Source organism: Capra hircus, chromosome 3 (genome assembly GCF_001704415.2).
Source record: "Capra hircus breed San Clemente chromosome 3, ASM170441v1, whole genome shotgun sequence".
Taxonomy (NCBI): Eukaryota; Metazoa; Chordata; class Mammalia; order Artiodactyla; family Bovidae; genus Capra; species Capra hircus.
Genome location: NC_030810.1, coordinates 31578278 through 31647476, shown reverse-complemented (window position 1 = coordinate 31647476; position 69199 = coordinate 31578278). Strand labels below are relative to the sequence as shown.

The 69199-nt window shown below is 43.9% G+C and overlaps 1 protein-coding gene across 1 annotated transcript; it reads left to right on the top strand.

Annotated features, from left to right (window-relative positions):
- C8B (complement C8 beta chain) lies at positions 23664 to 68851 on the top strand. The gene is made up of 12 exons (XM_005678354.3): positions 23664 to 23891; positions 30749 to 30905; positions 34019 to 34160; positions 36125 to 36266; positions 39115 to 39247; positions 42247 to 42444; positions 47988 to 48228; positions 50278 to 50406; positions 52906 to 53069; positions 62673 to 62826; positions 65201 to 65269; positions 68289 to 68851. The coding sequence occupies exons 1-12, from the start codon at positions 23800 to 23802 to the stop codon at positions 68438 to 68440; spliced, it is 1773 nt and encodes a 590-aa protein (XP_005678411.2). The 5' UTR covers positions 23664 to 23799; the 3' UTR covers positions 68441 to 68851.

The window sequence follows — 69199 nt, the reverse complement described above, 5'->3', positions numbered from 1 at the left end:
TCTGTGATAAGCACTGGAGATTCAGAATTTTTTTTTAAGATGTCTGTATGATTATTCCCAGTTTAAGAAGTTCAGAGTCTAGTCGGGAAAAAAAGACTAATAGGTGAGTATAGCAGGGTGAGTGCTGGAAGAAAGGTGTAAGCTAATACTGTGGGAATGGTGGAAGAAAGCTATACAGAAGCGCTGATGGTTGAGTTGTGTCTTTATAAATGAGTAGGAATTCCTCACGAAGCAGCGGCAGTGGAGGCCAAAGCTGTAGCTGAACTGGCACGGCCAGTGAGCGTGGCATGCCCGGAGTAAGTAAAGGGAGAAAATGATGCACTATTTAAGCTCTTGAATAACACAGAAAAACCAGTTTCTCAATTCATATTTCCAAGCTAAAATAATAAAACATCAAAAATAGTACCAATTATAGCCTGATCTTCCTAATGTATAATCAGAAATTCCTAAATAGTAGCAAATTAAACACAGCTGTAAACCATGACCAAATAAAGTTAATTCTTGGAATGCAATTAATAGGTCAAGAGAGACTCTCATCTTAGTGTCTGCCAGAAAGGCATCTGGTAAAATTCATTATCCTCTTTGAGAAAAACATTAGAAGCTAAAATCATAGAATTTCCTTCACATGATAAAGAACGTCAATCTCAAACCAATAGGAAACTTAGCAGTAAAACTGGAAGGCATCTGCTAAAGTGAGGTGGAGGTCAAGGCTGTCAACCATTACCTCTATCACCTAGCAGTATTCTGAATTTAAGGCATTTAGAATGGGAAAGTTGTCAGTGTTTGCAGATAATATTTTCTAATGGAAAATATCTACCAGAAGCTGTAAGTACTAATAAAAGAATCAAGGTGGTTATTTTTTAAATATATAAGAATCAGTAGTTTCAATATTACTGTGAGTAACCTTTTAGAATACTTATGTTTAATGGAAAAATACATTCCATAAAAATAACAATAAAATATGCAAAAGTAAATTTAATACTGATGTAAGTTCATAAGATCTAGATATTTTTTCATTATAAAACCTTGTAACATGGCACAGAGAAACAACAAATTCAGGGAGGAAGTTCCAAGATTATACAAATGTCAGTTCTTAATTTGCCACAGTTCAGTTTCAAACATAATCTCAATTCTCCATCTTCAATCACATATTTGTATTCAGTAATGTTCTAAAACATATCTGAAGAGAAAATCATGTGAGAATATGCAAGAAAAAATAATGTAATGAGGATAAACAGTCTATTAGATCTCAAAACATAAAGCTAAAATCACTTAAAGTTTTTGGTATAGGACAAAGAATAAAATGACCTATGAAACAATGTAAACTGTAGAAGCTAGCTCAAGAAATTAGTGTATAATTAATCACTGGATAGTTGTAAGTATTCAGAGCAGTGGGGATAAAGACTATTCAGTAAGTAAAAATGGGATAATAAACACTGTTAGAAAAAAGAGTCTTACTTCACATCATATAGTAAATTAAAATCCACGGAAATTAAATATCATATGTATCCATCAAAGCATATGAGAAAAAATTAATATTCATATGGGGTAGAAAACAACCTCATAAGTCTAATACCAAATGCAGAAAATACGTATTTATATAAATGGGTAGAGATTTAATTTCATGAAAATTTATGTTTAAAAATGCCGTAAACAACAGTAAAAGGTCATGGAAAAATTAGGGAAGTATTATTAAAAAAACCTTTATTATCCTGAATACACAGAAAGCTCCTAAAAGCTTACAGGGAAATACTTATAGAAAAGTAAAGAATATGAACAAACAGTACCCAAAGAAATGCAAAAAGCCCATAAATAATAGCTAGAGGTAGAAAACAGCAAAATGTTTTATCAATAGGGAGCATATTAAATTACAGTACTATGCAGCCTTTCTTCAAAATGAAATAAGTCTAAATAAGCCTATATGAAATAGTGTCAGCAATTAATAAGAGTGGGTTTGGTAAGTTCACATTTCTATTAATAGTATAAAAATATGTATATAGGTATTTATCTATCCATAGAAGATTTTTATTATGTTATTCATGAAACTGCTCATTCATTTAGTAAGCATCTATTGAGTGTCTCCTGTATGCCAGGAGTGTTGTTTTCATGGAGCAATATGAGACTTGTGCTAACCCTGCAGTGAGCAACCTTAGAGAGGGGGACCTCAGAAGGGAGAAAACAAAATTCTCACTTCATTGTGCTTTTTGAAATTTTATATTGCTACAAACCTTATGTTTCCAATATTGTTATGGGCCAAGAAGCATTTCTTTGGCTGTATAAAATTTTATAATCAAAGAAATCCGTCAAGACAATGTTTTCCTATCAGATTAGCAATGATTATTTCTTTGTTGATGAAGATATGAGGAAACAGGCAACCTCAAACACTTTGATTGATTCAAAGGAATTTTTAAATCAAAATCTTTAAAAGTTGCATAACTTTCAACATGGTAATTCCATGTATGAGACAAATTTAAAAGATGGAAATTCCCATGATAATGAACAAATAGATACTAAGATATTCTTCACTTATTACATATAATAATGAAATATTAGAAATTAAGTTTCTAATACTGTGAGACTATCTAAATGTTATACCTGTAGAAAGGGAGGCTATGCCTTTATCATCAGTGATAAGCTCCTTGAAGACAAGGGGCCATGTCTTTTTATTTATCTTTAGCATCAGTAAGTATATATTTATGCATATGAGTATGCAGTCACTAAAATAATGTGGTAGAACCTATATTTTGTCTCAGGGTTCCCCATGCCATTTTTCATTAATAATTCAGTACAGCAGAGGATAAAATCATGTGCACATTATGATCTAATTTTGCTTTTATATACATTCATAGAAAAAGCTTACAAAAACTTTGGTAGTAGGATTCATATAACTTCCATTTAGCTTCTTGTGCTGAGTTTTTTGGGTTTGTTTTCCAGTTTCACACGTAAGTGATTTCTCACTGTAAGCTTCAAACCCTGCTAATGAAGCAGTTGATAGAGATCCATCAGTCCCCTTCTCAAAGTAAGTTGATCTTTGGTCAAGGTTTAAGTGACTCACTATCATCCTCTAAACAGGTTCAAGGGGACCATGAGAAAGACCAAGTATCCTGCCCTGCACGCATTCTTCAAGAGGTGAGAATGGTTTGGGGAGGGCTGGCCGGTTGTATAACTTGGATAGACAGCAACTCTGCTAATACAGCAAACACAAAATTCCACTCCAGAGCCAAAGATGTGTTAGAGATCATGGCGCTAGGTAAGCTGGAATAAGGAGAGGGCACAGAGATGCCTATCTCCAAGCCCCTGCAATCTGCCTCTCTGCTCACTGCTGTCACAGCACCAACATGCCCCCACCTCCCCTCACCCCAAAACATCGTGCCATGATTGGAAGACAACAGTCCAAGTCCATCTATGAAGCCCCTTGTTTATCATTTACAACTTATAGTAATGTTGTTTTATCCAGCATGCATGTTTTATCTGTTTTAATAAAGATTATGAACAAAATTTTATATAAATATATTAAAAATATATATAGTAAAAGAAATAAAGCTGTCATAAGTTTCCTCCTAACTCTGCTCTCTCTGCCAACTTATTTTGCCATTAATTTTTTTGTAGCTTTTTTTATTTCTTTTTTAAAAATTTCTTTAATTGGAGGCTAATTACTTTAATTTGTACTTAATGTTAAATTTAAATTCTATGTTTTTAATTACATAGAAATCATAAATATATTCTTAATAATAATTTGATATGCCATAAAAAATGAACTCTTGACCATCCTTCCCAGAGAAAACCAGTTTTCAATTGTCTCTTCTAGATTTTCTAAGTATTTCCATTCACAAATGTTTACCTCAGAAATACATAGTTTTACCTTACAGGAGTTTGGTTTTTTAATATGTAGGTAGTATGCTATGCATAGAACATGTTTTTCTTCATGGAACCATGAGTCTGGAATGTTATGTCTCATGTATGCATAAATCAATACAGATGAATGTTTTTGTTTTTTTTTATTAATTTTTTATTTTTTTTAAATTTTAAAATCTTTAATTCTTACATGCGTTCCCAAACATGAACCCCTCTCCCACCTCCCTCCCCACAACATCTCTCAGATGAATGTTTGTGTGTTAAATACTGAGGAACAATATTCTTACCATAAGGTATACAGATCTTCATGGTACAATTCAAATTCCAGCTGCCCAGCTCTGTCACACAATAACTCTGTGATGTTGGCTGAATTAACTTTTCTGAGATACCGTATCCTCATCATAAAATGGAGATGAGATTATCATTGTATTAATAATGAGGCATAAATGAGCTGGTGTTTATAAAGTGCTTGACACAGCTAAACCCCAGGTTCGTGTCTATTAAATATGAGTACAGTGAGGTCCGCAATTGGTGAAGAATGGAGCTAGATCTGGTCTCGCAGGCCCGGGTGGCTGCTGGTGCACCATGAACTCCATCATGATCCTCTCTGGGAAGAAGGAGTGAACACCAGCTCCCACACTGCCAGTAGGAAGTAGAGACCCGGCAGAGAAGTGGCTTCATTCAACTATGGTGTGAGCCACTGTGACCCTCATCTTCCCACTTTCAAGGCCCTACCTGGGCCGCTCCACATGGTTAGACTCTCAGCCTCACCCTTTCTCACTTTCTGAGCTTCTCCGTTACAAGGGGCAGTGGGGTAGGGAGAGAGTGGTAGGTGAAGCCTCCAGCCTTTCTCCTACAGAGACAGAGTACCCTGAAGAGGCCAGTGAAGAAGTGCTACCTGACTCACCACCATCCACACCTCTTTCCCTATAAGAATTCTTACAGTTCCACCTTGATCACGCATGTCCATCTGTACCCCCTTCTACATCCCACTACCACTGCAGGACAAGCCTCGTAAGGTGGTCACCTTGTCTTTCCTCTGAAACAATGTCTGTAAAATATTCCTAAGCATTCCTCTGCCTATTGACTCTCTTCTAAGAACTTCCATGGCTCCTTGTTATTAATTCCTATAGACTTAAGTCTGGTAAGTTTAATATTTCCACCCAGGCTTTCCAAGAGACAAGGAAAAATTAAAATGACATGTAGCAGGTTTCTGGAATTCCATCATAAAATTGCACCCTAAGCAGTTGTTACCTCTCCTCCCTAGATGCCCTAGAAGCTTTGATGGCAGCTGCACCCTGCTCAGCATTGAGCCAGTTCTCACCGTGGAGGGAGCTGGTAAACACCACCAGCAAGTGGGGTTTAGAGTTGGCTTTGCTGTCCCCATCAGAGTGGGAGAGAGGAGTCCCCCAGAGTGGCCACAGGTCTGACTCTTGAGCCAAGCCTCTGATTCTCCCCAGAGGTGGTATCACTTCCTATCTCATCAGACTGGACTGCTGCTTGAAGTCCCTTCTCAGTCTCCCAGGGTCTGCCTCTGCCTCGTTGCTGAACTGGCCCAAACACAGTGACCACTTGCCTTAGACGGGGCTGACCTATGACCCCCCCAGTCCCTTCTGCCTCCTTACCCCCAAACAGCTAGTGCCGGATTCTGTCCCTTAGCAGCTCACTACTTAATTCCCCTTTAAAGTTTCCCCCCTTTTCACCAGGCCCTTCTTTCCCCACCTCTTCCTCAAGGCCTTTTTTTTTTTTTTTTTAATAGAGGATGGTATTTGAGATGAAACATATCTATATTTTTGGTTTTCTTCTCACAACAGGCCATAAGGTGAGTGTTTTAACTTGCATTTTAGAAAAAAAAAAAAGGAACTGAAATTCAAGCCAGAAAACATGCTCTCCAGATAAATGGTGTGGCCAGAATTAGATGAGGACAGACCCCTCTTTCCTTGATTGCTCTATGCTTCCTGGGGACAATGAGTGAGTAACTGCCTTCCTACTTTTGTTTGGGATACACCTAGATTTCAGGAAACTGCTGCTCATGGTTGGCTATGATAGCTTTCTCTAGCTCTGTATATTTACCTAAACCAAAGATAAAAGGCGCTTAGTTAATATCTGTTACATTAATGCAGCTTCCCTGGTGGCTCAGAGGTTAAAGCATCTGCCTGCAATGTGGGAGACCTGGGTTCGATCCCTGGGTCGGGAAGATCCCCTGGAGAAGGAAATGGCAACCCACTCCAGTATTCTTGCCTGGTGAATCCCATGGACGGAGGAGCCTGGTGGGCTACAGTCCACAGGGTCGCAAAGAATCAGACACGACTGAGTGACTTCACTTCACTTCTTCACATTAATGCATGTGGTTTGCCACTAACAATGCCATGTTCTCTCAGTGGAAATGTCTGGTTTATAGATCATAAGGAGAAGGATTTATCAAACTCCACATGAGCTTAACTCAAAAAATAATATTCTTCAAAGCCATCCATGCTTTGTGCTGATGATGTTTTAGGTGGAGTGAGGGTTGAATTTTTGCCAGTGCCTCTATCATTTGCAAACCACGGGCAGCGCTGGAAACTCTCACCTCAAGGAAGATGTGCTTTAGCAGATTTGTTCTTCACTGAAAGAAAACCAACAAGCCAGAGGCACAAGGAAAGTTGGCCAAGGGAAGTATCTCTGTAATGGTGCCAGATTCAAGTTAATTTCACTGTGGATCCCCGGACTCACCTGAGGAATATTGAGGAGGGTGGCAGTGGCATTTTGTGGGGCTAGGAACCAGAGAAGGGAATCTATATCAAGAACGCAAGAGCGAGATTGAGAAGAGCCTCAAGATCATGAAAGAGAGCCTGAGGATGAAATACAAGGAAGAAGAAGCCCGTCTCCAAACAGATGAGCAGGGGGCAGAATGTGGGTAGAGACACCTATCAAAGCCAGAGGATAGAGTGAAGGGCTCTGAGTCAGGGGAGTGAGGCAGCTCAAGTGTCACAAATAGTATCCTGGAGATACTGCTATGGAGCCAAAAGAGGAAGTAGTTCCTTTCCTTGGGATAGTCAAGGAAGGCTTTGCAAAGGACGTGACATTTAGGATGGATCTTGAAAAGATGAACATGGGTTCTCAGGATGGAGGATGGGGATCCGAGAGGAAAGCCCATCCAGACAAAGGAAATGACAGGTACCAAGTAGCAGAAGTCACAGCATTTAGAATTTATCAAAGGAGATCCAGGATTTGACCCAGAATATCATGCATTTTCTTGTAGAAAAGAAGGAAAGGAAAAGAAAATAGAAGAGGGAAAGCAATGAGGGAAAAGAGGAGAGAAAATGCCATTCCATATTAGAGATATATTTTTTTCTGTCTTACCTACCTTTTGTGTAATATCCAATAGTTAATACAGAAAGCTATGAAATAGGAAGTATGAAAATGGATTTCAGTTCTTCAACACTGAAGCCATAGCAAGTGAGTTCCAGGGGAAAATTAGAAGTCATTCAAGATGAAGTTTCCTAACATGAACATTTTTTCTTTCTTTTATGCATCCTTCTCCTGCCTACTTCTCCCCTTCTCTAATTTCTGAGGTTAGAAATGGGACAGGGGTGGAATTTAAATTATTCTTTTTGGTTTCTAGCAGAATTTAGGATGGGAAAAAAAATTATAGGTAAGCACTTTCATTTTGAAAATGAGAAAGTTGAGGTCAAAGTACAGAAGGTTACTTTCTCAAGACCTCAGAGCTAGTGAAAGCCAAGACTGGGAGTAAAGCCCCCATCCCTCCTTTCTTAACCCAAATCTGTGATCCTCATAACTTCTCCAAGCTACAGCGAGAACCTCTGCCTGCCCCTTCATCCTGCCTTGACGCAGGACACAAGTATGGCAGGATACCCCCAGGGTCCAGGACCATCCCATGTGGCAACTTCAGGATTCGCCAGTGAATCCTACTCCAGAGAAAAAGACTCAGGTGTGTTGATGCCTATCAGCTAGCTCTTTCTTCTCCAGGGACTTCCAGGGATCCATCTGAAGAACCTTTGGTTTATTGTCATTCCCTGGGGATTTACGAGTTAAGAAAAGAGATGAGGAGGGAAGGAGAGCTAGAGAAACCAGATTCCAGTTTCTCTCCAGCAAAGGAGAACTAAGGTTTGACATAAGAGTCTTTGACTCAGACCTTACCTTTATTGAGTAATAATGTTATTGCAATGGCACCCCACTCCAGTACTCTTGCCTGGAAAATCCCATGGATGGAGGAGCCTGGTGGGCTGCAGTCCATGGGGTCGCTAAGAGTCGGACACGACTAAGCGACTTCACTTCACTTTTCGCTTTCACGCACTGGAGAAGGAAATGGCAACCCACTCCAGTGTTCTTGCCTGGAGAATCCCAGGGATAGGGGAGCCTGGTGGGCTGCCATCTGTGGGGTCGCACAGAGCTGGACACGACTGAAGCGACTCAGCAGCATTGGACTTTGCTTTGGTTCCAGGTACTATGCAGGTGGTGTGTCCACATCATCTTTATCCCTTAAAAATCCCAGAAAGGCTTCAGCATTCCCATTTTGTTGGTAAAAAAAAACATACAGAGTTTAAAGCCCTCAACCAAGGTTACACATCTGACAACTTTGGCAGCCTCAGAATTTGAGTGCAGATCACCCTGACTCCAAATCTTATTTTTAAGAGCTGTGTGACCTTGAGCAATGCAAGTTCCTCATCTGTGACACAGCAAATAATAATAAAAATTCATGTTGTGGAAAGACTCATAGAATAAATAAATCCAAATAAAGTAACTGCTACCTATCAGGATTGCCATCAGGATTAAATGAGTTGATAGGGGAAAGTGCTTTGTAAACTGCAATACACCATACAAATTTTATCAGTATTATTATTTCCGAAAATATGGTTGTTCCCATAAAGTAGTCTGTGGCATATATTTATGGCAACATGACTCAGAAACAATTTTCATTCTGATGGGTTGCCTCCCTATCATGTTATTAAAAGGTTAGGGAAAATGAACAATGGAGGATTAAGATTAGATCTTTCACACATGAAACCACAAAATCAATAAAACCCCCCCCCCCGTAATCCTTCCGACGTTGTGAAGAAATATACCCGAGGCACCTGGAACGATTACTCCAGGAAATGTCAACAGGTATTGACAAGAAACCTGGCAAGGCAGGCTTGGCCGCCTGCCTCCCCTCACTCTAGCATCCTCTGGAAAGCTGAGACTCACTTTTGGAGACAGACATGGAGCAGTGAGGGGACTAAGAAGAGGGGCACTTTTCCTTCTTACAAAGTTCTGTAAAATTTGTTTCTGCAATTGGGTCAGAGCTGCCTGGGAAGAATGATAGCCTGAGCAGCACTATGGGAAGCATGTGATTACACTTATCTGTGGTCAGTATGAAAGCCCAGTTTTTATAAAATCCGCTGTGATTATCCTTATGCTATGATAGTCATTAGCACTGTGGTTCTTATTCCGTGTTTAGAGGATGCCAACTCTGTTGCTGAACACCTGCGTGATTGGGGCCAAGGCTGAAAAGTCAAAGCAGTGCGTTCTCCTTGGAGGGTTTCTTCTTCCTGCCCACCTAGGAAGGGATGACTGGAGATGTCAGAGTTCTGGTGATTGTTGTGGCCCGCTTTTGGTCAAAAGTCTGAGATCTGGCTAAATTTAAGATTAAAACCTGGCCCTGGGGTGCCTTGAGATAGCATGCTAGAGCTCTCTCATCCTTTCTGCTTAGGTAAGGGCACATCAAGCTGGAAAACGGCTATGAACCAAGAAGGGAGTCTCACCAGATAGCAAATCTGCTGGCACCATGATCTTGGACTCCCAACCTCCAGAACTGTGAGAAATAAGTTTATGTTGTTTATTAGCTGCCCAACCTGGTGTTTTGTGGTAGCAACCCGAATATACTGAGGCGCTCACAGCTGCACCCTGCAGCAGAGCTACAGAGTCTGTGCATACCCATGACCCGCATTGTCCTCTCGGGAGACGGGGGATTCCTTCTTGTCTGGCTCATGCACAAAGACTGTGATGTCAGTTTCCAGGATCAAGAGAGCCTCTGAGAAGATGGAGTGACGCACCTAGGCAAATGCAGTTATTCAAACACGGGTCCAGAGTCATTTGACTAGCACATTCAGGACAAATAGAAACTAGCGAAGTAATATTTTGCATAAAAATCAAAATTGTATTGAAATTCACACAAGACTTCTAAAATAATTCGTTTGTACATCAAGCAGTTTTTTAAAATACCTTTCTTGAGCTGGTGTCATCTTCATTCAGTCGCTCAGTTGTGTCTGACTCTTTGCAACCACATGAACTGCAGCACACCAGGCTTCCCTGTCATTCATGATCTCCCGGAGTTTGTTCAAACTCCTGTCCATTGAGTGAGTGATGCCATCCAGCTATTCATCCTCTGTTGTCCCCTTCTCCTCCTGCTTTCAACCTTTCCCAGCATCAGGATCTTTTCCCATGAATCAGTTCTTTGCATCAGGTGGCCAAAATATTTATTCGAGCTTCAGCTTCAGCATCAGTCCTTCCAGTGAATATTCAGGACTGATTTCCTTTAGGATTGACTGGTTTGATCTTGCAGTCCAAGGGACTCTCAAAAGTTTTCTCCAACACCACAGTTCAAAAACATCAATTCTTTGGCGCTTAGCTTTCTTTATAGTCCAACTCTCACGTCCATACATGACTATGGGAAAAATCATAGCTTTGACTATACAGACCTTTGTAGGGAAAGTAATGTCTCTGCTTTTTAATACAGTGTCTAGGTTTGTCATAGCTTTTCAGGATGAGATGGTTGGATGGCAGCACCAACTTGATGGACATGAGTTTGAGTAAGCTTCGGGAGTTGGTGATGGACAGGGAAGCCTGAGGTGCTGCAGTCCACAGTGCCGCAAAGAGTTGGACACAACTGAGCGACTGAACTGAACTGAACTACTTCCAAGGAGCCAGTGTCTTTTAATTTCATGACTGCTGTCACCGTCCACAGTGATTTTGGAGCCCAAGAAAATAAAGTCTGTCACTGTTTCTATTGTTTCGCCATCTATTTGCCATGAAGTGATGGGACTGAAAGCCATAACCTTTGTTTTTTGAATGTCGAGTTTTAAGTCAGCTTTTTCATTTTCCTCTTTCACCTCTATCAAGAGGCTCTCTAATTCCTCTTAGCTTTCTGCCATAAAGGTGGTATCATCTGTATATCTGAGGTCATTGGTACTTCTCCTGGCAATCTTGATTCCAGCTTGTGCTTCATCCAGCCAGGCATTTCACACGATGTACTCTGCATGGAAGTCAAATAAGTAGGGTGGCAATATACAGACTTGACGTACTCCTTTAAACCAGTCCGATGTTCCATGTCCAGTTCTAACTGTTGCTTCTTGACCTGCATAGAGGTTTCACAGGAAGCAGGTAAGGTGTCTGGTATTCCCTTCTCCTGAAGAATTTCCCACAATTTGTTGTGATCCACACAGTCAAAGGCTTTAGTGTAGTCAATGAAGAAGAAGTAAATGTTTTTCTGGAATTCTCTAGTTTTTTTTCTATGATCCAACTGATACTGGCAATTTGATCTCTGGTTCCCCTACCTTTTCTAAATCCAGCTTGTACATCTGGGAGTTCTCAGTTCACATACTGTTGAATTCTAGCTTGAAGGATTTTTAGCATTGCTTTGCTAACATGTGAGATGAGTGCAATTGGGTGGTAGTTTGAACATTCTGTGGCATTGCCTTTCTTTGGGATTAGAATGAAAACTGAGCTTTTCCAGTCCTGTGGCCACTGCTGAGTTTTCCAAATTTGCTGGCATATTGAGGGCAGCATCATTTTTTAGGACTTGAAATAGCTCAGCTGGTGAGTCAGTATGATTTAGATGCCCAGGTGATTCAGCCTTAACATTGACTCTGCTATTCATCAATACTGTGTAGGAACCAAGGCCACGGCCTTCCTCCCCAGCACAAGCTGCAAGGTGGGTACTGGCTGCACCTAGATAGACATTAATGTTCCCTCTGCCAAGAGGGCTGTCATTCTAGTCTTGTCCACTCTGGGTGCTAAACTTCTCTCATCAGTAGACAGATACAAGAGTCCATCTGAATCGTGTATCCTGCCAGAGGGACATATACATTGGAATTTATGAAATTAACCATCAGGACAATGGCAATAATATTAATTGTTTAAATTTTTTGAAATCCTGCTATACAATGGCACTGTGCTAAACACCCTCACCAACCTAAAGAAAAACAGTCAATAGTTTGACACAAGTCCACTCATCCAGCAAGAGGCAGGCTTTGTTTACAACCAGACATTCTGACTGCAAAGCCGGTTCTCTCAATGTGTATGCAAGGCAGGCCTAGTGTCATATGTCTGTTGTGACCCAGTAAAGCTGAAATAATGTAGAACATGCTGAGGAGATGCTAGGCTGGGGTCCTGATGTTGACGTCTTCCTCACCTAAGGGTGCAGCCTCAGTGCAGGCTGAGCTTTGCCTCCTGCTTTGTTTTGCTCGTCTGTGCTGTTGATTCTCTTCTGAGTGTCCCTGCTCTTCTCTCTGATGCTCTGTCTCAGCATTGTGTCATTTCCATGTATCCGGAGTCTTTAAATCCTCTGAAGGCAGACCTTGGTCTTACACCTGCCAGTTCTCAAAGTTGGTGTGAGTCTTGAATCCTGATCAGAGAATTGCTGCCTTACCTGTGAGTCTGGAGATGGTGTTCTCCCAGGGTGGTGGGACAGTGGCATACCCAGCTCTCTAATCAAAAACACCCACCTCCCTCTGTGAGCCATAGTTTCTAGAACCAGTGGTTAAAGAAAGGTATTTGCAGACTCTTTGGAGGAGAAAGAGGCTCTCCTGATTAAGACACATTTAAAAACAACAATGTTATTAACCGATGCCACTTCTTGAATGAGGTAGCTGGTCTCCAAAGATGGTTCCCAGTGAACTACACCTCCCTGTATTCACACTTGTGTGTCTCTTCCTTCCACAAGGGCAGGCCCTGTGACTCACTATAACCCATAGAATGAGACAGAAGCAAAGTAGCACCAGTTCCAGACTAGAGCTTTGGTCCAGCAGCTTCTTGGAACTCTGAACTGGCATGTAAGAATCCCCAAGTGGAGTGATCACCTAAAGAAGAGGCCCTGAGGACAGAGGCCCCAGAAAACTGCCCAGCCGAGTCAACAGGCATATGAGTGCAGAAGCCATCTGGAATGTTCCAGAACCAGTGACATCATATAGAACAGACATGACCACTCCTCCTGGGCCCTGTTTAAATTCTTGACCTCCAGAATTGTGAGCAATAGTAAAATAATTGATGTTTTAAGTCACTAAGTTTTGGGAAGATCCTTTTTTAAAATGTATTTTATTGAAATATAGTTGATTTGCAATGTTGTGTCAATTTCTACTATACAGCAAAGTAATTCAGTTATACATATATATACATTTATATATGTTTATATGTGTGTGTATACATTCTTTTTCATATTCTTTCCCATTAGAGTTTTTCACTAGATATTGAGTATAGCTCCCTGCGCTTTATAGTAGGACCTTGTCCATCCTGTATAATAGTTTGCATCTGCTAATTCCAAATTCTTAATCCTTCCCTCCCCCTTGGCAAGCAAAAGTCTGCTCTGTGTGTCTGTGAGTCTGTTTCTGGTTTGTGGATACGTTCGTCTGTGTCATGCTTTAGATTCCACAGACAGCTGACATTGTATGGTGCTAGTTTTTCTCTAGCTTATTTCACTTAGTGTGATCATGTCCAGGCCCACCCATGTCACTGCAGATGGGACTGCTTTATTATTTCTGAGGGATGGGCAATATTGCATTGTATACGCACACCACATCTTTTCATCCATTCATCTGTCAATGGACACTTAGGTTGCTTCCGTGTCTTGGCTGTTGTAAATAGTGCTGCAGTGAACCCTGGGGTGCGTGTATCTTTTTAAATTATCCTTTTCTCCAGATACATGCCCAGGAGTGGGATTACAGGATTTTATGGCAACTCTGCTTTTAGTTTTTTGAAGACCTCCATACTGTTCTCAGTAGTGGCTGTACCAATGGTATAGAGGTTCTGTGAGATGATTCTTCATGGCAACACTGGATAACAGAAACTCTGTGTGACAGAATGGAACATTATTAATTGCATCGGTATTTCAAAATCTGATCACTTAACCACTATACTGTTTGGTTTGGATTTCCAAGTGTAGGTAAATTTTCCCAGAGTTCCTTCCCCTCCCCAAGCCATCACCCTAATAATATCAGGCAAGTATATGATTTTACTTATAGTTACTCAGGTCATCATTATAGATACGTACAATTACTCAAGTTTATTTCCCTCTAGGAACCTGGGAGCTCCGTGTGGGCAAGGAACATGGGTTTTATTTACTGCTACATCCCCCACTTTAACCCAAGGCTCCCTGCACAGTAGACATCAAAAATATCTAGATATTTGAATAAACATAAATACGCTGGTATGAAGTTCAGAGGGACTAAAGCATAGACTGAGAAATATTCATTTGCCAGGCTAAGAAGTTTGAACTTGATCCACTAGTGAGTGAATGAACAGATGAACAAGGTGGCTTAAATTTCACCGTTTTCCACAGTTAATCCACAAAATCAATGCAACTACATAATCCATTGAGTCATTTCAAGTCCCCCAGGTAATTAGTTTCCTGGCATATTGCCAGGCAGAATCCTATTTCCCCTTCTCACGCATTTCTAGCATTCCTGGAAATAATCTGAAATTAGAAAATGAGTACTCAATATTTTATTTTTAAATAACTGCCTGTACTTTAATCTAAAAACATTTACAAAAGCATGTTACTCTGTGTTGAACTCCAGGCATTTCATTGCCTATGCCAGTAAGGCCAATGGACTTTACGGGGTCAGTGAAATATCCTTAGACACTGGAAACCAGAAGAGTGTTTCATAGAAAATATGATGTACTGTGCTCCAATATGAAACGTACATTTATGTATAGATTCTGAGAACCACTAGGTAACCTATGAATCATCCGCTTTGCCCGCGTGTGGATCCCGGACACACTGCTGCTTCGTGATCTTCCTCGAAGTTTTCCCCAGTTTGAGGACTGCATTAAAAGTATACTTTTCATCACTGTCATGACCCATCTGTCTGCTAATATTTCTTCTTTACCCCTTCTTCTCACATATACTGTAGAGTCTCTCTGATCAGTGATCTTGTCAATAACTAGGAACGAAGCAGTATGCCCTTTCCAGCCCTAAATCACTAGCATTAAGTCTGTTCGTACCTAGGAGGGCTCTCCCTGATCTTTCCAAATGCATTTGATAAGTACATCCCAGATGGTGGAGGCAGAACCTGCACAGCTGCCTCTCCTCTCAGCATTCGGGCCAGCCCTGCCTTTGGAGCCCACCACTGCCTTTCCCCATCTATCTGGCCTGTACAGTGCTGACCACCCCATCAGTGCTGGTCCTCTGTTCTTGACACACTCCCTCTGTTTTCCTGAACTGTCCTGCTTATGCTCAGTGTCTCATGTCTGTTCCTCTCTACTTGCAGCCAGAGAGAAATACATACCTACCCTTTATCAACCATCGACAATAGAAGAAACAGGGCATCTGTGTAGATCCAGAGAGAAACACATATCCATATTTATTTGCAGAGATATACATGTAATAGAGAAACAGAATCCCACACCCATCAGCAGAAAGGACAAACCAAACCCTGGCGTAGACAGGGAGCCTCCTCTGCTGCTTTTCTGCCGGCATCAGCACTGTGTTGAAGATACTGGCTACTGTGTAGAACCCATGACTCCTTTCCAAGGGATATTTGCCAGTTCCATGGGGGTGAGAATGAGAACTGTGGGAAAGAGAGCATATTAGTTTAGGTAATGTGCCGTAACAGGAAAACGCTGAAATCTCTGCAGCTCAGCACAATAGAAGTTTATTTCCTTTTTATTGGCTTTTCTTATATTTTTATTTTTAATTAAAAATTTTCCTTAATCTTCATACAATTTTAAGATTACACTCTAGTTATTGCAAAATATTGGCTATATTTTTTTGTGTTGTACAACACATCCTTGAACGTACATTACATCCAATAGTGTGTACCTCCCGCTCCCTGACCCCTTTTGTCCCTTCCCTCTTCTCTCCACTGGTAAACACTAGTTTGTTCTCTGTATCTGTGAGTCTGCTTCTTTTTTGTTATAGTTACTATTTTGTTCTACATTTTACATTCCACATTTAAGTGACAGCACAGAGTATTTGTCTTTCTCCATCTGACTTCTTTCACTTAGCATAATGCCCTCCAAGTTCATCCATATTGTTGCAAATGGCAAAATTTTGTTCTTTATATGGCTGAGTAGTATTTCATTGTATATACTCTTAGCAGCTCAGCACAACAGAAGTTACTTTCTTGCTCAGGCATAGACCATTCAGCAGACAGTGGGGAGAGTTTCTGCTCCACATAGTCATACAAGAATCAAGCCTGCCAGAGTTTCCACTCTCTCTAATACTGACTTCCAAGGTCACCATGCTGCTGCTGCTAAGTCGCTTCAGTCATGTCTGACTCTATGTGACCCCATAGACGGCAGCCCCCCAGGCTCCCCATCCCTGGGATTCTCCAGGCAAGAACACTGGAGTGGGTTGCCATTTTCTTCTCCAATGCATGAAAGTGAAAAGCGAAAGTGAAGTCGCTCAGTTGTGTCTGACTCTTAGCAACCCTACCAGGCTCCTCCGTCCATGGGATTTTCCAGGCAAGAGTACTGGAGTGGGGTGCCATTGCCTTCTCCCTCCAAGGTCACCATAGGTATCCACATTTGGCAGATGGTTGAAGGAAAAGAGGAAGAGACGGCACCCTACTCCAGTACTCTGGCTTGGAAAATCCCATGGACGGAGGAGCCTAGTAGGCTGCAGTCCATGGGGTCGTTAAGGGTCGGACACGACTGAGCGACTTCACCTTCACTTTTCACTTTAATGCATTGGAGAAGGAAATGGCAACCCACTCCAGTGTTCTTGCCTGGAGAATCCCAGGGACAGGGGAGCCTGGTGGGCTGCCATCTATGGGGTCGCACAGAGTCGGACACGACTGAAGTGACTTAGCAGCAGCAGTATTAACTAAAAAAAAAAAAAAAGCGCAATGTTAAAGTTGTGAATTAAGTTTTATCTGGGGCAAAATGAGAACTATATCCTGGGAGACGGCATCCTAGGTAGCTCTTGAGAAACTGCTCCAAAGAGGTAGTAGGGAGGCTCAGTATATATGTGATTTTGGTAAAGGGGAAGTACATGCAATCAAGCACATTTATTTATTTACTTGCAGAATGTTTTCTGCTAGTCCTGAGGAGCAGATGTCACCACAAAGGAATTAAGTGCTTTTCTAAATATGAGAGAATGCAAGAATTGGGCTCATAAAAATATCTCTGAAAATATCTCTCTCTCTGGAGGTCTGTTCTGCCAGTTTTTCCAGAGCACAGAGTGCCTCATTTCCGCTCTCCGACCTGAACTCCCTTCAGGGGGTGCTGAAGGTCAGCAGCTACAGCAGCACCTGATTAAATCCCTGCAGAGGTAGATGGCAAGTGCCAATTTGTAGCTGACGGTAGAATGGCACAAGGGAGGGTAAAGTGGCGCTCACACTTCTCCCTGTATTTCACGTGACTTTAGTCATAGACCCAGGCAGAGTTGTGGGGGTGCCAGGAATGTAGTGTAGCCAACTGCGTCAGAGGAAGGGGCTGGGGATCCATATTGTCTTTCCATGAAAAGATTGGAGTCTTCATTAATTTTACCTGCTATTTTTTTCCCCCTTCTCATGTTTCTATTTCAGAATAGAGACATTTCCTTTTCTCCCGTGGGTTATTGTTTTGCCAATTAGTCCTCGAAAGAGCCTGCTGCCCTCTCAGCCCATTCATACTTCTATCTGGCCCCATTTGGCACCACCCTGGTGATAACACCCCTGCCGTGGATGAGTCCCAGCACGAGGCACCACCACTGGTGATGCAATCATCACAGCAGGATGCCAAGGGCTGTTTTAAATCAGGTTCCCCAAGACTCACAGAAAAACCTACAGAGGGAGAGGGTGGGATGATTTGGGAGAATGACATTGAAACATGTATACTATCATGTAAGAATCGAATTGCCAGTCTATGTCTGATGCAGGATACAGCATGCTTGGGGCTGGTGCACAGGGATGACCCAGAGAGATGTTATGGGGAAGGAGGTGGGAGGGGGGTTCATGTTTGGGAACGCATGTACACCCGTGGCGGATTCCTGTCAATGTATGGCAAAACCAATACAGTATTGTAAAGTAAAATAAAGTAAAAATAACAATTTAGTAAAAAAAAAAAAAAAACCTACAGTGGAAACCTCGGAGATGAGGGATTCCCAGTCACTGATGAGGACCCTGAAACAGCAGGAGGGGCGTAAAGCTTTTCCTCCAGAATTCTGGAAGGTGAGTCTGGAAGACAAGGAACTCGACTTAAGATAGACAAGTCTGGGCACATTAATCCACAGGACCAGGTGACCAAGAAGAGAGCATGAGCTGTGTGGAGGGGGGCTTCTTGAAACAGCTGCTAAGCTCAGCCCTGGGTACTTAATATACCCTTCTTAACAGAGAACCGTAATCTCGGTCGTAATAATCCCACCTCTGTGCACAGTTGCATTGTTTACAAAGCCATTCACAAAAAGTATGTTATTTGCTTTTCTCAACGACAGGAGACAGATACTACGTTTATGCCCTCTTTTCCTTTGGCACCACCACTGCCCTAATTCAGGCCCTCATCATCTTTCAGAGGACTATTATAACAGTCTGCTAACCGGTCTCTCTGCTCCAATTTGCCTCCCTCTAATCCATTCTCTATACTGCAGCCTAGCAATCTCTCTCACAAAGAAAGCTGCCCCCTTCCTTCCCTCCTGAAACCCATCAAGAGTTCCCCCTTGCACTGAGGATAAAATCCATATCATTAGCGCTGCCCATGGAGCCCCACTTCTGACTCCCATCTGCCTCTCTAGTTTCATTCCTTTCCACTACTCAAGCTGAACTCCAGGCTCCAGCAACACTGACTGTCTTAGGTTCCCCGCACATGCTGTGTAATTTCTCACCTTTGCATCTTGATTTTTCTGGCCTCTTCCTGAACTGCCACACACCCTCCCTTTCGTGCTTGGTTTGTTAACTCCTCCTGACCCCTGAGGGGCCAACTCGAGCATTGCTTCTGAGAAACATTTCTCAGTGACCACATGCACACACACGCAGGTGCACACGTGCACACACACACTCGGCTAAATTCAAACCATGGTCCTGCCCTGATACATGACTGTGTCTGTCCCTCTCACCGTGGTGCCAGCTCTTACAGGAAGGTCCATTACATATTCATTTGTGTATCTAGGCACCGAGGATTGTACCTGGCATCTAATAGCTCTCAGTAAATGATTATTGAAATATTATTTCAACAAGCCTACACTGGAAACTAGGGAAACCGGTGCTCGGAGGGCTTAAGGGATTTGTTCAGGATATAAACTAATAAGTGAGAGAAATGAAATGCCAATCTAGGTCTATCTGTTGTCCTCAACATTTCAGACTACTTTGCACTGCCTTCAAAGAGACCGCAGGTAATTCTGTGAGCTGAAGAAGTTCTAGCTCTTGAGGGAATTCTTGCTTCTTGTGTCATTTTATTTTTACTTCTTTTGAGTCTCATATCCTTCTGGAATCTGAGGAAGGCTATAGACTTTTTCCTATAGAAAAGCACGCATACACACTGAATTTTGTATGTAACAAAAGAAGAGTGTATTAGCCAGGGTAGGGTAGCTGTTGCTGTAGTAACATATACACCACAAAGTCTCAATGAAATAGCACAATTAAAGTTTAAATCTCACTCATAGGAAGTTCCTCATGGATCAGCAGGGACTCCTCAACCAGCATCAGGGCTGTAGGCTCCCTCCATCATAAGACACTGTCACCTTAGCGCATGCTTTGAAGTCACCAGCACAGGAGGAGAGAGAAATGAAGAAGGCACACTGGCGCTTAACTGCTTCAGCATGAAGGTAGCATGTTTGAGGTGGATTGCAAAATGTCTACAAATTCTCTCCAGCAAGCCTCGATGCATACCCCTTTGCAAACTGACTCTGCTTTTCCCATCAACAGATATTATCTATGTCTCTATCTCTTGAATGTGGGTTTGGCCATGTCTTAAGATAAATACTGCAGTCAGAGGCTTTAAAAGCACTTGTGCTTTGGAGCCTATGCTTTCCTGCTGCTCTTTGGAACCATGAAGACCACTGTGAAAAAGCCTTGGTTAATTAGTCTTTTTTGGAGACATGCTGCTCAGGTATCCCATCGCACTGGCCAACAACCAACATGTATAGACTGAAAGGATGGATCCTCAGGCTGTAAGTAAGGCCATTCTGTAGCACCCAGCCCCTTGCCAACCCTCTTAACTGGCTGAGATTGCATGAGTGAGCCCAGGCAAGACTAGCAGAACCACCCAGCTTATTTAGCCCAGAATTACTTGATGACCCAAAGAATTTTGAGCTTATAAATGGCCATTCTTTTAAGCTAGCAAGTTTGGGGAGTATTTGTTATACAGCAAAAGCTAACTGCTACAAAACACTGGGTACCAGGAGTGGAATGTTGCTGTAACAAAACCCTAAACCATGTAGCATTGACTGTGGAGCTGGAGGCTAGAAAGTTAATTATCAAAGTGGGGGAAAGCAACACTGTCAGTAGGTCCATAGACCTGGAGCTATGAATTACTACATAGCATTTAAAAGCCTGAAGGCCCGTGATTGTTTTAAAAACCTCTTCCCTGGCCGAAGAAGAGAGGTATAGCCAGAGAATGGAGAGGGAGGTGTGATCACTGTACTAGACATTCACCAGTCCTGAAATTCCTAAAAGGACGTTTGTAAAGCCTAGGAATTATAAAAAGAAGAGGTTAGGAATCAGGAAGAAAAAAAAAAAAAACTTGAATCTAGTCATAGATTTATCTCTTAGCAACTATAGAACCAATCGAGGAACCTTATCTCAGAGGCATGTAAGATGACGCTTCGTTTTTTTTGTCAAGATCAAATAAGATGATATATGGGGAAAACTGTTAAATTGCTAAGAACTGGAGAAGGAAATGGCAACCCACTCCAGTGTTCTTGCATGGAGAATCCCAGGGACGGGGGAGCCTGGTGGGCTGCCATCTATGGGGTCGCACAGAGTCGGACACACGACTGAAGTGACTTGGCAGCAGCAGTCCATGAAAAATACCGGTATTATCACCACAGCCTGAGGCTGAGTAGCACCTAAAGCCACCAGGGGGCGCTATGAGGCTGGAATTCCAGGACACCTATTGGTGCCTGGAATCAAGCCCAGAGAAGTCCATTGGGAAGACTGTCTTGAGAAAGTGATGTTAAAATGAAATATACGGAATGACTCATATTTAGCTGCATGGCACATATTCTGAGCAGAAGGAACAGCATGTATAAAAAATCTAGAGGTGAGTGAGCACCTGATTCATTCATGTATCTGTTCTCTCTAAAATGTGTGGCTTTCTCTATGAGGCCTTCAAGTTTAGGAGGTTGAATAAGATCCCCATCGTGTAAAGATGTGGCTCCTCTTAAAGGCAAGCAGAAACGAGAAAGGACATGGATCTTTCTTGAAATGCAATTTTCTGCTTGTTTACAAATGATTAACTACCACAATCAATTGTGTCAAAGTTCAGGTCACTGCATCCTTTGGGACAGCGATGAGATGGTGCCTTGAGCTTGGGATAATGACAAGTGGAATGCACACGGGATGGTCTGAGAGCAGAGCTTGTGTTCTGTGTTCTGGGCGCAATTAATGTGAAGGGCCTTTGCCCTCTGTGGCTTTCCATCCATCCCCTTGCCACTCTTCCTTATTTGCACTCCCAAACCCCAGCCTAGCTGTTTCAGCAGACAGGGCAGGACAGGGAGCAGGCTGGTGCTTCCAGCCTGTGTCAGGAAATAAGTCAAGGGTTTAATGTTTTATATAGTTAAGCCTCAAAACAACCTATGAGCTAAGTATTAATGAATCATGATCCCCATTTTCCAGATGGAAAAAAAATAGTCTCAAAGAAACTAGGTAGCTTGTTCAAAGAAGTCAAATCCAGTCTGTGTTCTTTCTACCAGACCACCGTCAAGTTGCCCACTGCCTGTTCCCTCTTAAGAACCTCACCTGCACCCACCTGAACAACAGAGATAGGATGGTTGTCGGCCACGTTCCTGCAGCTCTCTATGGTCTGAAGGTTGGTTTTGTAAATGCCTGGTCAGTGAAGTTTGGACTTTAACTTGTTGATTCTGAGAGGTCAGTGGTAGGGGTACATTTGAGAGCTGGGGCCATTTGTATATGGCCTTTGAGTTTGCGCTATGCCTCTCTCACACCACACTTCTGTGCTCCTTGCCACAGGCAGGGTGGGTACCACCTCCAGGTTGGGAGTCAGGGCTAACGCTTTGGCTGCAATGGACCTGAAAGTGTAAAGACACACCTCACATGTGGCCACAGGCAATCGTTTCTAGAAATCATTTCTACAGGTATCAAAGTAAACGTTTGCTTGGATTATGCCATTTCAGGAGACCCTTGGAGCACATTCCTAGTGGTCCAGTGGATAAGACTCCATTCTTCCAATGCAAGGGGCACGGGTGTGGTTGGGGAACTAAGATCCTGCATGCTTCATGGAATGGCCAAAAATGAAAACAAGAGGCCCTGAGAATCGCGTTTTGTCTTCATCCTGTTTAATGGTGAAGCTACGTAAAAACAACAGGGCACAGAGTGCCATTCAGGATAATGAAAAGGCAAAGGCGAAGCACTTTTCCAGGCTCAAATAAAACGAGTCTGAATTGCCCTGCATGAGGGGCACCTGCTTTTGCTGTGCTGAACCGTCGAGTCCTCTTACCTTTGACATGGGAGAGGTGATAGGTGAAGGGTGCAGGTGATAAGTAAACGGTGTTTATTGAACTTTTTCATGTGCTGCTGTCACTGTGGCTCTCAGGGTTACCAGTAAATGCTGGAGACAAGTGTTGAATCTGTTACTAATACTCTACTATACATCACTTTGCATCAAGGTTAGGGCAACCATCTCTTTATCCCTAAATATAATAAAGTCCTACATTACTTATGTAGTAACAGTGTGTATTTGGTTAATTAGTCTTTTACAGCTATTTGTATAATTCCTGTTTGTGAAACATCTTCATATTCATTGTCTCATCTGCCCCTCCCAACTCTTAGGGATGGCTAGGCAGGGCCCTCCCAATTTTACATGTGAGGGAACAGAATCAGAGACCGGAAAAAAGTATCAGCTCGCTCAGAGATTACACAGCATGTGCCAGGCACTGTTCAAAGTGCTTTAAATATTTAGGTTTATCTAATTTGCATGACAGCCCTGTGAGGTGGGCACTCTTATGATCCTTGTTAGATAGAGGAAGAAATTTGGGCCCAGAGAGGTTAATCATTGGCCCAGGGTCACACAGCTGGCAGCTTGAACCTAGACAAGCTCTAAAGCTCTGTAGCCTCTTAAAATCATTTAGCTAGAAGGGGGCAAACCAGAATTCAAAGCCTGCCTCCAGACCCTGTATTCTACTTCATAATAATAACTCACATGTCTGAGTGCTCAGTATGGGCCTGTTCTAAGTGCTTGACTTGTATGTACTTATTTGATCCTCCCCACTTTCCAAGTGAGGAAACTGAAATGAAGTGACTTGCCCAATGTCCCAAAGCTGGTAAGTTACAGAGAAAGGATTTGAACCCAGGCAGTCTGGACCGAGAGCACAGAGTCCTTATTGCCCCACTAACTGCCTGTCCTCTCAGCAGCTTACCCCAGAATCTGTTACACATGAATACAGTCTAAGCTCTCCACCATTCTCATTGGTGTCTGGAGTCCCAGATAAGTCTTCTGTCTGTGCAAAGTCTAGGTGTTTCTGGTCACTGGTGGCTTTCTGTTTACTTTGCCCAGCTGTTTACTCTCCAGAAACAGAAGCTGACGGCAGAACTCCCTGGGTGGACTCTTCATGGAACCGGGAGCTGCGGTCAGATTTCCTGTTGCAGAGGGAAAATGAAGACCTCCAGGACATGGGCTTGGAGGGTGCTGGCAGAGCTGTTTCTTCTTTGTGCTGCCCTGGGATCTTTCAGTGTGCCCAGCTCCAGGTAGGTGATAGTTCCAAATGACCTCATAATCAATAATATGTTGGGGAATATAAAGCCACGTCATGCTGACCCTCCCTCCTTGTCACATGCCTATTGAATAAGGAACATCTCCCGAAGCAACTTACATGCATCTGATAACACCATATCAACAACTCTTCAAATTATTGTGGAACCATGCCACCGATTTCAACAAAAGTTCTCATAGGAAACTGACGTGTTTAAAGGTATTTTATCACGCTAAGAATAGGATCCTTGCTCTGTATTCTGAGCAAAGCCTCAGCATACTTCTTTAAGCGAAAGGTCTGTTATGTATGGAGGAAGTAAAGCCAACTTATAGCAATGATTTTAATACAAGAGTGACCTACTCTACCTCTTCATCAGGCTAAATTTTTGCTCTCAAACCACCCTCCTCACACACGCATACATACTCCAGATATTCACAGCAATTATGTGGTAACTGATTTATTTCAGCTTTTATGGTTATTTTTAATTGGGTGCAAAACAGGCTAAAGAAACTATCTGAGTTGAAAGCTCAAACTTAATCTGAGTGAAAGTTCAAGGTGGGATCCAGTGAAAGAAGCCCCAGTGATATATCAGCTGGGGGATCGTCCTGGTGCAGAAGCCACTGCCCTTACAGTGAGAAGTTGAAGCTGTCCTGTGTCCCAGGCTCCTTGTGAGCCGTCCCATCGGAGGAAGGACTTAATGTTATTCCTCTCACTCGTTACAGAAAGGCTGTGCACACACAGCCTCTCGTGGGAGGAGCACCTGGTGCCCATTGGACGGCCCCTGGTGTCAGCTCTGCTGAGCACTCAGCCCCTACTGGGCACCACCCGAGACCAGGGCGGTGAGTTTTCACTGTCCGTTGGGCACTCAATGACTGTTAGCTATTACGATACCAAGAACCTCAACTTGGTCCTGCGAAGAATGAAGCAGCCAAGGCCTTCCTTGTGTGTACTATGTGTCTTATCAGGATCCAAGGAAATGTGTCTGGAATGGAGGGTTTAAAGGGGTCATAGCAACCCTACCCACATGTGGACCCCTGTGTGGGACCTCTCACAGGCTCTGAGGATGCTGAGCTGAATAGGACACAAAGGGGTCATGTTCTCGTGGAGAAAACCCACATGAGAGCACATCTGGGTGTACTGTTGCGAGAGATAGTACAGGAGCAAGTGGAAAACAGAAGAAGGGCCAACTGGCTTTACCAGAGTGTGGAGAGGCTTCTAGAAGAGAGGACAGTTGAGCTGAATATTTCTGTAGGAGTAGGTGCTTGCCAAATGGGAGAGGGTGAAGAGCATCCAGGAAGAAGCAGCAGCCTGGACAAGTGCATGGAGATGAGAGAGCCTGGCTTGTTCCTGCAGCTGCATGTCCAGGCCAAGGTGTAGTAGTAGTGTGAGTCGCTCAGTCGTGTCCGACTCTTTGTGACTTCATGCATGGTAGCCTGCCAGGCTCCTCTGTCCATGGGATTCTCCAGGCCAGAATACTGGAGTGGGTTGCCTTGCCCTTCTCCAGAGGGTCTTCCAACCCAGGGATTGAACTCAGGTCTCCTGTATTGCCAGCAGACTCTTTATCATTTGAGCTACACAGGGAGCAGGCTAAGGTGAGGAGTTGCCAAAGACAGGACCGAGTCAGAGTCAGCAGGAGTCAGATCCTGGAAAGAGCTCGGAGGGGGCACCAGTACTCTGGCTAAGGACCTTGAACTTTAGCCTCAGTAGTGGGGAACCATGGAAGGATTGACACAGTCAGACTTCCATACTAGGAAGTTCACTCGGATGTAGGACGTGAAGGGGTAAGATGAGTGTAGCTGACAGGCTGGGAAACCTTGCGGAATCCTCCAGTGATGTCGTGAGATGGCTGTCGTCCCTATTCACACTATGTAGACGAGCAAGTGGGTCCTCAGAAAGGAGAAGAGATTCGTTCACATCTCATGAGTCTCAGACCCTTAACTGAATCCAGACTTAGTGCATCAGCCTCGACCTGTGATTCCCATGGAGCAGTCTTGAACATGGCATGTCTTTGAATCCCTTAGATGAAATGGAAGAATAGTCTTCAGTTCTGCAACAGAAAATGCTGAGACCTTCATACTAGCTAAGAAAGGCTACCAATTTTAGTTACTCTTACATTCAAGTCAGATGAAATACTCATTCCATCTTCATAAGACAGACCTATGTTTATTTATTGCTGCTTGTTGTAAGGCATTTAGATGTGTTAGGTCTAATCCTCACAGCTGTTTGAGGTTAGTGCTATCATTTACAGGTTACAGAGAAGGAAACTGAAGTTTGGAGAGAGAATGTAACTATTTCAGGATTCCTTACTTAATATGTAACAAAATATGGATTCAAATCCTTTTTTTTTTTTTCCCTGGTTCCAGAGCCCCTATATTTTTCTGCCTCTTGCTAATACATTATCCTTTCTCCACCTGCATTGTGGATCTGACTTGCTGGACTCCAAGGCCATTTCTCCATCTCTGGACCATACATGTGTTGCCTTAAGATGTGGCTTTAAATTCCATGTCTACAACAGCAAATGACACAGAGATGAGAAACTGAGAATTTTCCCACCCAGAAGCTTCCCCTTCCAGCAAAGAGGAAGGATTTTATTTGCAAAGGAGATGCAGCTGCCTAACAAATTGTGTGTGACAAGAAAGTTGTTGTGTCAGGCCATTTCTACAGAAAGCCAAAATATATTGACATACCCCATCTATATAAGCTGATGGCTCGCAATTTACTGCTGACCTAATCCTGCCATGCATGATGGATCCATCTTTATTTTGATCAGAGACTCCTGTTAGAAAGACTAGGAGACAAGAACTGAGTGAAATATGTCCTCAGCATTCCACACACCTCGAGGAAAGGCAGGTTTATTCTTGTCAGACTTTATGTGGGGGATACATTCCAACACCTTGTAGAAGGGTGTTTGCTGTTGCATTGTTTGCAATTGCAAAACAATGAAAAACTGTGAATGTCCTTCAAAAAGAAAATGTTAAATGCCTGTCTCATGATGGAACATTTAGATAAAAAGAAGGAACAAGATATCTTTATGAGTCAACATATATGGGCCAGAAACGCAGTGCTTTTTAATATTTCTTTTGAAAATTTCTTTGTTTGGCTGCACTGGGTCTGAGTCATGGCACACGGGATCTTCAGTCTCCACTGTGGCATGTAGAATCTTTTTGTCATGGGATGGTTTATGGGATCTAGTTCCCTAATTGGGGATTGAACCCGGGCCCTCTGCACTGGGAGCACAGAGCCTTAGCCACTGGCCACCAGGGCAGTCCCTGGAAACACAATGCTGATTGACAAAAGCAAGTTATAGGATACTATGCCTCGTATGAGTGCAGCTCACAAAAGCAATGTTATATCTTGTGTCTATATGTGTGTATGTAAACATTTGAAAGACTGGAAGGATATATATGATTGATGACTGTAGTATCCTCTGAAGAATATGAGAGGAAAATGGATCTGGAGCTGGTGTCAACCACAGATGTCAAATTTATGAGGTTATTTTTTATTTTAAATAAAGACCTGAAGGAAGTATACCAAAATGTTAACAATTGCCAACCTGGGTTGTGAGTACCTGAGTATTTATTATTTGTTTTCTGTAGTTCTCTGGGCATGTTTAATTTTTCAACATTAGAAGCATACAGAGAATTCTGAATGATGGAGTCAAGTCAGTTGTTCAGAACACCCATCTGATTCATCTCTGTAAATTCATAGTGTGAAGGCACGTGTTACAGTAGCCATACACAGAGGTCCTGACTGCCCCTGTCTTCTGTTGGGTCCATGCTAGTCCTAGGAATTAAAGCTGCAGTTGAATGCTAGCCTTGCTTGCAGATGGCTTCCAAGTGGTCCCAGTGGTAAAGAACCCACCTGCCAATGCAGGAGACTTAAGAGATGAGGGTTAGATCCCTGGGTCAGAAAGATCCCCTGGAGGAGGGCATGGCAACCCACTGCAGTATTCTTGCCTGGAGAATCCCATGGGCAGAGGAGCCTGGTAGGCCACAGTCCATAGGGTAGCAAAGAGTGGGACACAACTGAAGCAACTTAGCATGCACACACTTGCTTTCAGATTTGCATTTTGTAGTACTAATAAACCACACACATCTTATCCAGTGTAATTTACAGACAGACTATTTATTCACCTGATTTCCTTATTATATTGCCACCTCTGTAATGAAAATTGGGTGCAAAAATGAGCGATCTGGTGGTTATAACTACTTTTTACCAAGTTCCTTCTATAAGTGATCATCTTGCCCATTAACAGGCTTTCAAATCTCAGAGAAGAAAGTGATTGTGACTCTTAATAGCATATGTGCACATTACTTATCTACTCAGTCTCCACTGTGGCCCAAATTGGGTGGATAGTTGCTAAAAACACAATGTAGCGATTTCTTAGTGGAAACAGGAAGAGGATATCCTGCAGCGCTGTCAAATATATACTTAAGGCAAGCTAAATCACAGACAGTATTGTTTTGTCAAACCTGGGCAAATTAGTAGATAAGAGCACATTCTAAACCACCCCCCACCCCCCACTGCTGTGCAAGTCCTGCCTCAAGTAACCATTTTAAAGAACCCACCTGTGGTTTCCAATAGTCTTTGACCTTTCATTAAACATTCAACTTTACGAGGCAATTGATTTTTGCTGGTCTCTGGGGTGGTCATGGAGATGGATTTCACTGTAGTTAATATTATCCTCTTTTTAGGACTTTTGCCAAGTGAGGATGTATTGTTAATGACCTTGTCTGGAACGATGTGCTAGTGGAGATTATGTGATGCTCTGCCTAAGCACTGAGTCTTGACAAGCAGATGAGAGAGGCCTTGCCTGGAGATGGAGGGGACTGGTAGAGGGAACACTGGCCCGGTTCTTTCTGGGTAGCAGATGGAGATGAACGCAGCACAGAGACTAGAGGCGAGCAGAGCTCAGCTCAGACCCCAGTGTGACCACCACGTGGCTCCTGACCATTTCCCTCGCCTGTCTAGGAGGTCGCTGCCTTCTAGCATTGCTGTCAGATTAGATGAGATGGCAAGGGTGAAACATCTCATGCAGGACCTGACGAGTCCTGGATGCTCAACAAATCTTAATTCTCTTTCTTTTCTCCCTGGTTCCCTTGAAAATAAACACAAATTACAATGAATTTTACACTGGTATACCTTTTTTTTCAAATGGAAGAAAAATAGAAATTATACCCATTGTATTACACGTGGGGAAACTGGAGGCACAAACAGATTAAAGCACATGACCTTTCTTTCCCTGTTTTACTCAATGTCCCACGAGTGCCAGGGACTCAACAAAAAGTGTTACCTTATTTTCTAGACAGATTTCAGGTTTCATGTTGTTTGACTGCTCTGCAGGTGTAGCAGCACCTACCTCTCCTATCCCCCACTCACCTCTATGTACTATCTTCCCTCTAGCCTGGCAGACACTAGTCTCTCCAGGGCTCAGTCTTGGCTGGTGTCTCTCAGGAATATTTTTATCCTCTTCCGTAGCTTTTCATGATCAGATCTGAATCTCTAGTGCAAATCTCTCTGCTGAGTTCCAGATCTACATAGGAACTATTTATTGAGTGGCTCCACAGGCACCTGGAACTCAGCATGCCCCAACTCCATCTTCTGCAACAAATTCCTTTGCTCCTGGTTTCCCCACCCACCCAACCACACACCTAAACTAGAAACCAGCATCATCCTAAGCCCCCTTTCTCCCTATAATCCACACCCCATCCAGTTACCCATCACTCTGTCCATTCCCCGTGAAAAACATCTCATATGTCTGTCTCGCCCACTCTCTATCCCCTGGATGCTGGAGTGGTTCAGGCTCAGACCACCCACTGGTACCATTGCTTGAGCCTCCTACCTGCTTTTCCTGCCTCTGGGCTTTCCCCACCTCCATCTAGCCTCCACACTGCAGCCACAGTGATGTCCTAAATCTCAACTCAGACCATCCATCCTGCATGCTTAAAAACCCTGCCTCCTTGGTAAAGTCCAGAAGAGCTAAGGAAGGAGACATGTTTATCTTCTCTCATCCTAACAAACTGTGAGTTCCAGAGCAGAGGCTGTGTCTTATATTTCTGTGTCCTCTTGAGCACAGTATCCTGAATATGATTTGTTCTCAGAAAAAGTTTCATAGACTCATAACATGAGAGGGTGACTTAAAAACCACCTAGTCCAAACTTCTCATTTTCCAGGGGATAAAACAGAGGCCCTATGATGGGGAGGGTACTGCGTGAGGTCATACGTCTAGCTGTGGTTGTAATCCCTGTATATCTCAAGCACTTTAGACCTTACAAAGTGCTTTCACATATACTTTCTTATTTAATCCTTCAAATAGCCTTATGAGGTATGTTCTCTCACTATATAGGTGAGAAAAATGAAGCGCCCAAGGGCTGAAAAAACAGACCAAGATCACCCAGCTGCTGAAGGATGATCTTCTGTTCAGAGTTCAATACTCTTTTGACTGTAGCTAGCCATAATCTGAGGCAATAACTGAGGGTTCCATAAATATTGCTGAATGAGTTAACTGATACTTGACTGATAAACTAATGTTCTGTCCTTAGTCCCTCAGTCGTGTGTGACTCTTTGCGACCCGATGGACTGTATGTAGCCCGCCAAGCTCCTCTGTCCATGGGATTCTCCAGGCAAGAATACTGGAGTGGGTTGCCATGCCCTTCTCCAGGGGATCTTCCCAAGCCAGAGACTGGACCCAGGTCTCCCGCACTGCAGGCAGATTCTTTACCACTGAGCCACCTGGGAAGCCAGCCTTGCATAAATGAGCAAATATATATTTATTGAATTGATGGATAGGCAGTGGAATGTAGACTTAATTACCTTCTGATACTTCACTCTCTTCTCTGTGATGACCTTTAGAGGTGAAAGGCCACCCTCTCTTGGGTCAAATGCAGTCAATGAGAGCCTTGCCAAGACTAGACAGACGCGGAGTGTGGATATCACGCCGTTGCCTATTGATTGCGAGCTGTCCAGCTGGTCCCCCTGGACCACGTGTGATCCCTGTCAGAAGAAAAGGGTAGGTACCCAGACCCTGGGAGACCTCTAAGCTTCCAGGGGCCCTATTCCTCAGCAAGATCAGTTAATGCACTACTGACCGTAACTGATCATAGTAGGAGTTTGATAAATGTTGGCTGATTTAATGAATGAATTTTATTCCTCTGAGCTTCCAAGGGGCAGTCAGACCCTGCCTTTGATCCTTCAGGTTTGTTTTGAAGCATATCTGTCCTTTCTCCCATTAGCAGCTTCCTAATTAGACTTCCTGCCTCCAGCCTTTCAATCCATCTTTCACAGGGCAGCCAAGGGAGCCATTGAAAATGAAAGTCTGGCTGGTCTTTCCCCTGCTTGAACATCCAAAGCCTATGCATGGCCCTTAGGATCAAGTCCAGACTCACAGTCTTCAAGGCCCCCCACACCTTAGATAGACCTGGCCCACATCTTCACAGAACATCCCCCACGCCAGCACACAGAACACATGTATTTTTCTGACCATTTCATACTCTGTTCTCAGGCTGAAATGTCCTTCCCACTTCCTTCACTGACTAACACCTACTCATGATTTGAAACTTTGCTTAGGGGCCGCCTCTTTTGAGAAGCCTTCCTTGAGTTCTCAGCACCCCTCGCCCTTAGCCAGATACTCCTTTATGAACTGCAGCAGCTCCTTATTCCTGCTGTGTCCTAACACTCATCATTTACTTTTATTTGCCTTTCCATTAAACTGCAAGCACTTAAAAACGTATTCAATTCTGTGTCTTTGGTGTATAGGCCAATGTTTAACATGTTTGAGGTGCTCCATAAATATGTGTTTGATCTCGTTACATTTCCTGAAATCTCCGTAAGGGAGGATGATTGTTACCCTTTCTATTAGGCAGATAGATCAACAGAGACCCAGAGCAGGTGAGTGAATTCTTAGATTCACTTAGTAGTAAAGACAGATCTTGAACTTGGGCCATCGGCTTCTTGTCTAGCCAGTTCAATAGTCAAAACATACAGTCTCTGGTATTTGTTCTTTGCACTTTCTTGTCACAGGAAGGCTGATGCAGGATCCAGGTCTAAGAATAGCACATTTGTCAGAGAATAGAGAACGGTTCTCACTTTCCCCAGCTCCTTGGGAAACCAAAGCAGCCATGAGCTAAGACCCTAAAGAGGCAGTGGAATAGGCCCAAGACAATTACACACTTAATTGCATCAATGTGGAGAGCCAGGCAGATACATTCAGTTCCCAAAGCAGGCTTTATTGCTGACGTGATTAACATTGATCCAATTATTTGGATAATTGCTTCATCTGCACCATAAACCAGGAAGACCCAGTGTGAGCCATCCATCCATCCACTCATCCAGTCAGAGCTCTACATGCAGACTTTGCTATGCATGTTCCCTCAGTTGGACATCACATCTGTGAGGTCAGTGGCTGGGAGTTCAACATCATTTTTTTCAACAGGGATTGAGAGATGTCTTTCCTTTATCCTCTCCACAGTCCTCAAATGCATTTTGTCTCTGGTGCCTGGTGCTAGCCTTCTAGTATCTTCTCTGCAGACCTTATCCCTGTCCTGCCAGCCTCTGCCTTCTAGGAAGAAAGATGCTCTCGAAATGCAAAGAGCAGAGGTGGTTGGTTGTCTATATTTCTTTTCTGGATTTCTGGATGCCACGCACATAATAACTGTGGCTGTTAACGTGTCAGTCTTCAGAGGGACTGCTATCAGGTCTGCTCCACTTAGTAAGTAAGTAAGTGAAGTCGCTCAGTCGTGTCCAACTCTTTGCGACCCCATGGACTGTAGCGTACCAGGCTCCTCTGTCCAAGGGATTTTCCAGGCAATAGTACTGGAGTGGATTGCCATTTCCTTCTCCAGAGGATCTTCCAGACCCAGGGACCGAACCCGGGTCTCCCGCATTGTAGACAGACGCTTTACCGTCTGAGCCACCAGGGAAGTCCAAAATCTTGACCGCAGCTAGCATTTGGAAGTCACCCAAATCTGATCATTTCCTTCCCCTGCAGTGGCTTCTCATTGTACCATGAAGAAGTACTTAATGCAACCTTATTAGGGTCCAGGAGGGCCTGCCTCAGCTGCTCCTGGCTCCGTGTCCCTCCGTCTCTTCTCACTCTACCTCTTTAACTCTTCTCTCCAGCCAGGATGGATGTCTTGTTTCCTGGAATAAGGCACATACTCTCTAGCCTCTCGGGTTTGGCACAGCAATTCCCTCCATCCGGACTGCCCTTCTCTCCCCTCCTCATGCCAGCATTCCATGCTTGCCTGACGTGTCTCCTCACCCTTTGGGGCTCAGCTCAGATGTCACTTCTGCGTCTCCTAAGTCTGCACTGAGGACTCCCCTCTGTGTTTATGAGCACTCTGTCCTGGCCCCGTCACAGCTCCCCTCTCGCTGGGCTGCCGCTGCCTTGTGCTTGCCATCATGACCACCACCAGCAGCTGTGACCTCCTTGAGGACAGTCCACAGGACATGGTTATGAGCAAACACACACAAGCATAAAAAGCACCCACGTTTTCCCAGCATTGTGTAGCTGAATCAATATTTTGGAAATCCAGTCAATATTTCTGGAATAAGCAAACAGGAAAGCAGAGACAGAGAAATATTTACCGCTAAAATTATTAATAATTCAAAAGAAAAGCAAGCAGAAGAAATTGAACGCCTATTCTGTACCAGACAACATAATGAGATTTCACATATAATTGAAACTACATAGCTGTACATAATTATCCCCGTTTTACAGATTAGTAAGTTGAGATCACAGTGCTTAAGTAACTTACCCAGCATCACATAACTAGAAAGTAACAGAGTCAGTGGCTCCAAAGTGGATACTTCTGCATTTTAAGCTACTTAGTAAATGAGAATACTTGAATCAACCCATGGGATTAATCAAGCTGAAAGACTGAACTGGCCCCATCAATTCACTTACTACCTTTGACTCGAAAGTCCGTGCTTTCCCCACATTCAACAAACCTGTATTGATTACTGTGATACAGAGATTGAAGATAAAGTCCCTCCCCTCAGAGAGTTCCCAGGCTATTCTAAATAGGCAATCAGCCAGTGGCAATATAGATCTTTAGGTGTGCCCTCCGCTCCCCATGTCCCGGAGGCTCTGGCTTTGTCTCACCTTGCTCCTCTCTGCTATAGTACAGACATGCCTACTTGATCCGGCCCTCTCAGTTCCACGGGGAACCATGCAGCTTCTCTGACAAGGAAGTTGAAGACTGTGTTTCTAACAGACCATGCAGAAGTCAAGTGCGATGTGAAGGCTTTGTGTGTGCGCAGACAGGTATAAAGGGACACAGCAGTGGGAGGGGATGGGTATCAGTTGAGGTGATGGCATGTGATGATGGGAGCACTGGCTATTGCCTAGTGCTCAAGATCAAAGTCATGTGTCAGGCCAGGAGGCCTCCTTGTCCTCCTTGACCTCTTTTTACACGTATTATTTCATAAAAACAACCCTACCATGTAGGTGTTAATATTACCTTCATTTTACTAATTGAGACATTGAGACTTGGAGAAGTTACTCACCCACAACACTTAGGAGGTAAGTGGAGGAGATACAATTAGGCATTTGGAAATTCAAATTACATTCACTGACATTAAGGACACCAAAATTCTGTGTGCTGGAATCAGAAATCCTAAGTCAAATTTTATTTTGACTTTGTAATTTAGAAGAAGTCATTTGAACCTTTCTTCATGTTGGTTGTCTATACAGAAAGTCAGAAGTGATATTAATACCTTATAAGTTTGCCATAAGCATCAAGTAACACAGTGGGTATAAGAGGTCCTTACAGACCATGAGCTCTGCTGGCTTTCTCAGAGGTTTGGGGCTAAATACAACGTAGCCACACTCTCTGCAACACTTCAAAAAGGTGGTAGCATCATTTATCTCTGAAAACTTTGGTGAGATAGTCCCTGCATTCCTATAGCACCAAGTTTAAGCATACCCCTTAATGCATGAGGTAGTCTTTGCAACATTTTTGGTTCAAAGAAGGAAGGACAAAAGGAAGGACTGGTGGATGGGCAGCCAGAGGGAAGGGAGGAAGGAGCACACAATAGATTATCGTGAGCTGCAGAGCTCAGCAAACACTTTCTTTTCAATTAATTCCTTTAACTAATTCAAGAAAACCTGACTCTTTTTCTCAAAGGCTCCAGCAAAAAGGAGAGTATTTGGACCCAGATTACCTAGATGCAAGCTACAACTCTCTACATTTGCCACAACTTTGTGAGCTGTGCTTTAGTATCTTTACAGAAAGAATTAGGGATTCTTAGAGCAATTTCTAGGCATTATTGCAAACGCCGAGCCCCATCTAGTAAATCTGAAAGATGTTTACGTGTATCCACGGACTCACTATGACTGGCGTTCCATGATTCTGACCAAAGCCAATAATGGTTATTCAGGCCAGCTTTAGTTTAAATGTCTTGTAACAAACATTTGAAGACCAGATTGTTACTCTTCTGCCTTTAATAGCCAAAGAACATTGGTTTAAAATGAACAGACATGCTTAAGTAAAAATGGCCACCTGTTTTATGGGCTTTACTCCCGAAAGATATGCAAATAAGAAAGGAAGTCAAATCAATGGGGAAAAGAGTTTCAAGGAAGTGGAGGTGCCTCAAATAACTTTAAATATACAGTCTAAATATTTTTAATATCTACTAGTCTGGATGGCTCTGATGTTGAAGGCAGTGCCATTTAATGGGGAGAGTTTCTGTGAAAGCTATAGCTTCCAATCCTCCTGCCAGTACTTACGAGCAGCGTGCATTTGGACCGTCAAAGCACTAATAATAGTAATAACAACACTTATCCGGCTCTTACCATGAGTCGGTACTGTTGCATTTATTTGTTTGAATCCCCAGCGACCTTTGGGAGTAAGTATGATGGCGTCCCTACTTTACAGATGAGTACATTGAGACAAGGAGTCAGGAAACTCACGCAAGGTGCCACAGCAGGTACTGCTGCAGGACCCTCTGAACCCACCTCCTCTCTCCAGTCCCAAGCAGAGGAGTCCAGCCTTCCTTCCGGTCTGCCTGGCGAATCTGCCCTCAAGAGCATTCAGAAATACAACACTGGCTTCTGGAGGGGATTAAACGGTGAATTCCATGACCACTCACCCCCAGTACATGAGGACTAATGCAAACAGAGCTTTAAATTTGCAGCCAAGAATCTGGGTCATGGTGGGTCTCAAGCCCTGTGAACCCCCCCACCCCTTCCTGCCTCGACCTGTGGGTAACCCCATTTCTCCTTCCCAGGGAGGTGCATAAACCGAAGACTTCTTTGCAATGGGGACAATGACTGTGGAGACCAGTCAGATGAGGCGAACTGTAGAAAGATTTATAAAAAATGTCAGCAGGAAATGGAGCAATACTGGGCCATTGGCAGGCTGGCCAGTGGGTAAGTTACCGTCTTTCTGTTGTGGAGTGGGAAGAACATGTAAGTAAATGTGATCTGGAGAAGAGAGGGAGGGAGCGGTAGACAGTGGCTCCTCTGTTCCTTTCTGGAAAAGGCTGGTGTGTTAGCAGATACTCGCAGCTGCTTCGTGACGACAGACCCAGAGGCTCTGGGAGCACGTGCCATGGACAGGTGGACCAGATGGACCAGATGTGACTGCAGGGAGGGAGCACTGAGGAGAGAGCTGTGGGGGCAGTGCCATGGCAGCTCCACACGAGGGCTGAGGGAAGGGTTATTTGATGCCGGCTCTGTGACCATGTCAGGTACTTTCTAAGCATTACCTTTGAATGCTATTGGCAACCGCCAGGGAGCTTTATCTGTTTCTCTATCCGGAGGCCTCAGCAGAGAGGCTGGCTCAGAGCAGAGGCCACTAAGTGACTGGCCAGTGCAGGAGTGCATTTGCAGCGTGGCTCTGCCAGCAGCCTGTGTACAGTTAGGCTGGGGCCTCTCAGTTGGTTAAATCCTCCAGGGAGGTGAGAGATCAAAAGGGGCTGACTGGCCTGGCACTCAGCCTCCTTTTCTGCTGCGCTGTGCAGCCTCTCAGCCTCCAGGGGAAAAGTCAGGGCCTCCCCTCACAAATCAGCGTATGTGACACAGTGTGGGAAGCAGAGAGGCCCTGGGTGGCATTCTCCTTCTTCCTAAGCAAACATCAGCTCTCCATCCTGAAAGGATGCTGTTAGAGACACAGCCTCCTCATGTGGGAAAGACCTCCTCCCAGGACGGCCTTAGACGCTAGTGATGATAAGCCCCATCTCCTTGATGAGGAAACTGAGGTCTGTGAAGTTAGAGCTCCTGGGGGGTCACAGGTCAAAGAGGGCGACAGAGTGGGCATACAGAGCCAGCAGCAGAAGCCAGCTGGACCCTGCAAGAGGGGCAGAAGGACGGCTTTCGTGCCTTAGTTTTGTCATTTGTAGACAGAAGTCAGTCATACCCTTCTTTTCAGGTCTGTGAGGGATAAATAAGCTAATGCCGTGGTAGTAAACTAACACATGAGAGGCAAAATACGTGGTGGGGAGAAAGCAGACTCTGCTCTTGACTAGACTTAGATACTCAGACTTTGAGTCCTGGCCCCACCAGCTGCTGGGCAGGTCAGTTGCCCTCTCTGTGTCTTACTTTGTTCATCTGGTAAATGAGTATAGTAATAATACCTATGGATTCATTGAACCAACATGTGTAAATGATTATTATGGTATTAAAGAAAATAAATGAATATACATTATTATGCTACATGAAACCCTATCACAGGAAAGACAGCCTGAAATGATTCTGGTAGGAGCAGAGCAGACCAATAGGCAGAAGCTGAAAGGAGACAGAACTCCTTTTAACAAAAGAAACAGAGCTGCCAATCATAGTCAAAGCAGGTCAGGAAATGGACGCTTGCCTTAGGAGGTGGTGAGAAATAATAATGTTGAGGTAAAGATGAGATTTTCATCCTTTCTAAACAGACATAATGACATCTACTACCCAGGGCTTTGGGGATACTACATAAGGTGATGTCCTGAGCCATCTGTGACTGGGCCTGTTTCCAGTTAGAAAATTGGAATTAATTCAGTGTCTTGTGATGGGAGGCATACAGAAATTAAAAGGGAAACTACCATCTCTAAGGGGCACAGAATCTTGGGGAGATGACAGACACGTAAATAATAATAAGCCTTTATCGCAGACCAAGCCATGTTCTAAGCACTTAGTAAATATGGATACATGTAATCCTCACAGGCACTCCAAGAGATAGGATTTTCTTTGTTCTCATTTTGTAGATAAGGAGACCTAGGTACAGAGGCTAACTGCTATGCCTGAGGTTACATAACTCGTGAATGCCAGCGCGTTGGCTCATTACCTCCCATGTAGACTGTTCTTGTAACTATAGTAGGTGCAGAAGAATAAATGTGTGAATGGGGCAAGCATGGGATCTAGGAAAGGCCTCTACTGTAGCTTAGTACAGTTCAGTTCAGTTCAGTCGCTCAGTCGTGTCCGACTCTGCGACCCCATGAATCACAGCACACCAGGCCTCCCTGTCCATCACCAACTCCCGGAGTTCACTCAAACTCATGTCCATCGAGTTGGTGATGCCATCCAGCCATCTCATCCTGTCGTCCCCTTCTCCTTCTACCCCTAATCCCTCCCAGCATCAGAGTCTTTTCCAATGAGTCAACTCTTCGCATGAGGTGGCCAAAACTGATGCTGAGTTTCAGCTTCAGCATCAGTCCTTCCAATGAACACCCAGGACTGATCTCCTTTATAATGGACTGGTTGGATCTCCTTGCAGCTTAGTACAATGAAAGAACTTAGTCTAGAAAGACGAGTAAGAGATAAAGCAGTGAGTATGGCTTCCCTGGCGGCTCAGCGGTGAAGAATCCTCCTGCCAATGCAGGGAGAATCAGGTTTGATCCCTGGGTCAGGAAGATCTCCTGGAGGAGGGCATGGCAACCCACTCCAGTATTCTTGCCCAATAAATCCCATGGTCAGAGGAGCCTGGTGGTGTACAGTCCTCGGGGTCACAAAGAGTCAGACACAACTGAGCAACTAAGCAAGTGATGAGTGGCTGGAAGGGTATTTAGGCATAGGGAACAGCCCTTACCAAGAAGAGAAGGAGCAAAACAGACTGGAGGGAGAACACCTCCGTGGAGTAGGGGACTGGCTTTGTAGTTGTGGCTGGGAGTGGCAGGGGATAAAGCCGCAACAGATACTGAGGGCCATGTGTGCTGTGCCCAGGAATTTGGGTGTCCTTTAGTAGGTCCACCAGTTGGGATTATATCCTCACCTCACCCCCTTTTCTGCCTCTTCCCTGCAGGATTAATTTGTTCACAAACAACTTGGAGGGCCCAGTTCTAGATCACAGGTATTACGCCGGTGTGTGTTCCCCGCATTACATACTCAGCACGAGGTTTCGGAAGCCATACAACGTGGAAAACTTCATTCCACAGGTATGTGCCAGCCAGGAAGCCACTACAGGGCCATGGCAGGGACACTGGCAGAGGAGCCAGAAGCACGGGTCCGGACCTGGTCAGCAGCCCCCTGCTGGGCCAGCTCAGACGCGTCGCGTTTTCTCTCTGAGCTTCAGTTCTTCGTAGGTAAAATGGGTGGTTACTTCCTCCAGACACAGCGGTGAGGACAACCTATGATGTATAGTAGAGGCAGTGCAGATATGTAGTAGCATAATTATACCAACGACAATATAAACAACTGCCCTAAAGAGACAAGCACAGCTTAGGATTTAGAGTCTCATAGATGACTTTGCAACTTACCATCTGTATCGTCTTATATACCCTGAGCCTCCATTTTCCTATCTTTAAATTGGGATTTTAAAGGTTCTACCTGCATAGAGGGGATAAGTGAGTGTGAATGCTTAGCACACACACAATACCTGGTTTAACTGTGAGCCTCAGGAAGTGTTAACTTTTTTTTTAATGGAAAAAGGCTATTTTTGCTTTCTTATTTATAACTGGTAGCTTCACTTTCACATTTGGATCAAAAGCAAATACAGACACTGTAGGTCCTTTATTTTGCCTTTGAAAAATTTCATAGACTTTCATATATAAACAGTGGTATCACAGCTGGGACTTGCTAGCTAGACTTCCAGAGTTCATCCAGACATTGTGTGTATGTGTGTGTGTGTGTGTGTGTATGTGTTAGTCGCTCAGTTGTGTCCCACTCTTTTGCAACCCTATGAACTGTAGCCTGCCAGGCTCCTCTGTCCATGGAATTCTCCAGGCAAGAATACTGGAGTGGGTTGCCATTCCCTTCAGGGGAACTTCTGACCCAGGGATCGAACCCGGGTCTCCTGCATTGCAGGTGGATCCTTTACCGTCTGAGCCACCAGGGAAGCCCCGAAGAATTCTATCAGTGGGGTAGGAAGTGACCCACGCAACTTCACCTCGTGACTGGAATCACTGGTCAGTCAATGATTTGAATGAATGTAGTCAGTTGAGTGGCAAAAATGTAGATGTCCCAGATGCCTGGTGATACTGGAGACATCACGACAGACATGCAAGCATCCTAGCATCCAGAGACAGCCAGACAACAGGAATCAACTTCTGTTATTATCAGATCCTTGCCTATTAGAATCAGGCATTGTTCTAAGCATTTCTGTAAGTTATAAAATGTTCTACCAAGATAAGCCTGTGTTATTAAAACAGAGACTTAAAAGCAGTCTCACAGGGAGTGGGGTTCAGAGTAGACGATGTCACTGCATAATACATACATAAGACAGAGGGGGAAGAACTGGATGCCAGGCCTGGCTGTACCCCAGGACCCCGTTGTACTTTAGGCTAAATTCTTGCTCTGTTCTGGACCTGTTTCCTCATCTGTAAAATGAGAGGACTGGACTGGATGACCAGGTTGATAGTTTTCATGTCTAAAATTATGCAGACCTAGGATTTCCCTGGTGGTCCAATGGCTAAAACTCTTGCATTTCCAATGTAGGAGGCCTGGGTTCAATCCCTGTTCAGGGAACTAGACCCCATAAGCTGCAACTAAGACCTGGTGCAGCCAAATAAATACATAAATAAATAAAAATTTTAAAATAAAATAAAAGGGTATAGTCCTGAATGTTAAGCTGCTACCTCTCCTTTCTCTTCCTTCCTGGTCCCCTTCACACCCCCACACAGATATTGGCTAAAAATTACAAAATTAGTCTTGGGACAAATACACCCTCCCCCATGCTGACCAGCACCATCCCTCTGGCCTCCACTTCTTTTTTGGTAACTCTATTTTTTAATATAAATTTATTTATTTTAATTGAAGGCTAATTACTTTACCGTATTATAGTGGTTTTGCCATACATGGCCTCCACTTTCAAAGGAGAATCTCAGAGCAGACGTTTCTCTCCTCCTGGTAACCCAGGCCGGCTATGTATCTCGGGGTCTCCTCTCTCTGTAACTGTTTTTGGAGCACGTGGCAGGCACTGTGCAGTGTTTTACCCACATAGACTCAACCCTCAGAACAAGCCCCACTGGCAGGAACTGTTACTGTTTCCATTTTATACAGGGAGAAACTGAGGTGCAGAGAGTTTAAGCCCAATGTCCAGGGTTACCCACTGAGAAAATGTTGCACTCCACCTCAGGGGTCTCACTCCAGACCATGTTTGGAATCACGTCTGCTTTTCTTCCTCAGAAACTGAGGTGTTATGGGGGACTGCAAGCATCCGGAAGCCAGTGGGATGGGGATGGAGACAATTTGGGGCTGGTCACTTGGGGGCCACCGAGGCAGCGCCCTAGATATTTCCCTGTGCACAGCACCATGAGCACCAATTTTCGAGCAAACAGCTCCTCTAAGTTTGCAAAGGCTTTCTGCTGTTCTGTCCCTGCATCTTCCCACCCCCATACCGTATCCCAAGACCTTTCACCAGCCCCTCATGAGCTGTCACTGAGCTCCTCCTCTGCACCGGTTTGCCTCTGACCCCAAATCCATCCCTTCCAACCCAACCGCTATTCTGTCCTGAGTTTCCTGGTGCTCAGCCACTTCCTCTATGGGCTTTTCGGCAAGTCATCCCAAAGCCCCAGTATCTGGATGCCAGCCCACTCTCTCCTGAGCCCCCTGTCTTCTCTCTCTTGTATCTTCTGGTCCAACCACACTCGCATTTTCAACCCCCTGCAGTTTCTGGCCCCACCCTGCCCTCTTCTACCTTCACGTTTCTGCCTGTACCCAAGTCCACAGCCTAGAATGTTCTCCTGCATTTCTGCCCACTGAAACCCAAATCAAGCACCCACCTCTGAGTGTCAGCTCACCGTGTTGGGCTCATCTGTTTCTCCTGCTGGATCAAGAGCCCTGGGAGTGGAGATACGGGTGCCTCTGAGATTTTTGCACACAATGTACTTAGTTTAGCACCTGCAACATAGTGAGAGTACAGTGCGTGCCTGTTGATTTGAATTGAACTGATGTGAGTCAAATGACATACGGAACATTTGTTTTTTTCTTCCTTCAGACCCGAGGCAAATCTGAATTTACGTTGACAGAATATGAATCGTACTCAGATTTCGAACATAACGTCACAGGGACGGCAATTAGCAAGTCTAGTTTCAGCTTGGGTTTCAAAATTCCTGGAATATTTGAACTTGGCTATAGCAGCACAAGTAATATTGGACAACATTTTATTAGCAGGATCAAACGATTCTCTCATACGGTAGGTACCCTTTGCTTGCTTTTCCATTCCTATGTATTCATTTGAATTTTCATATCCATGGATGTCTGTATACTGTATTGCTATTAGTCCTGACAACCAATTATATTTGTTACATTGAAAAGCTTTTCACAAAAAATACCTTGGTCTTACATTAACTTTACTTTTCAGAAAGACCAGCCAGTGGTGGCCTTCTATAATTATTTACTCTACTTTTTTAGTATGGCATTGTTTATTTTTATTTCACTTTATTTTTTAATTTAAATTTTTATTATTACTTTATTTTACTTTACAATACTGTATTGGTTTTGCCATACATTGACATGAATCCGCCACGGGTATACATGAGTTCCCAAACATGAACCCCCCTTCCAACTCCCACCCCACATCATCTCTCTGGATCATCCCCGTGCACCAGCCCCAAGCATCCTGTATCTCGAACATAGACTGGCGATTCATTTCTTACATGATAGTATACATGTTTCAATGCCATTCTCCCAAATCATCCCACCCTCTCCCTCTCCCTCTCCCTCTGAGTCCAAAAGTCCGCTCTACACATCTGTGTCTCTTTTGCTGTCTCGCATACAGGGTCATCATTACCATCTTTCTAAATTCCATATATGTGTGTTAGTATACTGTATTGGTGTTTTTCTTTCTGGCTTACTTCAGTCTGTATAATAGGCTCCAGTTTCATCCATCTCATTAGAACTGATTCAAATGTATTCTTTTTAACGGCTGAGTAATACTCCATTGTGTATATGTACCACAGCTTTCTTATCCATTCATCTGCTGATGGACATCTAGGTTGTTTCCATGTCCTGGCTATTATAAACAGTGCTGCGATGAACACTGGGGTACATGTGTCTCTTTCAATTCTGGTTTCCTCGGTGTGTATGCCCAGCAGTGCGATTGCTGGGTCATAAGGCAGTTCTATTTGCAATTTTTTAAGGAATCTCCACACTGTTCTCCATAGTGGCTGTACTAGTTTGCATTTCCACCAACAGTGTAATTGTTTCAATTTTACTGGAGTATAGTTGATTTACAGTGTTGTGTTATTTTTTCAGTTTTAATATTTTTATTGAAGTATAATTGATTCACAATGTGCTAATTTCTGTTGCAGCCAAGTGATTCAGTTATACATATATATACATTCTTTTCCATTATGGTTTATCATAGGATATCGAATATAGTTCTCTGTGTTCTCTCATTTTCTTTTCTTATTTTTTTTGTATTCTTATTTACTAATAAGCTTTTCACTTGGTTTTTATTAAACTAAGGAGCATAGTTTTGCCAAAACTACTTCTGGAGACTTTCCAGCTCCCAGCAACTTGACTTCTATTCTAAACTTTCAGCTGAAATTCCTTTCCAGAATGTTATCCAAGACCTCATCTCCAACTTCTTGGAGCTGTGGATGGAGTCACACTCCTGTTTCTCATGGCTGCTTTCTGCTCCTTATCAGTTAGTTTTCTTCCTGGTTTCTAACAGCCCCACTTGTTCTCTATTTAGTTTTTGGTCATCTTTTCTTCTTCCTCTATAACCACCCCCCCCGCCAAGTGTCCTTTTCTGCTCACCCTGCTCCTCTGCCAGGGCAAGCATGAGCCTTCACCACCACTTCTGCCCTTTCTGGGAAGCTCAGGCCTGCACCACCCTCTCTTCTGGGTATCATTACCCAGATGCCTTATGGACACTCCAAAGCAAGTTCCTCTTCCCAAGCTCTCTATGTTAAATAGCATTCTTTTCCTTCTGCCTTTCCAGGCTAAGAATATCTGGTTCTCTTTTCTCTTTATTCCCACGTGTGGCTTGTGGCTTGTGCTAAGTCGCTTCAGTGGTGTCTGACTCTTTGCGATCCTATGGACCATAGCCCGCCAGCTTCGTCTGTCCATGGGATTCTCCAGGCAAGAATACTGGAGTGGATTGCCATACCCTCCACCAGGGTATCTTTCTGATCCAGGGATTGAACCCATGTCTCTATGTCACCTGCATTGACAGGCAGGTTCTTTACCACTAACGCCACCTGGGAAGCCCACCAGATCTTTCACTCATCAATATTTCTTCATTTTTTAATTGAAGTCTAGTTGATTTACAATGTTGTATTAATTTCTGCTCTAGCAAAAAGTGGTTCAGGTGTATATATATATACATATATATATTAGATTTCACATGTAAGTGATATTATACGGTACTTGCCTTTCTCTGTTTTACTTCACTTAGTATGACAGTCTCTAGGTTCAGCCATGTTGCTGCAAATGGCATTATTTTGTTCTCTTTCTGGGTGAAGCAGTCCATTGTATATGTGCCATGTCTTCTCTGTCCATTTATCTGTTGATGGACATTAGGTTGTTTCCATGTCTCGGTGGTGGTGGTTTAGTTACTACGTCATGTCAGACACGCTTGTAACCCCATGGACTATAGCCCCCCAGACTCCTCTGTCCATGGGATTTCCCAAGCAAGAATACTAGAGTGAATTGCCGTTTCCTTCTCCAGGGGATCATTCTGACCCAGGAATCGAACCCAGGTCTTCTGCATTGCAGGCAGATTCTTTACTAAGTTATGGCTAGCCAATATTTCTTAAACTCTGATCACATCTTCACTAGCCTAGGTCCTTTCACCTCTGGCTCCGGCACTTCTAATGAGACTCCTGTCTTTCAATTTGCCCCTTCAAATGTATGTGCTGCCAGAAAAATGCTTTTCTGATACTAACTGATAATATCACCTGTTCCCTATTGCCTATAAGGTGAGGGTCAAAGCCCATGACTTAGTGGCAGGGGAGCAGTTTGAATGGGAAGTAAGGTGACAAGAGGGCTTGGATTCCAGAAAGGACCAGGTGTATTTATTCCCTGGTCACTTGAGAGTTTGCTGCATGGGTGTGATGTTGTAGAAAACTAATCTGAGAGGAACATGGAGGAAATTAAAAGTCTACAGTGATTCATGAGAGAAAAAAGGAATGGTGAGGGGCTTAAGTTCTGCTGCCAAATTACCAACCAGCAGAAAATGAGCCATAACCATGAATTAGACTGTAATCGTCCCTGGTTGTTTTTCTTCATCTTCTCGGCTGTGAGCAGCTCGGGCACAGAGGCTGTTTCTTCCATCTTTAGGTTCAGGATGGCACTTGGTAAGTGCTCAAGACTAAAATATAGTGATGAAGGACAGGACTGATTATAAAAGAAAGTGTCTTATTAGGAGGGAAAGAGAGGGGTACCATCCTTGTCTCCTTTTCTCTCTCCGTCTTTCTCCCCTTCCCTCCCAGCTCCCTGATTTAAACAGCCAGTTACAGAATGTTACCTCATGCTAGGTACTAATCTAGATACTTGGAACCTAGAGACAAGTATAGCACAATTCTTGCCTTCAAGTTCACAGTCTCATAGGAACAGCAAACGTGTGCAGATAATGGTCCTGATTTTGACATCAGCTGTAATACAGCATGTGTGTGTGTGTGCGCGCACTAAGTCGCTTAAGTTGTGTCTGACTCTGCGCACCTCCGTGGACTGTAGCCCACCAGGCTCCTCTGTTCATGATATTCTCCAGGCAAGAACACTGGAGTGGGTTGCCGTGCCCTCCTTCAGGGGATCTTCCCGACCCAGGGATTGAAACCATGTCTCCGGTGGCTCCTGCGTTGCTGGTCAATTCTTTACTGTTGAGCCACCAGGAGAGCCCAATACAGCAGGGCTTATTCTATACAGGAAATATAAGCAACGTGCAATGCAGTCCTGGGAGGTGGAGTGTCAGGGAAATTCAAGGGTGCCATCACATAGAAAGCACAGCTAAGCAGAAATTTTTAAAATGAGAAAGTGTGTGCCAGGCAGAAAAGAGAGGGAAGAGCATGTCTGGCAGAAGGAACATGTGAAAAATTATATTATGAGACAGAATGACAGATGTGGGGAAAAGTTAGATGCTAGACGGATATTGAGGTACAATGTAGGTGTTAGAGAAAAGTACACTATGGTGGAGGGTGAATTTCATGGTTGTAAAAGTTGAAGCCAGGAGGACAGATTGTGACATGCTTACATTCAGAGTAATTGGGTTGATTTTATTCTTGGGCAATGGAGAGACCAATGCTGGGTTTTGTCTTAAGCCCAGAGTGGCATTTAATGGTGTTAACAGTTTTAGGACATCAGCTCTGATTGGAGCACTGAAGGCAGCTAGAGGGAGGAGGGAGATCAGTGGGAACGCTTTTGTCATAACCCAAGCAGAAGAGGAAACCTATAATATTTAGAAAGACCATGAACAGAGCATGTAGCAACTGCAAAGTTGGAAAGATGAGGAAGAAGGAGTCATGGATGGCTGTGGCAGGACTACGGTGGGGGAGCAGGGCAGGGGGCAGAGGTGGCATGACTTATAGAGCTGACAGGTCAAGCTGGCTAAGAGTTTTAAGATGCAGGAGGAATGTGCGTTTCCTACTCATTCACCTTTTCCTCAGCCTTCACTGCAGTGTAGGAACGCCTCATCTCGGGTTGTATTAACATCCCTGGATGTTTGCCCTTCATCTAGCATTGCCATCTTTCAGCCTCTTCCACATACCAAGGGTCACCAGACTTGTTCTCTAAAGGGCCAGAGAGTAAATATTTCAGGCTTTGCAAGGCTGCAGGGTCTCTGTAGCAACCACAGAGCTCTGCCATCATAGGCTGACAGCAGTGATGAACAATGAACAGATATGTGGGCATGGCTGCACTGCAATGAAACTGGATTGCAAAACCAAATACCAGATCCTGTGGGCAGGCTGTGGTCTGCTGGCCCTTGGCATGCACTGCAGTGTCCAGCCTTCCTAAAGCCTCACTTTTACTTTTTCTAGAGTGCCTTTTCTTCAGAGTTTAAACAGCATCAACTGCCCCCTCTTACCTTCTGAGACGGCCCATCCTTTGTGGAGTGTGTTTTTCCCATGGCTTCTCTTGCCTTCCAAGATGGCCCACACTCTGCCTGTGCAGTGTATAGCTCCCTGAATAAACATTTTTTCTCTTTAAAAGAGGCTTTCCTGGTGGCTCAGATGGTAAAGAATCTGCCTGCAATGCAGGAGACTTGGGTTCAATCCCTGGCTCAGGAAGATTCCCTTCTCCCCTGGAGAACAGAATGGCTACCCACTCCAGTATTGTGCCTGGAGAATTCCACGGACAGAGGAGCCTGGCGGGCTATATTCAGTCCATGGAGTTTCAATGAGTCAGGCACCACTGAGTAAAACTTCTTCTCTTTAAAAAAAGAAGCATCAACCCAGACGTTGCCTTGGCCGGTCAGCACACCGTCTCCCCTTGGGATGCAGCACAGGCACCTGCTGCTGCCTGCCCTGTCTGCTGCTGCTTCCCTTCCTTCTCCTTGCTTATTTGCCACTGTAAGGAAATGAGCAAAGGGCAAGCTCTTCCAAGCCGAAAAGGACATCAGAATATTTCTGAAAAAATGAAGGCTTGTCAAAGGGGCCGTCTTCCCTCAGGTCTCCTAAAGGAATCATGAGTGATGACCCCTGGCCAGAACATTGGATGATATTTGCAAAGTTCGTCATCTTGTTCCAGATTCCTAACTTTAAAGGTCTGCTTTTCCCTTGTTGGTGTTTCATTTAGGAAAGCAAATTCCTGCACGCACGCTCTGACCTTGAAGTGGCGCATTATAAGCTGAAACCTAGAAACCTCATGCTGCATCATGAATTCCTTCAGCGAGTCAAGCGGCTGCCCTTGGAATACAGCTACGGCGAGTACAGAGATCTCTTCCGTGATTTTGGAACCCACTACATCACAGAGGCCGTGCTTGGGGGCATTTATGAATACACACTCATCATGAACAAGGAGGCGATGGAGAGAGGAGGTACACCACCCGAGGACCATGTCTTTACTGATGGGGCGTGTGGAACTATGAGTTAACAGGGAGAGAGGCTTCTATTCCTTGTTGGGGGAGGGGTTGTAAGTTATGCTCCCAGTTTTCCTTCTCCCTCCCTGGTTTTCCTTTCACAGTTTCATTTGCAGATTCCTTATCCTTTGTTGATGTGTTGATGGTGGTCTTCCTCTGCCAGCCCTCTCTCTGGACAGTCCTGTTTTCTACATAACTCCTTCTAGACAATAACACCCGGAGAAGGCAATGGCACCCCACTCCAATACTCTTGCCTGGAAAATCCCATGGATGGAGGAACCTGGTAGGCTACAGTCCATGGGGTCGCGAAGAGTCAGACACGACTGAGCAACATCACTTTCACTTTTCACTTGCATGCATTGGAGAAGGAAATGGCAACCCACTCCAGTGTTCTTGCCTGGAGAATCCCAGGGACGGGGGAGTCTGGTGGGCTGCCGTCTATGGGGTCGCACAGAGTCAGACACGACTGAAGCGATTTAGCAGCAGCAGCAGACAATAACATCTCATCTCTTGGCTCTAAATGCTTTATATATGCAGATGTATATGTCTATCCTGGATCTCTTCTGTGTACCGAAGAGCTCATGTAGAAATGCCTCTTGGAGATCTCCATCTGAATGTCTGCCGACCATCAAAAACTTAACATGCCCCCAAGAGAACTTTCACATGCTTCTTCTGTAGTCATCTGCATCGCAGAATGATTCCACCTTTCAGTCAGCTTTGAGGTGATACCAGTGCTGCTGGTTCCTAAACCACACTTTGAGCAGCAATGTCTTAGATTATCAGAGCTTCCAAACTACTATTCAACTCCCATTTTCCTTCCACAATCCATTCTCCATACAGACATTACTAGTTGTCTTTCTAGTTGCAATCAATGTCAAGTCTAAGGTATGATATCTTCCTCCCAACTCTGTACTCTTCCCTGCAATATGGCACTTGTCAGCTCAGGGGACCTGCCCCAGGTCTCCCAGGTTACAGTGGCAGAGCCAGGTTTCGGGTATAGGTCCAGTGAACTTGCAAGAGGACAGAAGGCATATAAGGTAAATTAAGGTCAGTGTGGCCTCCCTCAGTCTTGCCAAGATTAAGGGTACTGTACTCCATACCAGAGCTTTCAAAAGTACTTGTCATAATTCCTCTGATTGCTTTCTACAGAAAGGTTCTATGATCAAGTTGTGGAAACATAATAGATCCCACATTGAGAGTTTCACAGGCATACTGAAATCAAGTGACCTCTCCATCACTTTTGATACCACATTTATCACACTGACTTGACTGCAGGAGCCTGGTTTCTTGTCATTCTTGCTCTTAAAGAAAGATAAGAGATATCATCATGGGATTCATGTTTCAAGGAACATGCTTTGGGGAAAACTGATCTGCATCAACGTTTCTAGCAATCCCAGGTGTTAAAGCTGTTCTCTCTTTTTCCTGACCTCAAATGCTATAGAAAGGTGCTCATATGTCATATGGAAGACTTCAGCAAGCCCAGGATGGGAAGATGCCTTGGGGAGAATTGGAGAGGAATAGATGGGAAATGGTCCAGAAATGAAGATGAAATAAGGGAAATTAATTATTCTCTTTGCCAGGGACTATACCAGACATTTCATAAACATTATTTCAACTGATCAAGTAACTGTTTGTACTACATCAAAGAGTAGGGAAGGGAGGACAGCTCACAGCAGCCTCTATTCACTGGATCAATACCTAGAGACTTGATAAGAAGCCATATTTTTAGAAAGTGACTCCGAGCTCTTCCTGTCTTTGGAGAGCAGGAAAAACCCTCTGAGTATTTGTAGAGGCTGAAAGGGGAAGTTGATGCTGGTCTCGAATGGGGTCTCTTGCCTGGTGCCAGGAGCTGCCTGCATTTCTTGTCCCTAGTCTGGCCACCCGTTAATTTACACCTGAGTTCCTGTGAGCCTCCAGGAAGGGTTTGGCGTCAGGGATCGACTGCAGAAAAAGGCCCAGAACAAACTGCCGTTTTAGGTCATGAGCCACTTTTCTTGCTTCCTTCAGATTACTCTCTTAAGGACGTCCATGACTGTGCTAAACACGATTTTAAAATCGGCGCTGCCATAAAAGCAGTCTATGTGAAGCTGGGTGTGTCGGAGGCGACGTGCAGTAACATTCTCAATGAGATAAAAGGTGAGTGGCCAGGGCATGTGACTTCTCTGCTTATCATCCTTCCTTCTCCAGGAGCCCAGACCCATCAGTCTTTAAGCTAAAGACTGAATATTCCAAGACATTTCAATTAAAATACTAATTCATTCAATAAAAACCTACCTAGCTCCTACTATGTATTGGTATGCAGAAATGAATAAGATGGTCTTCCTATCTTCATGATATTCACATGAGTAGGCAAACAATTAAAAAATCGAGGACCGGGCAGTGATAAGCACCAAACTCAATCTGGCTTCCGGGAACAGGTATCATTTGAATGGCAACTTGAGGAGTAAGGTATCAAGGTTGCTTTTAGGTAGGAAAAAAAAAATCTAACAATGAAAATTTGCTCTAGGGGCTGGAAGTGGGCCTGGCTAGAGGTAGGATGCTCTAGGCTGAAGAGGTAGGAGCCAGGTAGAGGCAGTGGGGGATACAGTTGAGGCAGCTAGTCCTTACCTGAAGCAGTGGGCAAGATGGAAACTAGAAAAGCAGGCAAAGCCACAAGTCATGTAGCAGAGCCCGCATGGTGGGTGAGACTAGGAGTGAGTGCTAGAGCTAATCTGGGAGCAGAGATCTCGGAGGCCACGCAGGGGAGCTGGGAATCAACACGGAAAGTAGAGTAGGAGAGGAAGGCTGATCAGCAGGGCTCTAATCGTGACCTCTTCTGCACACTGAGCTACTCTCCTTCATCCTCTCTACAGACTAAGCTTGTCCTTATTTCTGTGATCATATGTGAATGAAGAGTTCCACAGCCAAAGCAAAACAAAATTAACCAGCAACAAAATGAAAAGTTTCTTGTGACTGATATGCAGTGGACACTGTTGTTTGTTTATTTTGGTGGGGCTGGATTGGAACACGCATCCTACATAGGGAGACAGGGAGAAGACATACATGCTCTTCAAAAAAACCGTGTAAAGTCACCCCCAATCCAAGTTACTGAATAGAGCATTACCCAGTACCCGGGGACCCTTATCAGTTACAGCTCCTCCCTCCCTTGGGAGATAACACCATCCTGAAGTCTCTGTTAATCACATCCTTCCTTTCATGATAGTTTGACCCCGTACATGTATTGCTAACCTCTATGACTTGGAGCTGGGCTTCCCTGGTAACTCAGTGGTAAAGAGTTTGCTTGCCAATGCAGGAGATGCGAGTTCAGTCCCTGGGTTGGGAAGATTCCGTAGAGAAGGAAATGGCAACCCACTCCTGGATTCTTGCCTAGGAAATCCCATGGGCAGAGGAGCCTGGAAGGCTACAATCCATGGAGTTACAAAAAAGTTAGACAGGACTTAGCAACTAAATAAAAACAGTGACTTAGAGTTGCTTGTTTTTGAACTTTATTTGGATGAAATGTAATCTTTCAGTTCTGGTTTTTGAATTTTGTTTTTCTTTGATATCATGTTTTTGTGTAAAACTATAGTTACTTCATTTTCACTGCTGCACAGTATTTTATTGTATGAATATATCAGTTTGTTCATTCTGCTGTTAAATTTGGATTCTTTCCTGTGCCAAGCCATTATATTCAGAGCTACTGTGAACATTCTTGCACACTCTTCTGATGCACATGTGCAAGGGATTCTCTAGGGAATGTATCCAGGAGTGAAACTGTTGGGTTGTAGAGTATGTACTTATTCTACACTAGGTAATACTGAGATTTTTCTGAAACGGCTGTATCAGTTTACAGTCTGACCAGTAGTATACAAGACTCCTTTTTTATGATGCTCAACTGCTGCAAGCTCAGAGCAGAATAGTCACTTTATACCAGTTTCTTTGGCTTCGGGCACAAGAAAAATTAGAATAGGAATGACTTACTGATATGATTGAGGGCTTCCTGGGAAACTGCTTGAGAAGTCAAAATAATAACAGTAGACATTGAAAGAAAAAAAAACAGCAGACATTATTTAGTGAGTATCTATTACATTCATGCTCACACCTTATAGATTTTCCCACTTTTGTCATATGAGACAAAGAAGTGGTATAGCTCAGAGATTGGCATGGTATGGTGAGTAAATTCTTTCCCTCTAGTGCCTAAGGTTTCGTATCTGCAAAGGACGGATTCTATACTTCCTTTTTCATACTGAAGATTAAGTGAGTTAGCACATGTACAGCGTTAGGTTAGTGGATGACACATAAATGATGAATAATCTTTGCCTGTTTACCTGCCTATGATCTGTCCCTATGAGTGTATGTATGTATCTGTCCATCAGCTATCTTCCATAGACTCACTTAGTGACTGTTACTTACAGATGCTAAAACTAAACGTCCCTTTCTCGTCCTGTCTCCAGCTTGTGTCATACATGATCGAGTGCACTGCCCTTTGCCCTTGCACTGTGACTCCCTTGCTGGCAGGGATGTGTATTGTCCCATTTACATCTCCAGGGCAACCTCCCTGAACGTTACAGTCACCAGGTTGTCAGGTGGGTTGCAGCAAATTTCAAGGTGTGAAAATGGATCCCCTGACACGCCAGGGCTCCGTATCCATTCCAGACAGAAACAAGACAGACAGCATGGTGGAAGACTTGGTGGTCCTTGTACGAGGAGGAGCGAGTGAGTATGTCACTGCCCTGGCATACAGAGAGCTGCCAACAGCGGACCTGATGCAGGAATGGGGAGATGCGGTGCAGTACAATCCGGACATCATCAAAGTTAAGGTACACGCACCCACCCCACCCATCCTTTCCTCTACTCACAAAACAGCTTCTAAAGGGTTTCCCTGAGCCAGGGTATAGAATACAGAGTGCAGTAAGACACAAGTCCTAACCTTGAGATAGATACTGTGTAGTAGAAAATGTGTCCAGACTGAACTGATTGTAATACACTGCACAACACCAGCTAGAGACCCCTCACTCCCTCTCACTTGGGCTCCCAAGTTGCTCAAGTAAGTTAATCATCGGCTTCTAGTTCCAGGCTTCTTAAATCAATATTGTTTACAGTTTATTGGGGAATCCCTCATTTAGTTCTTTGTTCATTTAAATATTCATTCCTACAACCAACAAGTCATTGCTAAGTTCCTGTGATGTGATGGGAACTAAGGCACTGGAGGAAAACAGAGGAGGATGCAAGGATGAAAAATGCAGTCTGTGCTGAACAGTAAGATCCATGAATGCATTATTGTTTTACAGGACAGCATAATACATAGTGGTAATCCCTAACACGTTTTGGGCACCTACCATGTTCATGATACTCTGCCAAGGACTTTGGGAATGTTATTTCATCTAATTCTCATGAGCCTGCAAATTTAGTATGCTTATCTCCATTTTATGGCTGATAAAAAAATTGAGGTCAGAGAGGTTTCATCCGTCTGTGACTAAGTCCCGACCTGAAAAGTTGACCTCTTCCCTCCCCTCCAAATTTTCCTGTGGGTTTAGTAAATAGAAAATAATGATCCCAACCAACTGTCACCCAAACAATGGCAGTTTTACAACCTTAAACCAAAAAGACGCTTGCTAGAGCAGTGCTGTCATACACATCAGCAGGGCTGGCCCTTGCCTGTGGGTACTTCAGCACGGTGTCCATGTCACATCTTACACTGCCCTCTTCTTGCTATTGTCTGTACAATTATTGATGATCCAGCATCCACCCTCCGGAGATCTACTCTTGCAGCCAAGGAGCGGAGTTAAGGGGCTGGAGCTCTGATGAGAGGCTGTGCAGTCCCTGAACTTGGCAGTTTTCCAGTGTCTTTATTTATATGTCAGTTGCAGGGTTGCTGCAGAACGAGAAGGCTGCCATTCAAATCCTTTCCCCTGCCACTTATTCAGTAGTTACACTTAGGGTTTAGTTGCTGGCAAGCATCAAGAAAGGTAAAGTGAGCCGTAGCTTGCAGGCGGCTCTAGAGAAATCTGGGATGGGCTGATGATATGGTGACATTGGCTGGTATCACAAACAAGCATGGGAGAGAAGAGAGTTCATGGAAAAATAGACCCCTGGTCTTTACTTTTTACTGTTATCTTAGCTGAATTTTGTTTTAAACTTAGAATTAATGGGTTGCTCTGGTTACCTATCCATTTAGGTTGGAAGTGCCATCATGGGCATTGGGAATGTCACGTATCCAGCAGCACGGGATATGATAATGGGATGTGTGTTTCATGTGTCTGGGAGAAAGAGAGAGAGCACATGTTAGCATGCTAAGCATCTCAGACCTGCCACGATCCTCAGAGATGTGGTATTCACTGATGGCACAGAGGCTTTACCCAGCATGTATGTGATGCCCTGAAAAGTATCCTATGTACTATGAGTATGGTGCTGTGAAGGGTTGTGGGGACTGAAAGGGGAGAGATTAGAAAATCAGAGATATTTCCAGTAGTGGCGGAGGTGAATTTGTTGAAGGCTTTTATGCATTTCTCCTATATATCCCTAACTTGACTTGGAACCATCTATTGTAGTCACAGATTCTTTCTGGAAAGAGAAAACTGTGTATGACTTCATACTATCTCAAAATAATTCTCTGCAGAATCAGCTTACCAGGTAGTTGGAGCAGCAAGTGCTTTCCAAGAGAGCAGAAACCACTCGATAAGGAATTCCTAGACACAGAGCATTGGCCAAGGCTCATGTACATAGACCAGTCTTAAAGATCAATATCTGAAAACACAGTTCCTTTAGGAGCTGGGTAGGCAGGAAAGAAGACCAGAGAAGAACCCATTCACATTGTTTACTGGTGAATATTAGATATAGAGACATGGCGCTTTGTTCAAAGAAGAGGTAGAGAAATAACTGGACATATATAAAGAGAACTTTGAACGCAAAAGGTTGAAATTATATCCGAGATAAAATAAACATACATCTAAACATAGAAGTAAATTTTACAATGTATTTGCTTTGTGATTATAAGAAAATAAAGAATTTATGAACTAAAAAATAGAAGCCGAGATGTTTAGACACTAATCAGATGGAAAGGGTAATGGCTGAATGTAGGAAGCCCAAAGCACAATAGTAGAATCAAAACCTACACTGGAAACTATAAAGAACAAAATTGACACTGCAGAAAATTGAGTCAGTGATGTGGAAGGTGCTGTAAAAATGTTCCTATAATGCAGAAGCAAAAGACAAAGAGATTAAAACAATGATATAAAAGAAATATGATGGACACAGAGTACAGAAGTGGAAATCTAAAACCCAGAGCATTCTTCCTGAGAAAGATACAGAGTTAAATGTGCAGATGCGTTAATCAAGCACATAATAAGGGAAACTTCCCTGAGCTAATAATGCAAAATGAACAGCTCATTGAAAAGCAGGCTAAAGTACTGAAGATAAAACAATACTGAAATACAGCATGGGGAAATTTTTTACTTTGAGGAACAAATAGATTCTACAAAAATAGAAGTCATACTGATCTTAGAATTATTCGCAGTGCTAAATGCCTAAAGATTGTGGAGGGACAAGCATGAAGGAAAAAGCTTGTGTCCCAGTGAAATGGTCTTTAAAGGATGAAAAAATTCCCCAAGACATTCCGAGGAGCCTGGAAATAGAGGATGTCCAAATAATTCTGAACTTCAGACAAATAAGGAATATTGTTTTTTTAGGATAAACATCTTTCAAATATTTCATGTGACATATTTGGTGGCTCAGATGGTAAAGAATCTGCCTGCAGTGTAGGAGACCTAGGTTTGATCCCTCGGTTGGGAAGATCCCCTGGAGAAAGAAATGGCAACCCACTCCAGTGTTCTTGCTTGTCCGTGGGAAATCCCATGGACAGAGGAGCCTGGCGGGCTACAGTCCATGGCAAAGAGTCAGACATGACTAAGTGGCTAACACTTTTTCACTTCATACTAAAATTTCATCTGTTACTTATCTGAAATTCAGTTTTAACTCAGAATACTACATTTGATTTTCAACCTTAGTCACAAAGCCTGTCATGCACGTACATATCCATTGTGGTTGGGGTGGCTAGGTTGTGGTCTGGGGTTCAGGCTGATGGAGAGTCCATGGTACAGAACATGGCATGACCAAGTGTAGAAGGGAAAATACAGTGGTGAGAGGTTCAACGAGGCGTCAGGAGAGCCTCGGTTACGCCACCGTGAAACAGCCCCAGATTTCAACGACTTAGCCCAGCAAAAGCTTATTGTTCAGTCACATATCATGTCCAAAGTGTACTGGTAAAGGGGCTTTTCTGAATATCACAGTGGGATCTGGGCAGTGGAGGTTTGCTCTTGTCATTTGCTCCCAATATCATCACAGCAATGGTAAGGGAATGGGAAAATTCACCACACTCTGCTGCCAAAGCTTCAACCTGGAAGGGGTGCTCCCTCTGCTTACCTCTCACAGCTCAGAAAAAGTCACGCTGCAAACCTGTCCTTAAGGATGGTTCAGGGAAAAGCAATCCTGCCAAGTGCCCAGAAGGAAAAGAAGCTGATACATTTGGTAAACAGTGATAATGACCGTTACACTTTACTGGAGCAATTTAGTCAAAGATTCTCTAAAAGCAAGTTACTCTGATCAACAGAAGGTTAAAAATGTAAATGCCGTGGTAGCATGAATCAGGAAGATATTTCGGACTTAGACCAATCTCACTGGAAATAATAAATTCTGAATTTCAAACAAGGAAACCACAAATATTATTAAGTGGAAGATGAAGTGAAAGTTTGAAAGTGAAGTTGCTCAGTCGTGTCCGACTCTTTGCGACCCCGTGAACTGTAGCCCACCAGGCTCCTCTGTCCTTGGGATTCTCCAGGCAAGAATACTGGAGTGGGTTGCCATTTCCTTCTACAGGGGAACTTCCTACCCAGGGATCAAACCCAAGTCTCCTGCATTGGAGGCAGACACTTTAACCTCTGAGCCACCATAACACAACAACAAAATAATTTGCCACACGTGAAATCTTTCATGTGTAAGGAATGACACTGTTTATAAGAAAAATATCTCAAGAAATAGGAAACTCTCAGAAAAACTCAGATGATAAATAAGCAAAATTTTAACTTCTCAGCAATAAAAATAAAAATTAAAGTAAAAATACAAAGTATCTTTTGCCTATCAGATTAATGATGATTAAAAATCTGTAATACTCAACCTTATTGGGAACAATAAAATGGAAACTTTTATATTATGAAATAGGACTATAAAATGGTACAACCTTTTAGGAAAAGAATTTAACTGTATATATCCAAGACATTAAAAATGTTTACAGTGTTTGATCCAATAACCCTAAGTGCAAAAATTGACTATAGCAATCATTTTAAAAATTGGTAAAGATGTATCTATAAAGACCCACCTCATTGTATGCTGCTGCAGTCTCACTTTATCTGAGGTTTTGCTTTCTGAGGTTCAGTTACTCATGGTCAACCATGGTCTGAAAATATTAAATGGAAAACTCTAGAAAGAAACAATTTTTAGGTTTTTAATTGCAAGCCATTCTGACTAGTGTGATGAAATCTTACATTGTCCCACTGCATCCCCACCTGGGATCCCCAGCCATCAGCACCATCTGCTCCTGACATCCAACCCCTGACATGACCACAGTTCAGTAATCCAGCACCCCCCGAAGCAGATGAACTTTCTGATGACACACCAACAGTAGCCTGACTCTATGTCATAATGCCTCCGTCATTCACTCACTCCATCTGACCACGTCGGCACTTTATGATCTCATGTCATCATCAGTAGAAGAAGGGTGAGTACAGTACAGTCAGATATTTTGAGAGACAGAGAGAGCACATTCACATGACTTTTATTACAGTGTATTGTTTAATTGTTCTATTTTTAGTTCCCATTGTTAATCTTCTCTTATCATGCTTAATTCATAAATTAAATTAATCAAATTAAACAAAATTAAATAATCCTATACCCATAAATAGTATATGGGTATAAGAAAGAACATAGTATATGTTGAGTTTGGTACTCTTCATCATCAAGGGTCTGGGAATGTATCCTGACTGATAAGGGAGGACAACCATATTTGTAGAAGCCAAAGGAAAAATAAAAGTGGAAGCAACCTAAAGATTCAGTAACATAGCTGAATACATTGTAGTTCACCAGGACAACAGGATACCCTGTAGTCATGAAAATCATTTTATCAAGGATTACTGAAGAGCATAGGAAAATGTTCATAATATGATATTAAGTGAAAAAAGTGGAGTGTAAACGTGCTTTTCTTATGCCACCAATTTGGTATAAGTATCTGTCCATCTACCCTTCCAAAAATATATTCAGAAAGGGCACAAATCACAGTGATAACAATTCATATCTTCTGCTGCTTGCTGAGTGTTACTCTGATACATTACTTTTTCTGTGCCTCAGCTTTGCCATCTATAAAATGGGGATACAGAAGTTATGTAAACTGGGGATACAGAAGTGTACCTGACTCCTAAGATTGTTGTAAAGACTAAGTTAGATCACATATGTTTTTAGTTCAGCAGCTAATGAATCCTAGCTATGGCAATAATCAAGAATGCCAATCACCGGGGTCCATCACAGAGAACTGCATGAAGTTTTATAGACCGTGCCTGCCTGGCGTGCTACAGTTAAGGGGGTCACAAAGAGTTGGACGTAACTTAGCGACTGAACAGCCACCACCGTCTCTGTGCAGCAATGTAATTAATCAACAGTTTTCACAAGTGCAAATGTGCTAAGGAACCAGTGATCAATGTGAGTAGTTAGGATTGGGTGTCTAGGGGAGAGATGTAGAAGAAAGAGGGAGGAAGGGAGGGGAAAAGAAGAGGACAAAAGAGAAAAAGACAGGAAAAAGGAACCAGCAAACCAAAAAAAAAACAGAAAATGAGCCACATTAAGTTAAAAAGGAAACTGTGGACAGAATCTTAGGACTTGCTGCCAAGTTCCAAGGCAAACTGTCCTGGAGAACCCTGGGATAGAGGTTGGAAAAGAGAATAATCACCATTTTTATCACCAGTTTTCATGAACTCGTAGGAGAAGCACAGATTTGGGATTAGAATCCTGGCAGCGCAATTCAATTTCTTCAACTTAACCTCACCTGAAATGGTGCTGGCAATTTCTCCCGTGCGAGGATGGAGGATCATAGCACAGCCCCTGGCACACAGTGCCACGGACATGATCTCCTGGAGCAGATCTCAGAACTAGTAGGAAAATGCCTGGTAGGTTAAAAGCAGGTTAAAGGCAGCCTTTCCAGGTGCTCTGGCAGTGAGAGCAGGCTGTTGGAGGAGCTCATTGTGGGTGTACAGCAACCCCTTATGTACCCCCGCCTACCCACCATGTGTGGCTAGAAGCTGGACCATTCTGCAAATAGCCTCTGGATCAATTCATTGACCACAAAACAGTGAGACAATGGGACCACCAAGGGGCCTTGCTTTGCCCACTGGAGTGAAGGTCAGCATCAGATGCATTAAGAAATGGAAGCAATTTTCTTCCCACTGGAGGCTTCTATTAGGCATGATTGCCTGTGTTTAGACGGACCCTAAACTCTCCAGGGCTGGATTAGGGCAGGATCACAAACAAAATCTGGTGAGGAACCTGACCCTGGAGCTGAAACTCTGAGCCGAGAGGCTCTGAACATGTTTAACTGCCTGTTTGGACTTTGCCTCTGTCTTTTCCAAGGCCACAAACACCCCCACATCCATCTATGGCTTCCTTCTCTCAGACATAGCCATGCCCACTGAGAGCATCTTTCTCTCTGCTTGCCACACCCTGGCCTCCATGCCAGCAGCTGTTACCCTAATGAGGCCTCCCATTCCCTTCTCATCCTTCTACCCACTCTTATTAGCCACTCTCACTAAGCTTGGGGCTGAATCTTCGAGATACAGCTCAGCAGTATATAGGTCTGATCTTCAGGAGCTTACAGTCTACTTAGAGATGAAGGAAAAGAGACTTCAGCCCAAAACATTGACCACGAGGAAAAAAGGAGATAGAATTTGCATTGGATGAGCAGTGTAGACAGTATGCTGAGCGTTTCATAGTAGGAAGGTGTTCTGGAAGCTTCAAAGCTCAGGGGAAGTTTCCCTAATGGTGGCTCTTGCATGACATGAAGAATTTTCACAGGTCTGAAGTGGAGGGTATTGCTGGAACAGGGCTCCCATAATACTTCCAAAGAGCGGCATGCAAATCATCTCCCCTCTCCCACCAGAGATTAACCAGCTGCTCCTCTCTACCTTGATTACTGTCCTGCAATTGGAGAAGGAAGTGGCAACCCACTGCAATATTCTTGCCTGGAAAATCCCATGAACAGAGGAGCCTGGAAGGCTACAGTCTATGGGGTTGCAAAGAGTTGGACATGATTGAGTGACTTCATTTTCTTCTCTACCCATTACAAGTTATCACTGTTGCCTGTAACCACTGTTCTGTTCAGTTCAGTTCATTTCAGTTCAGTCACTCAGTTGTGTCTGACTCTGTGACCCCATGAATTGCAGCACGCCAGGCCTCCCTGTCCATCACCAACTCCCAGAGGTCACTCAGACTCATGTCCATCGAGTCAGTGATGCCATCCAGCCATCTCATCCTCGGTTGTCCCCTTCTCCTCCTGTCCCCAGTCCCTCCCAGCATCAGAGTCTTTTCCAATGAGTCAACTTTTCACATGAGGTGGCCAAAGTACTGGAGTTTCAGCTTTAGCATCATTCCTTCCAAAGAACACCCAGGGCTGATCTCCTTCAGAACGGACTGGTTGGATCTCCTTGCAGTCCAAGGGACTCTCAAGAGTCTTCTCTAACACCACAGTTCAAAAGCATCAATTCTTCAGCACTCAGCTTTCTTCACAATCCAACTCTCACATCCATACATGACCAGTGGAAAAACCATAGCCTTGACTAGACTGACCTTTGTTGGCAAAGTATTGTCTCTGCTTTTCAACATGCTGTCTAGGTTGGTCATAACTTTCCTACCAAGGAGTAAGTGTCTTTGAATTTCATGGCTGAAATCACCATCTGCAGTGAATTTGGAGCCCAAAAAAATAAAGTCTGACACTGTTTCCACTGTTTCCCCATCTATTTCCCATGAAGTGATGGGACCAGATGCCATGATCTTCGTTTTCTGAATGTTGAGCTTTAAGTCAACTTTTTCACTCTCTTCTTTCACTTTCATCAAGAGGCTTTTTAGTTCCTCTTCACTTTCTGCCCTAAGGGTGGTGTCATCTGCATATCTGAGGTTATTGATATTTCTCCCGGCAATCTTGATTCCAGCTTGTGCTTCTTCCAGCCCAGCATTTCTCATGATGCACTCTGCATAGAAGTTAAATAAGCAGGGTGACAATATACAGCCTTGACGTACTCCTTTTCCTATTTGGAACCAGTCTGTTGTTCCATGTCCAGTCCTAACTGTTGCTTCCTGACCTGCATATAGGTTTCTCAAGAGGCAGGTCAGGTGGTCTGGTATTCCCATCTCTTTCAGAATTTTCCACAGTTTATTGTGATCCACACAGTCAAAGGCTTTGGCATAGTCAATAAAGCAGAAATAGATGTTTTTCTGGATCTCTCTTGCTTTTTCAATGATCCAGCAGATGTTGGCAATTTGATCTCTGGTTCCTCTGCCTTTTCTAAAACCAGCTTGAACATCTGGAATTTCACGGTTCCCGTATTGCTGAAGCCTGGCTTGGAGAATTTTGAGTATTACTTTACTAGCATGTGAGATGAGTGCAATTGTGCAGTAGTCTAAGCATTCTTTGGCATTGCCTTTCTTTGGGATTGGAATGAAAACTGACCTTTTCCAGTCCTGTGGCCACTGCTGGGTTTTCAAAATTTGCTGGCATGTTGAGTGCAGCACTTTCACAACATCATGTTTCAGGATTTGAAATAGCTCAACTGGAATTCCATCACCTCCACTAGCTTTGTTCATAGTGATGCTTTCTAAGGCCCACTTGACTTCACATTACAGGATGTCTGGCTCCAGGTTAGTGATCACATCGTGATTATCTTGGTTGTGAAGATCTTTTTTGTACAGTTCTGTGTATTCTTGCCACCTCTTCTTCATATCTTCTGCTTCTGTTAGGTCCATACCACTTCTGTCCTTTATTGAGTATCCATTAATACGACTGTCTGTATCTCTAGATTCTGAGTTCTGGGGGAGTGAAGTGGGGATTTTATCTTATTCCTTACTATGCTTCATGCCTGGCACTTGGAAGGTATTCAGCAAGTGTTCATTGACCTGAACTTGAATGGGCTTGTTTGTGGCTCTTGGGTGGGATGGGAAAGAGAAAGGATGGGGTGTCCATCTGCATGCTGTACCGTCCATCCAGTTCCATATGAATCCACTGTGATCTGCCTGCACCAAACCTGCCCATTCCTGTGGAGCCTTACTTTGGGCATTTGTTACTATATGACCAGTGTATTCTGCTGAAATCAATGCCTTTGCTCCTTTCCCAGGTAATGCCTCTGTATGAACTGGTGACAGCCACGGACTTCGCCTACTCCAGCACAGTGAAGCAGAACATGATGAAGGCTCTGGAGGAGTTTCAGAAGGAAGTCAGCTCCTGCCAGTGTGCTCCCTGCCAGGGGAACGGAGTCCCTGTCCTGAAAGGTGCTGTTTCCAGTGTCATTTGTGGAAGCCACCATCTGGATGGGCTGGTTCTGGGGCCAGATCACATTGTCAGATCCACACACCCTCCAGAGGTGTGTTTCCAGGTCAAGGTTTGATGTGTACCTCCAGGGGAATTTCTAGGTCATTCCCCAGTCTTCTGTCCCAAGCTCCAGGGATTGTCATAAAGCTCCCTTCTTTGTCTCAAAGGAAAAAATATGAGCCCCTGGCCATTTGGAGCCTTTTTTTAAAGCTGAGCTTCTCCACCCTGGTTGGGCATTAGAACCACTGGGGATCTTTAGAACTACTGATGCTAGGGCCCCAAATGTGATCATCGCATGAAACTCTAGGGAAGAGACCCTCATCAGGATGGTAAACCCTCTCCTCTTCTGGTAGTTCTGATTTGTGGCTAGGGTGTGACTCACCATTGCTAAGCCCCCACCTTCCTGGAGCACAGTGAGGTGGGGTTAGACTAAGGAGGCGCCTGTACTCAGGCAGCACTAATGGCAAGGTGCACGATGCTCCTGTCAAGGTGCATGTGAGAATCACCCAGGGAGCTTTTCACAGACACAAAGCCCTGGGCCTCAGCCCAAAACAGTGAAAGCGAATCACTGGGACTGGCCTTTTAAAAAGCCTACCAGATGATTCGGTGTACAGTGAGAGTTGGGCAACGGTTCCACAGCTGAATTCACTGGCAGACAAAATCCATGATTTTGCCGAGCTTTTAGACTAACAGGAGAGCTAGACTTGACCCAAGGTTACGTTGAAATGTACCAGTGTTAGGACCTGGAAGTCAGAATGCAGGCAGCTAGAAGAGGCTGCTTGGACTGTCAGGATACCTAGGTTCTAGCCACAGGGGAAAACATTAAACTGAAGGCAGGATGAGCTGAGATGCTATGGCCTGTAACAGGGAGTGGGGAGGGACTCTGGGACTCTGTCCTGGTCAGACAAAAGGCCCTCCCTGGGCAGAGCAGGGGAAACCCCTCCTGCATATCCTGACTAATACATGGTGAGACAATTGGAGGATGGGGAGGTGGCAGCATGGATGGGCCGCAAGAACTTCATTGCTAACTTGAGGGTCACATCTGGGGTCACCACAGTGGGCAGAGCAAACATGGGCAGGATTGGGGCCTGGGGTCGTCTGCTCTTGTTTTGATGGGCTAAGGGAGGGTCTGGTCTAGTATAATGCCGAAACAGGGTGCCAAGAGCACCTGGGTACGGCAGATCCCAGCCTAGGGAGCCAACCGGCAGAACTCATGTGGATAGAGTGAGCTCAACAGAGGGGACACGAGAGGAGATCCCTTCTCGGGGAGAAAGATCCCACCTCCACCTGCTCAGCTGAGATGGATGGATGTGTGTCTAGCTTCTCGGAGGGGATGGAGATGAGCAAAGCAGGCATAAGTGACAGCCTAAGGATGGAGAGTTCTCCTTCAGAAACAGGACCTATAAGTGAGGGTCAGTTCAGCAGGAAGTAGGATCCATTCACCTGCTCCAAATTTTGATCTAGGGTTGCTGAAATCCCCCTTGCCTTGTGTGTAATTTGGACCTAGAGACTGGAACTCCCCGGAGGGTCTACTTTGGAGGTGAGGGAGAAAAGGAAGCCAGAGGCTGAAAGGGCCTGGCCTGTAAAGGACAGTCCTGTAAAAAGAGTTCATGTGGTTGATGAGAGAAGCTCCAGGTGACATGTGACAGATTAACGTAAAGAATAATTTCTAAAATGTCAGAACTGGCCAAAGGGAACATAGAAGTGAAAAGTGAAAGAGAGTGAAAGTCGCTCAGTCATGTCCCGCTCTTTGTGACCCCATGGACTCTACATACAGTCCATATAATTCTCCAAGCCAGAATACTGGGGTGGATAGCCTTTACTTTCTCCAGGGGATCTTCCCAACCCAGGGATTGAACCCAGGTCTCCCACATTGCAGGCGGATTCTTTGCCAGCTGAGCCACAAGGGAAGCCTAAGGTAGCATGAGACCTCCAAGTGTAGTGAGTTTCCCATCACTAGAGGTGTTCAAGCAGAGACTAGGAAATTACTTGATGTGCAATTGAGCACCAATGACCACTGGCCCCAGTGACCTCAGTAATGTATCTTCTGACCCCAAAATCCAGAAGTCTAGGTCAAAGGTCAGCTAATGGGTAATTTTTCTCAGTAGCTCTACATCATTTTCTGTGGTGGAATAAACACCATCTCATGAGCAAAGGACCTTCAGGAAAGGAGTGGGTATTCTTGGCACTGAACCTTCTTCTTTCAACCCTTCAGTTAAACGTTTGTCCTATTTTAACCTAATGGAAAAGCTGTGAAGTGGAGGGAGGGTTGAACTCCAGGAGCTCTTTGCTTCACATGGTGTGATACACGTTTTCTCTGCCTTGTCTTCTCAGGAACACGCTGTGACTGCATCTGTCCCGCTGGATTCCAAGGCTCAGCCTGTGAGGTCACACATCGGAAAAGTAAGGAGTCTGTGAGAATGGGTTGGGAAAGGGAAGCCTAGGGAAGTCCAGAAAATAATTCGAAAGAGTAAGAGCAAAGTCAGGGCATGGACTAGGGAACTGGACACTATGAAACTTGAGATCCATCTCTTTTTTTTTAAGCTTTATTTGTTTAATGTTTTGGCTGCGCTAGGTCTTCACTGATGTGAGTGTGAGCTTTCTCTAGTTGCGAGGAGCTGGGCTTATTCTTCGTTGCGGTGTGCAGGCTTCTCATTGTGATAGCTTCTTTCTTGTGGAGCATGGGCTCTAGCAAAGAGTGGGCTTCAGTAGTTGCAACATCCAGGCTAAGTAGTTGCGGCACCTGGGCTCTAGAACTCGGGCTCAGTAATTGTGGTGCCTGGGCTTAGTTGCCTTGTTGCATGTGGGAGCTTACTGGACCAACCATGAATGGTCCAGTACTTACTTGAACCCATGTCCCCTGCATTGGCAGGTGGATTCTTAATCACTGGACCCCCAGGGAAGCCCTTGAGATCCATCTTGACTCCTGATTTTGTGTTTCCACAACTGAGAGTACTCCATGTTACAAGACTGCTCATGCATGGCAGCTGCAAGTCATCTCTTCAAATCATTCTGGAATGTTTATCGTTTCTTTTTTTTTTTTTTTCAAATGTAGGGAACTCCTATTCAACCCTCAAAATCCAACACAGATGCCCTTTCTTCTGTAAAAAGTATTCTAATCCAAGTAGGATTAATTTCTACTGTGGGATCCCATAGGACTTCAAACATGTTTATTATAGCTCTTAGCACATTCTATTTTGGGTTGTGTGTGTCTCCCTCCCCTGTCTGTGAGTAGGGATCGTGTCCCATTTATATCTCTGAGTCCTCAGGTTCCCACACAGTTACTGCTGTTGAATTAACAACTGAAAGACTGGATTACCATTCTTTAGCCAGTTTATTATCTAAGAGTTCTTAACACCGCCTGTTCCCCACCGCCACCTGTTTCTTTCCCTTTCTGTGAATTTTTGGTGATACCGAAAAAGGAAATAGCATATCCAATAAAAACACCAAACATGTATTAAATTCTCCACTAGGAAGATTTCCTGGAAGAGGAAATGGCAGCGCACTCTAGTATTCTTGCCTAGTCCCCAGGGTCGCTAAGAGTCAGATATGACAGAGCAATTGAACGCACACACACACACACACACACACACACACACACACACACACACACACACACCCCATTTGGTAGCAGACAACTTGGTATGAGGGCTTTAACTCAGCATTGATTCGCATTCCATCTCATCATTTAATAGCAAATTACTTGACCTCTTTGTGCCTTGATTTCTTCATTTTTAAAATGGAGATGATGATATTAACACATCATTGACCAGAGATGTATTGGCTTGACCACAGAGTTCTTTCACATTTTTCTATAAGAACATATGGAACAATCTGAACAAACTTTTTGGTCAACCCAATATTAATGCTTCCCTGATGGCTCAGTGGTAAAGAATCTGCCTGCAGTGCAGGAGACACAAGAGACATGGGTTTGATCCCTGGGTCAGGAAGCTCCCCTGAAGGAGGAAATGGCAACCTACTCCAGTATTCTTGCCTGGATAATCCCTTGGACAGAGGAGCCTGGTGGGCTACAGTCCATCGGGTCAGACATGACTGAATGACTGAGCACGCATGCATGTACACATATGCAATATTAATGTCACATGTGTTGATTTCTGCAAAAATCCCCTGGTCAATAATGTGTTAACTACCTCAAAGAGTTGTCTTGAGTCTCTCTTGAGACATAAAAAGCTCTTGGAAGGATGCCTAACCCATTGAAAGAGCAAAATAAATATTTGTTTTAGAGAAAAATATATAGTTAATTTTTATTTCACATATATTAAATCCTTTCATCCTCTCAACCTCAAGAAGTAGATACTGCCAATACCCCCGTTTTATAGATGGAGAATCGGAGGTTCAGTGGGTGCCTAACTAACTTGCCCACATAGTAGATATGGGGACCCAGTTTCATGTCCAGCGAGCCTGTCTCTGTTGCCTTTGCTCTTGGTGCCTGCTCTGCCCTCCTCCCCAGTAAAGGGTTCAGGGGTTTCTTCACCCCCTCTCCTGCTGTATCTCAACCAGACCCCTGACAGTGATCTGTCCAGTAAGAGTATAACGACAAAAATCATAGGACTTCCACTGGTTGGAGGAGACCTTGGGAATCTCCTTCTCCTGGTATCTCGTGTTACCAGTGGTGAGGCCCAGAGATATTAAATAATGTACCCAGAACTACACTGCAAGTTAGAGGCTCAGCCATGTGCATATCCATCATGGTGAATATAATTGACTATTTTCCAGTCTCATCAACAACCAGAAATCCTAAAGGGAAAGGCAACTGTCAGGGAGGGGTGAGCACAGTGTTATCACTTCATTGAAAGCACACAATGACCGCTGGTGGGTAACAGAGCTCCCATTTGATAAGCTGAGAAGACCTTAACTATCTAGCATGTATACCTTGGAAGTGTCTAAGCTAGAAACCATTTATTCCACTAATATGGACTCAGGGATTCCTATGTGCCAGTTTAGGTGCTGGAGTTCATTCGGGGCGTGGGGAATCAGATATAATTCCTTTCACCATGGAGATTGCGCTTTAGAAAGACCAACATTTGAATCATCTGTTTTGACTGTAAGTGCTACAGAATGCTCTGAGAGCTTAAAATATGAAATATTGATGGGGAGTTAGGAATCAGGAAAGGTTTCCCTGCAGAAATAACACTTAAACTGAGATCTGGAGGATGAATAGGATTGACCAGAGGAACAGAGGAGAGAAGAGTATTTGGGGCCAGGAGAACAGCATGTGCAAGGGCCCTGTGGTTAAAAGGAGCATAGTGAGTCAGTGGCCTGAGGGAAGGACAGTGGACTGGAGTGGGGAGACCAGAGACTCAGATTCCCAGTGCCCTAGGGGTCATACACCTCACCCCTCCTGTAGGGCACTCGTGTATAATAAAGGCTAATTAACATTCATTGACCTTCTTTCTTATAGACGTCCCCATCGATGGGAAGTGGAATTGCTGGTCAAACTGGTCTCCGTGTTCTGGAGGACATAAAACAAGACAAAGGCAGTGCACCAATCCACCTCCTAGAAATGGGGGCAACCCCTGCTTGGGCCCTGCTTCAGAAACACTTAACTGTTAAGGAAGGGAAAGCATTTGGCAGGTGATTCTCCTGTGGGCTGCATACAGCATACGTGCTGAGCCCTTAGAAATCAAGCCAGCTTAGCCCCACGCCTGCTCCCATCTGGAGCTAGCCCACGGGTGGAGGGCTGTGCCATTCAAAATGTTTAAAATAAAGATATTATTTGTCAGGTGCACATCGATTTGAACAAATAGTAAGTTAAACAGTAATTAGGGTCTCCTGAAGGGCTTAACCATCCTGATAATCTTCACTTTGCTCATCTCAGCAATTTTATTTTACTCACATTTACTACCAGCCAGGATTGTGTTGGAAGTTGTCTATGTGAAAGTCCCACTATCCACCAGTGACCTGCACAGAGTAGGTTCCCGATGACGGATCCTTGAATAGATATTAAACTGTTCCTATCCTGAGGACGTATTGTCTCATTCATCATGTCAGTGGACAATTCAGGTTTATTGAATGATTAGTATGTGCCAGCCATGGTGCTCAGTGCATTTATTCATTCATTCCATCCTCAAGACCTTATAAGGTGGATACTTTATTATCCCTATTAAACAGCAGGACAGAGAAGGCAATGGCGACCCACTCTAGCACTCTTGCCTGGAAAATCCCATAGACAGAAGAGCCTGGTGGGCGGTAGTCCATGGGGTCACAAAGAGTCAGAAACGACTGAGTGACTTCACTTTCACTTTTCACTTTCATGCATTGGAGAAGGAAATGGCAACCCACGCCAGTGTTCTTGCCTGGAGAATCCCAGGG

What these genes read in the sequence shown, in the direction of transcription:
- C8B (XM_005678354.3), top strand. Translation starts at nt 23,800, where the DNA reads ATGAAGACCTCCAGGACATGGGCTTGGAGGGTGCTGGCAGAGCTGTTT. An exon ending in TTCAGTGTGCCCAGCTCCAG is followed by an intron (nt 23,892 to 30,748) that starts GTAGGTGATAGT and finishes GATGACCTTTAG; the next exon opens with AGGTGAAAGGCCACCCTCTC. An exon ending in TGGAAAACTTCATTCCACAG is followed by an intron (nt 39,248 to 42,246) that starts GTATGTGCCAGC and finishes TTCTTCCTTCAG; the next exon opens with ACCCGAGGCAAATCTGAATT.